A 72,089-nucleotide genomic window follows, 5' to 3' on the forward strand; every position below is an offset into this window, starting at 1 on the left:
GGAAGAGATCATGGTGATACTATGCGAGCTTGAGATGTACTTCCTGCCCGCATTCTTCGACGATATGGTGCATCTGCTGGTCCATATCATGGAGGATATCATCCAACTCGGGCCGACGTTCCTGCACAACATGATGTCATTCAAAAGGATGAATGGTGTCATCAAAGGATACGTTCGGAACATGTCATGTCCAGAGGGAAGTATAGCCAGGGGCTTTCTGACCGAACAGTGCATCTCCTACTGGACGAATTATCTAGGCATCGAGAACCCCGTTGGTCTGCCCGTCAACAGGCACCTCGGCAGGCTCGCTGGATGGGGTCACCGTGAGGGTCGCCGCGAAATGCATGTCGACTACGAGGGTTGACTCGCCGACTTTGAAAGAGCAAACCTAGTCGCGCTACAACACATAGACATGGTCCATCCTTGCGTGGTAGAGCACAAAACCTTTATTGAGAAGACGTACAATGACCGAGGCTAACAGAGGACGGACGGAGATATACTCAAAGAGCACAACTCATGTTTCACGCGTTGGTTCAAGCAGAAGCTTCTGTCGTACCCTTTACATGAGGATTCTTCCACGGAAGAACAACTCATATTCTCCTTGTGACAGGGCGCCTAGCACAACCTGATGACCTATGAGGCGTACGATATCAACGGCTACACATTCTACACCGAGGACAAGGACATGAAGAGCGATGGTTATCAGAACTCCGGGGGAACGATGGAATCCTACACCGGCAACGACAAGGACAGATACTACGGAAGGATCGAGGAGATCTGGGAGCTGAGCTACGCTGGAGAGAAGGTCACGATGTTCTGTGTCAGATGGGCCAAGAGCATCCTAAAAGAAGATCGGTATTTCACCACCATGGTTATACCCGAAGCCAAATCCAAGACCGCAGGCGCAAACGTCACCGCAAAAAGTAAGCCATGGGTACTGGCTTCCCAAGTGGACCAATGCTTCTTCATTACCGACCCGCCAAAGCCCAGTCGTGTTGTCGTGAGGAGAGGCAAAAGGAAGATCATCGGAATGGATGGAGTAGCCAATGAGCAATACTTCGACAAGTACGGAGACCCGAAGATCGAACATGACGACGACGATGAAGTAGTAGCACACACCACAAGAAGAAGCAGGACCACCCTACCTAAAGGACGTTCGTTCCACAGAAGAACTCCATTTGCAAAAAAGAAGGGCAAGAAGATTGTGAACAGATAGCTAGCTAAGATCGATTGTATTTAAATCGTAGTATTCATTTCTCGATTGTATTTCATAGGCACTTTTTGATATCATTAATATTTTTAAATTTCATGGGCACTTTTTGAATTCATGAGGACACTTGATCTCGATCCCCCTCCATCTTGATTCCCCCTCCATCTCGATCTCGATCTCCCTCCATCTCGATCCCACCCGCACCCTTCCCCGCTAGCTCCACCGCCGCTGACGACCCACCGCAACCCTCCCCAGCTCCAACACAAATAAATATCAAACAACATTTAAAATGCATAAAAAAATATTGGGGAACCTGGGAATCGAACCCAGGACCTCCTGGTGTGTGTGTTGCGTGCTGACCAGTCGGGCTAGTGGGCAGGTTCTGATGTAGATAGGGTTAGGTGGTATATAACCTGACAAGTCGGGCTAGATTAAAACAAAATTCTAATGGCGCACCGAGGGGCGGTGCGCCATTAGAATAGTCGTACTTATGGCGCACGAGGGGGTGGTGCGCCATTAGAACCCTCCCCCACTCCACCTACTGCCCTTGCACTGTGTCCTCCCTCCCTCCCTCGCCAGATTCCCCTCGATCGACCCCAACCGTACCCCGCCGCCGCAGCCGCCGCCTCTGTCCGCCGCAGCCGCCCATGTGCCCCCGCCGCCTCCCTCTCCCCTTCCTCCCCCTCGAGCACCGCCTTCCCCCGAGCCCCGCCTCCCCCACGAGCGCCGCCCCCTCCGTCCCCTCCGTCCGCCGCGCCTGCACGCCTAGGGTTCCGGCTCCAAGGTGTGTGGCAAGCTCGACATGCCGCCTCCCCCTCGACGCGCCGCCTCCTCCTCGACGCACCTCCTCCTCGACGCGCCGCCTCCTCCTCGACGTGCCGCCTCCTCCTTGATGCGCCGCCGCCCGCCGCCTCCTCGACGCTGGCGCCTTCCTACGGCAGCCTGCCGTTATCCCACAGGTGATTCCTCACCTCTCCCCCTTCCCCTCCTCCCCCTAGGCTACCTCCCGCAAGTACCACAGCCCTCTTCCCCCGTGTTCTAGGGTTAGCAAATTTGAGTGTCCTCTCGTGAGCCTCTCTTCAACTGTTTTTGCTGCTGTTTGGTTCTAAAGATGAGTAGCAAGTATAGTAGGAAGATGATGCATAGTATTGATGAATTTTTTCTTATGAAACTGAAATTATTAACTCCCTCTGTAATTTGTAAGACATCCAGTAATTTTCCTAAGTAATTGAGAAGAATTTATATACCAGAACATAATAAGAACCCTAATTACTACAGTTTCCGTTAGCACACTGGTAAGATATAACTTACAACTTTACAAGTATCTCTAGTCTAGTCTGATATTGCTTTTGCTTATATGCGGTCAATTTCTCAACTTGATAACTAGTAGATCAGTAGTTTATATATTGTCACATTGACTAGGTTTCATACAAAAAAAATCCAGGTTACATAAATTTGTAATTTTATATGGCAATATTATATAGTGGTGAAATGCTCAGCTCTGTCTGACTAATGCTATGCAATCTTATAAAATGGCTAATAGCCACACATGTGAATCTGTTCTTGATACACCTTTTCCCTCTTCTTAGAATCATCATATACATCTGCATATTTCAGGTTTCCAAGGAGGTAAAGGAATTGAAGTTCAGACAGTGCAGCAGGAGCAACACCTCTAAGGTGAGAAATATGTTCAGTTAGGTACAGTTAGCATCATGTAAGAAAATGGCCATAATGTGCCCTGATAATGATGTATTTTGTCATAAAAATATATAGTGGACTACCATGATAATGACATGGTCTTGTGTTTGCAAGCTGTCATAATCTTCAGTTTACTTGACTTTTGAGCCTGCTAGTAGTTTACTTCCATGAGTTGTTTTATTGACATGGCACATTTGCAATGGAGTTTTATATATCTTTAGCCACTGTTCATTAACAGCAAGTCAGTTTTGTTATGCTACAATGATCTTTTTATCATGTGAACTCATTGTACTGCTACAAGAATTTGGTATCATCATGGTGTAATTTTGTTAACATTCTGGTTTTGTTAGATAGTGGCTACACTAATCTAGAGTGATACAATTTTCCTTCCCATTTGGTATCATCATGTTCAGTGTATACAGTTATAGCATCATGTGGGTTTTTTAAGTCTGTTTACAGCTCATGTGGGTTGGTGAATGTGGATGATTTTTTTATCCTGTGAACTTGAATGTTGCAATGCTGTTTTCTTCAGAGGCTACTGTCAAAAACTTGAGCAAAGATAGGCCCTTGAGTTTGCCGGAATGTCGATTAACTTCCGTTCCGGCAAATTCGGGTACTCCATATGTCCTATTTTTAGCAAAGGTCATGCTAAAATTTTCCGTGAATTTTAGCATAACTTTGCTAAAAATAGGACATATGGGGTACTTGTGACTAATGCATGGGCCGGGGTATCTTAGTACTTAGTTAAGTAGGATCAACTGCCCTGCCATTCTTGCTGCATTAAACCATAGGTGGCAATAGAGCCAAGTGATTAGGCCCAACTTAGAATTCTCCTTAGCATCGATAAACCCTAGATGATAAACCCAACATAGGTGGCAACAGAGCCAAGTGATTAGTGCCAAGTGATTAGGCCCAACCTAGGATGCCTCGGCATCGATAAACCCTAAATGATGAAAACTTAACTTGGCTGCCCCGGATGCCTCGGTGTCAATGAGAACCTAAATGATGTACGCTTAGGCTTTTAGGGTGCCTCGGCATCGACAAACCCTAAATGATGAAAGCTTAGGCTTTTAGGGTGCCTCGGTGTCGACAAACCCTAAATGATGAGACGATGATCTTGTTCCTTGACAATAACCAACTTTTTGACCAAACTTTTTTCCTATTTAGAGCGAAACATGGCCCACAACGATGAGGCCGGTGGTTCGGGCGGCAAGCAATTCTGGGAGCTGTCCCAGGAGATGGAGGAACAACCTCACCGCTATGAGGACGCCGCGGAAGACACCGATCCTGATTACACAACCCCTAGTGGCATCGGGGATGACACCACTGATGGTGCCGCCGAGGATGCCACCACTGATGATGGCGGCGCACACACAGATGGCAGCCAATCAAAGAAGCAAAGGAAGGACCGGCGTCCGAATGCGCTCTGCACCGTCAAGGAGGAATTCACTCAAGTGGACTCCGACGGGAATCCAACGGAGCCCAAACATATAGTCAAGGGGTACTTGGTTCAGCTCGGGTGCATTCTCCGGAGCACCGTCTCGATCAACACCGAGAACCTTAGGCATAAGGACCAAGGGAATTTGCGCAGCCTCCTCCTCACGAAGCTGCACGAACGATACAAGTTCCCCGCCGAATTTGAAAACACACACCTCTCAGGGAATAAAGTGAACAGTGCCGCCCTCACGAAGGTGAGCACGGCCCTGTCTACTTGGAGAAGCGCGGTGAAGAAAATGATTGATAAAGGTGATAGTTATGAGAAGATCAAGGCGAAATATCCTTTGATGAGCGAAGATGAGTACAAGGAGTTCAAGATCAAGTGCTCGACCAGTGCAACCTCCGAATCAAGTCAGTGGGGGAAAGAAATGCGGGAGTTGAACTTAGGGGAACACAAACTTGGTCCCGGCGGTTACAGAGTGGCGGAGCCTATATGGGACAAGGAGGACGCGGAGAAGCAGGAACTATGTCAGGGCCCGGTACAAGGAGGACCCGATAACAAAGGAGCTTACCACGGATCCGAAGACCAGGGCGCTTGAGCTTGTTCTGGTAAGGAATACACCCCCGCGTAATTAGCTCCATATGGTTGCACTCTAACTAATCCCCAATATTTCTAAATGGTTCACGTTCCTTTCGCAGGAAACTGAAAGCAGTAGCGCGGGGTCGTCTCAGAGCTCCCCTTTCGACAGCCCTTTAAATAGGGCATTGAACATAATGAAAAGCAAGGATAAGCTCCCTAAGCCGACGTCAGCTGGTCGTGTGGCCGGCAAAGGCTTGTCCACAAAATGGGGGTCATACTATACCGCTGGTGTGCGGAAGGAGAAAAAGGCCAGCTCGGAAAGCCAGACGCGCGAGGTTGAAGCACTCAAGGCACAAGTGGCGCGGATTCCGGAGCTTGTCCAAGAGCAAGTGGAACAACAACTGGGAACGAAGCTCAACGCCATGGTGCCTACGTTGATTCATGGGCTGACAACATGGATTGCGGGCGACCAACAGGGGCCTCCCCCGGTTCCCAGCTTCACGGCCAGCAACTCGGACAACGCGCAGGCGGCGCCATTGGTGTCTCTGGCGGCGGCGCCATTGGTGTCTCCGGCGGAGGCGGTATTCATGTCTCCGGCGCCGGCACGGGCAATGGAGCTTAATGCACCCGGGTGTACGCCGGCCGGCACCTCGCCAGCAAGCTCCCCCTCCATCAGTTGCATGCCCGCCGTTGGCGGTGCCTCGACATTAGCCGAGCTCGACGGCATCACGGTAACTAAGCCTCTCGGCCGATGACTTCATCTCCTTGCCTTTGACTGGGCATCCCTGACGCCATGTACATGTTTTCGCAGGGCACCGCCGACGTTCCTTGCACTCTTCTGCACTTCGTGGGCGCCGAGTTGGTCGATGTCGCCAAGGGCAGAATCGTTCAACCGGGCAACCGCATGTTCCACAGTAATCCGATGCCACCCACAGTGTATAGGGTTGAAGTGGTTCGGGTGCTCCCAGGCTGCGACGAGCTGTTACCTCCGATTCGACCCGCTGGGGCCGACGAAGAAGATGAGATGACCCTCAGCGCCTGCGTAAACTGGCCGCTGCTTTGGCCGAAGAGCCAGATTCGTTTGGGGGCGGGGGACACCACCCCACAGACAAGACCGCCAGTCGTGCCGGCGCCAAGCCATGGCAAGAACACCGCAACGCTACTGGACCTGCCGGACATCCCTATGTCGGACATCCCTATGGCATAGGATCCGGACAGCCCTATGGCACAGGATCCGGACAACGACGACAACGATGACAGTACATTTACCAAAGTCGATAAGTACTTTGCCGAACATGGGTACGCTGACGAGTTCTGCGGGCCTCTTTCTCAAGAACCCAACCAAGACAACCGCAATCTAGCTGGTACGTCGGAGAAATCCAATTGCAATAGGCGTCGTCTGCCGTTCAGTTCTCAGGAGACGCCTCCAGCTCCCGCCTTCACCGAGCCTCAGATAGTTGAGGTGCGAAATATTATCAGCCCCAACACGCTCAAGAAAGCGGTCTGTGAGCAGAACTCGGTCCCATTACAAGAGATCAAGAAGAAGGGATGGAAACGAAAGACTAACAAGGGCGCCCGTGCGAGCCAGCCGGCACCGAGTTCGATCCGTGCTCAGGACGGGCCACCTTCACCTAAGGATATCTTGAGGAGGGTGCATGTGGCGGGTAGGGCGATGCTACCGCCAAATATGCTGAATGCTGCAACCGGTGCTATGCGGAGTCTGCACGACAGTGTTCTTTCTTCGGAGAAGCGGCGTCTGAGAGAGAATGATGTGGCATTCGCGGTTTTCGTGGCCAAGGTGCCAGAGGGCAAGGGCTTTGTGGATGGCGACATCGGGGGTACGATCGTCCTGCGGTTTGATGACATCTTTGCGATGTTTAACCTTCATCCGCTGCACTACACCTTCGTTCGGCTATTTTCGCTGAGTATGGAGATGCGGATCATTAGAGACAAGACCCCGGACATCGTGATAGTCGACCCCTTCTACATGCATGCCAAGCACTTGAACAGCGCTGGGGACCGCCAAGTTGCGAGTTCACACCTCGAAGGCGTCATTCTGGCAAACCCAGATAAGGATAACTTCCTTGTGGCTTACTTTCCCGAGTAAGTCATCCCTTAACCACCCCGTAACATATGATTTCTTAGATTTTGATCGTTCTTTTTTTTCTAACATTCCGTGTTCTATGCAGTGACACACATTGCACACTCATCCTCTTAAGCCCGAAATATTCCATGGCCACGTATTTCGACCCGAACCGTAACTCCAAGATAGACTACACAAATGTCAAGAAAGTTCTTGATGATGTTCTCACTTGCTACGCCAAATCTGGAGGCACCTTCACCAGGGCAGTTCATAAGTACGACAAGCACATGTTCTCACACAATACGAAGTTCTGCTGTGTCAAGCAGCCGCCTGGCGGTCAGAAGGATGCCTACTACGCCCTCCATCACATGTGGGTGATCGTAAGGGACCATCATCAACTTCTGCTACCAGATAATCTCAAAGATTGGGCCGCGAGCTTGTCGGCAGTCCAGGACGCGGACCTTAGACAATAATTCTTTCGCATCCAGTCGGAGTTTGCGGACATCATCCATCAAGATGTCCTTCATACCTCGGGGCAGTTCTTCGTCAGGTATCAACCATCCAACAGTGAGATAGATGAAACACTACAAATGCAGGGTGACAACGACCGCAATTTCATGACCATCACGACAGACGACGGCTTCATCCACGCTCTTGTCCGATGAGTCGAGTCGAAAGTAGTGATGTGTAGTTCTGAAACATTGATTAGCTCATGTTGTAATTAAACTTTAATGAATTCGTATGTCTCTTTGGTTTGGACAGTCGTTCAACTTAGATGTAATTGATGCTATTTATTAGTAGGACCATGAATCGTGCTATTAATGTCTTGCTTTTCTCTTTTGATCCTTTTGTTGCATACTTACATATTGCTTATGTATTGTCTGTTGTTTGGCTTGTGCATAGAGATGCCGTCGTATGTCGTGTACAAGGGTAAGGTTCCCGGAGTCTACGACGACTGGGAGGAGTGTCAGAGACAGGTTCACCGTTTCAGCGGTAACAGTTACAAAGGGTACACCACTAGGGCGGAGGCCGAATCTAGATATGCCCGCTATCTAGCGGGAGAGAGGAGGGAGCGTTGGAGGAACCGGATGAGGACCAGTTTGATCGCGATGATGCTCATCGTGATGACCACAACTCTCTTTTATGTGATGGTAGTTTAGATGATCGATATCGACTTGTAATGTGAAGACAAACTCGATACTCGCGGTCTTGAGACTTGTAATGTTTTATCTTTGTTCGGTCTTTTGAATTCGGAGACTAATATGATGAATTGTATTCGGAGACTAATCTTCTATTGTATTCGATGAATCTGATGTTGCTGTGTGCTGCTGTCATATTCTGTCCAATAATATATTTTGTAACCTGTGCAAAAATCAGAAAATCAAAAAAAAAAACCAAATATTCATACTAATGGCGCATCAAGGCAGAGTGCGCCAGTATGCCAAAGGATACTAATGGCGCATCAAGGCAGAGTGCGCCATTAGTGTGACAAAGCACATGGTTACATATGCCAAAGGATACTAATGGCGCATTGGAGTTACATACTAATGGCGCACTGCCGGGTGCGCCATTAGAATACCAGATACTAATGGCGCACCAGTGATGCGCCATTAGTAAAAATTTCTAATGGTGTGCTACTAATGGCGCACCGGTAGTGCGCCATTAGTAGGCAAAACCGGTGTGCCATTAGTAGGCCTTTTCCTAGTAGTGGATGACACATGAAAAAGATAGTAATTACCGGTTTCCTTGCTTCGTAGTTGCGACATAATCGATTGGAAAATGCCTGATCTGGACCTTTGAGTTTTCATAGTGACGGTTCCATGTCTCTTTGAGGTTGTTGATGAAGAATTCAGCATGTGTAGTAAGGTCTTCATCAGCTCCTGAATGCATTGAATCAAGCACCTCAAATCGTTGGTTCTTCAGGTCAAGGCAAATCACGTAGTGGTGACCACACTTGTCATCTGGGTTGTCTGATGCAAGCTCCTGGAACATGGGGAATAGTACCTGCAAGTAAAACATGAAGGAAAGAAAAAGCAGAGTTCACATCAAAAACATAAATGATGTAATTGGAAAAATGATATGTAAAGATATTGTCGGATTCCCTAAGAGGTACATGAATGACAAAGCAGCAAGGGTCCAAAAATGCGCCCATAGAGAATGTTTATTTGCCATGTGTAATTAAAAGAAGTTGCCATCCATGTATAAATGAAGTTGCCCAATATTTTAAGTGAAGTTGCCACATAAGTTGCATTAAAAACAGTCAAATTTATTGCCACATGGCAGTTGTTGCCACATGAAACATCTATCACAAAACAGTATGTAGCCCACATATGAAGCATAGCTACTGATAAAACATACCATGGAAGAAAAAATGTGCAAACAAGAAGGAACACTCGCATGTTTCTTCAGTGTGAGCTTGAAATCACCATGCGGGGCAAAATGCTTCCTCAGGATTTTATGGTGGAAGTCACCATCCCATATTTTGCAGGTCACGTTGTACTGCATGACCGTCTTGTCGGAACAGATACCCATATGCCTATTGATGAAGTCAATCCCACATGCAACTATATTCTTCGACATTTTACCAAGTGGCCTCACAGACTCGGCGAGATCACCCAGGTCAGCGTACGTCGCATCACATTGTATGATTTTGGTTCTGTCCAAACATGAGCTGTATGAAAATGATATAACATGAAAGAATCATGTCTACTAAATAAAATAAAAATAAAACATAAACAACGCATGGCTGGAATAGCAAAGGAGAAATTTTAGAGAAAAGCAAGTGAGGGGTTATGTGGTGTGGACATTACGCTTTCAGCTCCTTCATGTGCTTTCTGTTCGACCTCACACTTCCGAAACGCTTGACAATATCATACAGATGGGTCTGCTTCTTTGTGGCCTTAACTTTGGGCTCATAGTCATCCATGGGTGGTGCGTGAACTACCCTGTTCTGCCTCACAGATCCAGGGTTGGCACTTCTAACGGTATCCCCGGATACCAACTCAGCATGCATGTTAGAACTTGATTGCCCCTGACCCTGTGAGGACCTCCTCTTCAATGCTTCCTCGTCAATCCTATGATAAGCTGCATCAAGTGACGGTGAAATCTCCTCAGGGGTGGCTGCAAGGATCAAACAATGTGTTTGGAAACTTGGAAACAACAAGTTATTGTGAAAAAGAGTGCAGAATGTGAACTGTAGGTGCAAATTAGAAAGTGTCCATGTGGAAATAACTCCAACTGCCATGTGCATTGTACTGTAGTTGCCAAGTACATTGAACTGGAGTTGCCATGTCATAGCAACTCCAGTTTCCATGTTCTTTGGGAATGGAATTGCAACATGGCAACAACTCTAGGTGCCATGTTGCAGCAACTCCAGTTGCCATGTGCATCTCATGAGATTTGCCATCACCAGTAAGAAACCAAAAAAGCTTTTGACAAACGTCAGTCTAAAAAAATGTAGAAACAAAATGATAAACACACAAAAAATGTACCTTGCACTATCGGCTCTGCAAACTTCACAGCCTTCCTGCCATCAGCCGTTGGTTGTGCCATCATTGGGGCCGTGCCTGCTGGGAAAGCAAAGGCAACATGAGTATAGGATCTTGCGACACTGGTTCATCTTGATTAGGCTCAAGCTCGGTGGGGTGAAAGCCTATGTGTGCCACTCCTGCCTACCAGCCGGATCGCGAACAAGTTGTTTGGTAGAATCCAGGGGTGACAGATCAACAAACATTTCTGCCTCGTCTGCTACAGGACCATCAGGCTTGTTAGTAGGTCAGGGTGTGCTGTTAGCGATCTCAATCACAACTTTCTTGCTTATCTTCCTGTTTGGGCTGTAGGGGACACCAATGTTGATTGGGAGCTTAGAAGTGCAAAGGTTTAAGCCGAGGTTCTCCACGGCGGTGAAAGACGTAGTCTGCTCCGGACGTCCACCTCCTTTAGTAGCGGACGGCTTACCAGTTGCATCTGTTGTACTGCTGACTTCCGTCTTATCAGGTACATTGCTTTTGGCAGGAGGTGGGAATAGTGTGGAAGCAGGCACATAACCAGAGTCATCTCTGCTACTCCTAGCTACATCTGGTGCCTTCGATATGTCTGCAGGATGCTTGCGGGGGCTATGCCGCCTAGGTGGCAGACCAGCTCGTGCATCGGTTTCTGTAGCAGCCTCTGGACCACCAGAAGCTGGAGCTGTTGTGCCTTGAGTCTCACCTATGGATGGCATCTCATTCTGAATTGTGGCTGCATCCCCTTCTTTTGTGGATGCAGAAGTGCCACCAGCCACACGCTTGGAATCCATATCAGATGAGCGGAAATCTTCCTTGTTTAGGTTGATCTCAGGAGTGTCCACTTCAACACTTGCTGATCGGGTGTATGGGTCACAACAACATCCCTCATTGCCACCAGCATGGGCAATATCTCGGCAGTCCTAGCAGATACTGACTCATCACTCCCAGATGTACAGATGTCTGTTGTTGTAGTCTGCACATCTGCAACCGGCGGAGATGGTCGGCCGCTTGCATCAGAACTAGTGGGAAAAGTGGACGGTACAGCAGCAGTTTTGTCGACTGGCACCTCATGAACATCTGAGTTGCCACTTGTTGATAGCTTGGAATGAATGCGTTCGAGTGGGTCTCAAGGGTTGCGTTTGGCCACGCATGTAGTAGTCTTATTCACCCTGCAAGAAAGCACATGAAGAGTATAAAAAGGTGAACAAAATAAATGCCATGGTAGTCATCATAAAAATGAAAAATGTGTGATGTGCCAGAGCTGCCATTTGAGAACATGGTACGGATGTTCACACATGAAAATGTAGGTGGTGGAAGTCAGTGGAAAGCTGCTAGTTGCCATATCAGTGGAATAAGAATTGCCATGTGGTCTAGTTAGCAGTTGTCATACATAACAAGCAGGAGTTGCCATGCAGCAAAAAAAATAGATCATGAAAAACAGCAGTTGCCATGTAGGACTGATGCCAGTAGCTCATGTGGCATGCTAGACAGCTGCCATCAGAAGCAGAAGGTAGTTGCCACATCAATGTATCAAGTAAAAAAGTTGTGTATGATCTAGAATGCATCAAGCAAAAAAAGTAGCACTATGATAATGAAAAACAGGGAGAACCTACTTCTTGATTGTCTTCCTCAAGTCTTCCAACACGACAGGATCCCCGGTGTTGGTCGTCGACGTATGAGGAGATGACCTAGTGGAAGTGGTGTCACCAGCAGTGGGAGCACCCTTGTTCAATCGGGCAGAAACACGGATTGGCGTTGGTGCTTGTTTCTTCTTAACTGCTAGTCCACCAGCTGTCGCCTCACTGCACATTGAAAAAATGGCAAAAAAGGATACCAAGTGTGAGACAAAAAAATCATGCCGCACTTAGAAAACAATGAAAGAAAGGTCGGTCTGTTAAAAAGGTGGGACAAACAAAACACTAAATAGATGTCAAACCTCCTTCTAGCAGCTACGGGATCGGTCCTAGACCTCTTGCCAACAGAGCCATGCCCAACATCCTCTGGAGCTCTGCCCCTCTTTGAGGGCGACACCCCCGTGTCTCTCGCAACTGTTTGTTCAATGGCTTCCTCCCGTGGAGGAACATTTGGTGCTTCCTTATCCTTATTACCACCTACACGAACTTCAACATGTTCATCGTCGTCGGTTTCATCTTGCACATTCTCCATGTCATTGTCATCGTCCTTGTCGAGACCAGCATCTCCATCTAGATCATCTGTCAGGGAGCTCATGTGAGCTGTTGTAGTCGTACCGGCCACGGCAACCAGTTGGTCGATGTGTACGTTCGCCAACGGATGGTCTGAATTGCCTTGCAACCACGTCGCTGTCAAAGCCATTAAGTGCCTTCCAACCTACAACCAACTTCCCGAGCAAGCTAGTCATGCCGGAAGCGAACTGCCCAACTAGATGCTCAACAGGTGCCCTCGCGTGAGCACAAAAACAAAAAGTAGCAATAACCAAAGATATTAGAGTCACGTGCGTAAGAACAAAAAAATGGACAACCATGGAGATATATCAAAAATGCAAAGAGAAAAACAATTTCAAAAAACAAAATAAACATCCTTAATTACCTCTACAGGACAAGATGGAGCTGAATGCACATCCATCCACTTGCCAAAGTTTTGTGGCCCAGCAAACACACTGTAGTCTATAGCATGCTTGGCCATCAGCTAGAAAACAACATAAAAACTAAGATGTAAGAGAGAAATAAGGAGCAGTGACTACCAATTCATGTATTGCAAAAAGAGAAAAAAAGGAGTTTCCACACGGATGGGGGAGTTGCCGTATGGGGTCAGACATGGGTGCCATGTGCAGACAGCCATGGCTGCCAAGGTATTTATCTCTTATTAGCCATAAATGGTTGTCGTATGTTGATTTTTTCATATTTTATGCAACATCGAAATTGAAGAATGTCGTGCAAGAAAGAAGGCAGAACTAACTTGCAGTTTCCCATATTTCGTATCAGTTATCCTGTCTGCGGCAAGCACAGCCTTGACAACACCGTCCGTCCATGCAGAGACAGCAAACTTATGTGCAGGCGGCGGGCCGCCTATCCTAGTGAAGTCAATGGTGGGCAGATCAAGACCATCGACGTACATGAGCTGGTATACACAATAAAAAAGAAAGCTATGTCAGTTGCCATCATGCTATGGTGAAAAGAAGCTTATGTAGTTTCTTTGAGTCATCGAATTGAAGAGAGTGAAGAAAAAGAATTTTCATCTATCTATGTTAGTTTCCATCATGCTGTGTTGGCAGTTGCCATCTTGGTATGCTGGTAGCTGCCACTAGCTCAGCATCATGGTTGCCATGCAGATTGTATAAAACAGAATGAATGTATGAAATGAACACTGTTTTGTGTTGTTGAAAAATGCTATTGCCTTGTAGGCAGCAACTACAGATGCCATGGATCAAACAAAAGTCACTTTCACATGTAAAAGATTCACATAAAAAATGAAAAAGGGTTGCCATGCATGATCTTGTACGGTTGCCATGCACGATCTTGTACGGTTCACACTTATCAACAGCTGCAATGTTGATTTAGGAAAAACATTGAACCGTGATAAGAGTATTTGCAAAAGAGTAGGGGAAAAATACCATTACACTACTAGGGAAAAGCCTAGCAGCAGCGCTGGTTTTGGGCCTATTAGTAGCGCGGGGGCCGGCGCTACTAATAAGGCGCTACAGCTAACCTATAGCAGTAGCGCGGGTGCCACCCGCACTACTACTACGTCCGTTAGTAGTAGCGTGGGTAAAAACCCGCGCTACTACTAATCTCTAATCTTTGATTTTATTTTTTTTTGAATTTTTTCGAAAAACAGTTTCGATTTTTTTCCCCTAATTTTCAAATTTCTGAATTATTTTAACCTCAAATCTCTAATCACCCCTCATCGCTGCTGAATTTAATCTCTAATCACCCCTCATCATTCCAAATTATCTAACTTCCCGGACGGTCACCCATCCTCTCACTACACCAGCCTGAGCACGCTTAACTTCCGGGTTCTATTCTCCCTCGTTTCCAAGTCTGCACTTGTTGTTTTCCTGACAATAGTAAGATGTCAATCCTATTAACCTCAGGAATTTAGCTTCAGCATGAAGTCACACATTTCACTGTTTGAGTTTGAAACTATTGTTCTAAAAAATTAGTAACACTAATATTTCTTGAATAATTAGTTTGACCATAGTTTGACCACAGTTTGACCATAGTTTGACCATAGTTTGACCAGATTTGACCAAAATTCAAAAAAACTAAAATAATTATTTAGTAACACTATATCTTGAATAATTAGTTTGACCATAGTTTCACCAGATTTAACAAAAAATAAAAAAACTGAAATTTGATGAATTTTTTTGCCTCCAGATCTTAAAAGCCCCATAATATTCTTGGATGTAACTTTTCGAGTAGATGATTTTTCATATAAATTTTTTTTTCATCCGAGTTAGTATGCAAAAGTTATGCCCATTTTTACAAATTCTCGAGAGATTTTGCAAATAAAGTCAAAATTCATATTTGCAAATTTTCCCAACAACTAGACCACATATCACATGGGAAACTTATTTCTTTTATTTTTTTGACATTTTCATCATTTTCTTTTATTTTTTTAAAAATTGAAAAGGCGATCCACAAGGGGGGTAGAGTTTGAAAATAGGACCTTTAGTAGTAGCGCGGGCTTTTACCCCTCGCTACTACTATGGCACCACTTAGTAGTAGCGAGGGCTAAAAACCAACGCTACTGCTATCAAACTTCGTAGTAGCGAGGGTTAAAAACCCGCGCTACTACTATGGCATGTCCCGGGGGGCACGGTAGAGACCGCTTAGTAGTAGCGAGGGTTAAAAACCCGCGCTACTGCTATCAACTTAGTAGTAGCGAGGTTTAAAAACCTACGCTACTGGTAAGTAGCAGTAGCGAGGGTTTTTAACCCTCGCTACTAGTAACTTTCTGTGTATAAGATTTTCCCTAGTAGTGTTAGGTGCAAGCGACAACCCTTCTGGTACATCTTGTTCGAGAATGCATCATGCAGGAAGTCCGCGATGAATTTACACCAATTCATGTTCTTAACGTCTTTCAGCTTCGCCTACACAACACAATTTCAGGACAAAAAGTTGCCGCATCAGCATTCAAAATGAAAAACATCAAAAAGCTAGCAGTGACTAGCTTCAAGATAACATTAAAATCAAAAGTTTGAAGGGAAAAAGAAGTACAGAGAGAGCATTCACCAGGATGGGGAAGCACTTGTTGCTTGGGCGAAGAGATGTGGTAGGCACAAAGACAGCTGAGATCAAGTACATGAGCAGCTTCATCTTAAATATCTCGCCATGGGTTTTCATGCCCTCCAGCGAAGTTGCCAGCACAGTCGTATTCGGCATGGATGCCATCCCAGGAAAAAAACGGGCGAACAAGGCTTCCTCAATCTTATTATTCACCTCATGTGGGACTTAGATTTCTCCACGGGGCACACCCAAAGTGCAGAACACAGATTCCTCATCCAAAGGCAGTCTTCCCCGTTCCGGAATCAAGAATTCCCTGGAGGCAGGATCATTAATCTCACCGAGCCAATCGCATACAGGGTTCACTAGGTTCTTGCACCGAACATCCATCAGAGCCTGCATCTCCATCTCACTGGCAGCTCCCTTATGCTCATCAGTAAATCCATAGTCAGGCGTTCTTGAGAAGCCCTATTGCGATGACGTTTCTTCTTCTGCATAACAGAAAAAGTATCATGTGTTGCCATGTTCAATGTCATGAAAATTTAGTTCCAACGGAAGATTGAAAACTCAATGTGACATTAAAAACATATGGGGGTGGAAAGTGACCTCATCGCCATCTTTTGACCGACTAGTCGCGCGATTCTATTGTGGTACATCCATGAAGTCATCATCATCATCTTGATGGTCGTCGTGAGCCATTGTGCTACGGTAAGTGTTGGGGAACGTTGCAGAAAATTAAAACTTTTCCTACGGTTTCACCAAGATCCATCTATGAGTTCATCTAAGCAATGAGTCATGGGAGAGAGATTGCATCTACATACCACTTCGTAGATCGCGTGCGGAAGCGTTCAAGGGAACGGGGATGATGGAGTCGTACTCGCCGTGATCCAAATCACCGATGACCAAGTGCTGAACGGACAGCACCTCCATGTTCAACACACGTACGGAGTGGACGACGTCTCCTCCTTCTTGATCCAGCAAGGGGGAAGGAGAGGTTGAGGAAGAAGGCTCCAGCAGCAGCACGACGGCGTGATAATGGTGGAGAGGCAGTACTCCGACAGGGCTTCGCCAAGCACTCAACAGAGGAGGAGAGGTGTTGGGGAGGGGAGGGGCTGCGCCTTGGTTCAGGTGTTCAGCCCTCCCCTCACCCCTCTATTTATAGGGGAAGGGGGAAGGGGGCCGGCCCCCTCTAGATGAGATCTAGAGGGGGGGCGGCGGCCAGGGAGGGGGGCTTGCCCCCCAAGCAAGGGGGCGCCCCCACTAGGGTTCCCCCCCCCCAAACCTTAGGCGCATGGGCCCAAGGGGGGGGGCGCCCAGCCCTCCAGGGGCTGGTTCCCTGCCCCTTGCGGCCCATGAGGCCCTCCGAGAGGGATGGCCCCTCCCGGTGGACCCCCGGAACCCCTCCGGTGGCCCCGGTACAATACCGATATGCCCCCGAAACTTTCCGGTGTCCGTACGACAACTTCCCATATATAAATCTTCACCTCCGGACCATTCCGGAACTCCTCGTGACGTCCGGGATCTCATCCGGGACTCCGAACAACATTCGGTAATCACATATAAGTCTTCCTAATAACCCTAGCGTCACCGAACCTTAAGTGTGTAGACCCTACGGGTTCGGGAGACATGCAGACATGACCGAGATGGCTCTCCAGTCAATAACCAACAGCGGGATCTGGATACCCATGTTGGCTCCCACATTCTCCTCGATGATCTCATCGGATGAACCACGATGTCGAGGATTCAATCAACCCCGTATACAATTCCCTTTGTCAATCGGTACGTTACATGCCCAAGACTCGATAGTCGGTATCCCAATACCTCGTTCAGTCTCGTTACTGGCGAGTCACTTTACTCGTATCGTAATGCACGATCCCATGACCAAACACTTGGTCACTTTGAGCTCATTATGATGATGCATTACCCAGTGGGCCCAGAGATACCTCTGCGTCATACGGAGTGACAAATCCCAGTCTCGATCCGTGTCAACCCAACAGACACTTTCGGAGATACCTGTAGTGCACCTTTATAGTCACCCAGTTACGTTGTGACATTTGGTACACCCAAAGCACTCATATGGTATCCGGGAGTTACACGATCTCATGGTCTAAGGAAGAGATACTTGACATTGGAAAAGCTCTAGCAAAACGAACTACACGATCTTGTGCTATGCTTAGGATTGGGTCTTGTCCATCACATCATTCTCCTAATGATGTGATTCCGTTGTCAACGACATCTAATGTCCATAGTCAGGAAACCATGACTATCTGTTGACCAACGAGCTAGTCAACTAGAGGCTTACCAGGGACGTATTTGGTCTAAGTATTCACACGTGTATTACGATTTCCGGATAATACAATTATAGCATGAATAAAAGACAATTATCATGAACAAGGAAATATAATAATAATCCTTTTATTATTGCCTCTAGGGCATATTTCCAACAGTCTCCCACTTGCACTAGAGTCAATAATCTAGTTACATTGTGATGAATCGAACACCCATAGAGTTCTGGTGTTGATCATGTTTTTCTCGCGAAAGAGGTTTAGTCAACGGATCTGCAACATTCAGATCCATATGTACTTTGCAAATATCTATGTCTCCATCTTGAACATTTTCACGGATGGAGTTGAAACGACGCTTGATGTGCCTGGTCTACTTGTGAAACCTGGGCTCCTTGGCAAGGGCAATAGCTCCAGTGTTGTCACAGAAGAGTTTGATCGGCCCCGACGCATTGGGTATGACTCCTAGGTCGGTGATGAACTCCTTCACCCAAATTGCTTCATGTGCTGCCTCCGAGGCTGCCATGTACTCCGCTTCACATGTAGATCCTTCCACGACGCTCTGCTTGCAGCTGCACCAGCTTACTGCTCCACCATTCAACATATACACGTATCCAGTTTGTGACTTGGAGTCATCCAGATCTGTGTCGAAGCTAGTGTTGACGTAACCCTTTACGACGAGCTCTTCGTCACCTCCATAAACGAGAAACATGTCCTTTGCCCCTTTCAGGTACTTCAGGATATTCTTGACCGCTGTCTAGTGTTCCTTGCCGAGATTACTTTGGTACCTTCCTACCAAACTTACGGCAAGGTTTACATCAGGTCTGGTACACAGCATGGCATACATAATAGATCCTATGGCTGAGGCATAGGGGATGACACTCATCTCTTCTTTATCTTTTGCCGTGGTCGGGCATTGAGCCGAGCTCAATCTCACACCTTGCAATACATGCAAGAACCCTTTCTTGGACTGATCCATTTTGACCTTCTTCAAAATCTTATCAAGGTATGTGCTTTGTGAAAGACCTATGAGGCGTCTCGATCTATCCCTATAGATTTTGATGCCTAATATGTAAGCAGCTTCTCCAAGGTCCTTCATTGAAAAACACTTATTCAAGTAGGCCTTAATGCTGTCCAAGAATTTTATATCATTTCCCATCAAAAGTATGTCATCTACATATAATATGAGAAATGCTACAGAGCTCCCACTCACTTTCTTGTAAATGCAGGCTTCTCCATAAGTCTGCATAAACCCAAACGCTTTGATCATCTCATCAAAGCGAATGTTCCAACTCCGAGATGCTTGCACCAGCCCATAAATGGATCGCTAGAGCTTGCATACTTTGTTAGCATTCTTAGGATTGACAAAACCTTCCGGCTGCATCATATACAGCTCTTCCTTAAGATAACCGTTAAGGAATGCCGTTTTGACGTCCATCTTCCATATCTCATAATCATATTATGCGGCAATTGCTAACATGATTCGGATGGACTTAAGCTTCGCTACGGGAGAGAAAGTCTCATCGTAGTCAATCCCTTGAACTTGTCGATAACCCTTAGCGACAAGTCGAGCTTTATAGATGGTGACATTACCATCCGCGTCCGTCTTCTTCTTAAAGATCCATTTGTTTTCTATCGGTCGCCGATCATCGGGCAAGTCAGTCAAAGTCCATACTTTGTTTTCATACATGGATTCTATCTCAGATTGCATGGCTTCTAGCCATTTGTTGGAATCTGGGCCCGCCATCACTTCTTCATAGTTCTAAGGTTCACCGTTGTCTAACAACATGATTTCCAGGACAGGGTTGCCATACCACTCTGGTGTGGAATGTGTCCTTGTGGACCTACGAAGTTCAGTAGCAACTTGATCCGAAGTACCTTGATCATCATCATTAATTTCCTGTCCAGTCGGTGTAGGCGCCACAGGAACATTTTCCTGAGCTGCACTACTTTCCGGTTCAAGAGGTAGTACTTCATTGAGTTCTACTTTCCTCCCACTTACTCCTTTCGAGAGAAACTCTTTTTCCAGAAAGGATCCGTTCTTGGCAACAAAGATCTTGCCCTCGGATCTTAAGTAGAAGGTATACCCAATGGTTTCCTTGGGGTATCCTATGAAGACGCATTTTTCCGATTTGGGTTCGAGCTTTTCAGGTTCAAGTTTCTTGACATAAGCATCGCATCCCCAAACTTTTAGAAACGACAGCTTAGGTTTCTTCCCAAACCATAATCCATACGGTGTCGTCTCAACGGATTTAGACGGTGCCCTATTTAAAGTGAATGTAGGTGTCTCTAGAGCGTATCCCCAAAATGATAGCGGTAAATCGGTAAGAGACATCATAGATCGCACCATATCCAATAGAGTGCGATTACGACGTTCGGACACACCGTTACGCTGAGGTGTTCCAGGCGGCGTGAGTTGTGAAACGATTCCACATTTTCTTAAGTGTGTACCAAATTCGTGACTTAAATATTCTCCTCCACGATCCGATCGTAAGAATTTTATCTTTCGGTCACGTTGATTCTCTACTTCATTCTGAAATTCCTTGAACTTTTCAAAGGTCTCAGACTTGTGTTTCATCAAGTAGACATACCCATATCTACTCAAGTCATCAGTGAGAGTGAGAACATAACAATATCCTCCGCGAGCCTCAACGCTCATTGGACCACACACATCAGTATGTATGATTTCCAACAAGTTGGTTGCTCGCTCCATTGTTCCAGAGAACAGAGTCTTGGTCATTTTGCCCATGAGGCATGGTTCGCATGTGTCAAATGATTCATAATCGAGAGACTCTAAAAGTCCATCAGCATGGAGCTTCTTCATGCGCTTGACACCAATGTGACCAAGGCGGCAGTGCCACAAGTATGTGGGACTATCGTTATCAACTTTACATCTTTTGGTATTCACACTATGAATATGTGTAACATTACGTTCGAGATTCATTAAGAATAAACCATTGACCATCGGGCATGACCATAAAACATATCTCTCATATAAATAGAACAACCATTATTCTCGGATTTAAATGAGTAGCCATCTCGCATCAAACGAGATCCAAATACAATGTTCATGCTCAAACTTGGCACTAAATAACAATTATTGAGGTTTAAAACTAATCCCGTAGGTACATGTAGAGGTAGCATGCCGACGGCGATCACATCGACCTTGGAACCATTCCGACGCGCATCGTCACCTCGTCCTTCGCCAGTCTCCGCTTATTCCGCAGCTCCTGCTGTGAGTTACAAATATGAGCAACGGCACCGGTATCAAATACCCAGGAGTTACTACGAGTACTGGTAAGGTACACACCAATTACATGTATATCAAATATACCTTTAGTGTTGCCGGCCTTCTTGTCTGCTAAGTATTTGGGGCAGTTCCGCATCCAGTCACCCTTCCCTTTGCAATAAAAGCACTCAGTCTCAGGCTTGGGTCCATTCTTTGACTTCTTCCCGGCAACTGGCTTACCGGGCGCGGCAACATCTTTGCCGTCCTTCTTGAAGTTCTTCTTACCCTTGCCCTTCTTGAACTTAGTGGTCTTATTGACCATCAACACTTGATGTTATTTCTTGATTTCAACCTCTGCTGACTTCAGCATTGAAAATACTTCAGGAATGGTCTTCACCATCCCCTACATATTATAGTTCAGCACAAAGCTCTTGTAGCTTGGTGGGAGCGACTGAAGGATTCTGTCAATGACCGCCTCGTCCGGGAGGTTGATCTCCAGCTGGGACAGGCGGTTGTGCAACCCAGACATCTTGAGTATGTGCTCACTGACAGAACTGTTTTCCTCCATCTTACAACTATAGAACTTGTCGGAGACTTCATATCTCTTGACCCGGGCATGAGCTTGAAAAACCATTTTCAGCTCCTCGAACATCTCATATGCTCCGTGTCGCTCAAAACATTTTTGGAGCCCCGGTTCTAAGCTGTAAACCATGCCGCACTGAACGAGGGAGTAATCATCAGCACGTGATTGCCAAGTGTTCATAACGTCTTGGTTCTCTGGGATGGGTGCTTCACCTAGCGGTGCATCTAGGACATAATCTTTCTTGGCTGCTATGAGGATGATCCTTAGGTTCCGGACCCAGTCCGAATAGTTGCTGCCATCATCTTTCAGCTTGGTTTTCTCTAGGAACGCATTGAAATTCATGTTGACATGAGCGTTGGCCATTTGATCTACAAGACATATTTTGCAAAGGTTTTAGACTAAGTTCATGATAATTGAGTTCATCATTATTTAATGAACTCCCACTAAGATTGACATCCCTCTAGTCATCTAAGTGTTACACGATCCGAGTCGACTAGGCCGTGTCCGATCATCACGTAAGACGGACTAGTCATCATCGGTGAACATCTCCATGTTGATCATATCTTCCATACGACTCATGTTCGACCTTTCGGTCTCTTGTGTTCCGAGGCCTTGTCTGTACATGCTAGGCTCGTCAAGTTAACCCTAAGTGTTTCTGCATGTGTAAAACTGTCTTACACCCGTTGTATGTGAATGTAAGGATCTATCACACCCGATCATCACGTGGTGCTTCGAAACGACGAACTTTAGCAACGGCGCACAGTTAGGGGGAACACTTTCTTGAAATTATTATAAGGGATCATCTTATTTACTACCGTCTTTCTAAGTAAACAAGATGCATAAAACATAATAAACATCACATGCAATTATATAAAGTAGTGACATGATATGGCCAATATCATATAGCTCCTTCGATCTCCATCTTCGGGGCTCCATGATCATCTTCATCACCGGCATGACACCATGATCTCCATCATCATGATCTCCATCATCGTGCCTCCATGAAGTTGCTCGTCAGCTATTACTTCTACTACTATAGCTAACGGTTTAGCAATAAAGTAAAGTAACTACATGGCGTTAAATCATTGACACGCAGGTCATACAATAATTAAGACAACTCCTATGGCTCCTGCCGGTTGTCATACTCATCGACATGCAAGTCGTGATTCCTATTACAAGAACATGATCTCATACATCACAATATATCATTCATCATTCATCCCAACTTCTGGCCATATCACATCACATGACAATTGCTGCAAAAACAAGTTAGACGTCCTCTAATTGTTGTTGCATCTTTTACATGGCTGCAATTGGGTTCTAGCAAGAAAGTTTTCTTACCTACGAATAGCCACAACGTGATTTTGTCAACTTCTATTTACCCTTCATAAGGACCCTTTTCGTCGAATCCTCTCCAACTAAAGTGGGAGAGACAGACACCCGCTAGCCACCTTATGCAACTAGTGCATGTCAGTCGGTGGAACCTGTCTCACGTAAGCGTACGTGTAAGGTCGGTCCGGGCCGCTTCATCCCACAATACCACTGAAGCAAGAAAAGACTAGTAGCGGCAAGCAAGTTGACAAGATCTACGCCCACAACAAAATTGTGTTCTACTCGTGCAATAGAGAACTACGCATAGACCTAGCTCATGATGCCACTGTTGGGGAACGTTGCAGAAAATTAAAAATTTTCCTACAGTTTCACCAAGATCCATCTATGAGTTCATCTAAGCAACGAGTCATGGGAGAGAGATTGCATCTACATACCACTTTGTAGATCGCGTGTGGAAGCGTTCAAGGGAACGGGGATGATGGAGTCGTACTCGCCGTGATCCAAATCACTGATGACCAAGTGCTGAACGGACAACACCTCCGCATTCAACACACGTACGGAGCGGACGACGTCTCCTCCTTGTTGATCTAGCAAGGGGGAAGGAGATGTTGAGGAAGAAGGCTCCAGCAGCAGCACGATGGCGTGATGATGGTGGAGAGGCAGTACTCCGACAGGGCTTCGCCAAGCACTCAACGGAGGAGGAGAGGTGTTGGGGAGGGGAGGGGCTGCGCCTTGGTTCAGGTGTTCAGCCCTCCCCACGCCCCTCTATTTATAGGTGTAGGGGGAAGGAGGCCGGCCCCTCTAGATGAGATCTAGAGGGGGGCGGCGGCCAGGGAGGGGGGCTTGCCCCCCAAGCAAGGGGGGCGCCCCCACTAGGGTTCCCCCCCCACCCCCAAACCTTAGGCGCATGGGCCCAAGGGGGGGGCGCCCAGCCCTCCAGGGGCTGGTTCCCTGCCCCTTGTGGCCCATGAGGCCCTCCGAGAGGGGTGGCCCCTCCCGGTGGACCCCCGGAACCCCTCCGGTGGCCCCGGTACAATACCGATATGCCCCCGAAACTTTCCGGTGTCCGTATGACAACTTCCCATATATAAATCTTCACCTTCGGACCATTCCAAAACTCCTCGTGACATCTGGGATCTCATCCGGGACTCCGAACAACATTCGGTAATCACATACAAGTCTTCCTAATAACCCTAGCGTCACCGAACCTTAAGTGTGTAGACCCTATGGGTTTGGGAGACATGCAGACATGACCGAGATGGCTCTCCGGTCAATAACCAACAGCGGGATCTGGATACCCATGTTGGCTCCCACATGCTCCTCGATAATCTCATCGGATGAACCACGATGTCGAGGATTCAAGCAACCCCGTATACAATTCCCTTTGTTAGTCGGTACGTTACATGCCCGAGACTCGATCGTCGGTATCCCAATACCTCGTTCAGTCTCGTTACCGGCAAGTCACTTTACTCGTACCGTAATGCCTGATCCCGTGACCAAACACTTGGTCACTTTGAGCTCATTATGATGATGCATTTCTGAGTGGGCCCAGAGATACCTCTCCGTCATACGGCGTGACAAATCCCAGTCTCGATCCGTGTCAACCCAACAGACACTTTCGGAGATACTTGTAGTGCACCTTTATAGTCACCCATTTACGTTGTGATGTTTGGTACACCCAAAGCACTCATACGGTATCCAGGAGTTACACGATCTCATGGTCTAAGGAAGAGATACTTGACATTGAAAAAGCTCTAGCAAAACGAACTACACGATCTTGTGCTATGTTTAGGATTGGGTCTTGTCCATCACATCATTCTCCTAATGATGTGATCCCGTTGTCAATGACATCTAATATCCATAGTCAGGAAACCATGACTATCTGTTGACCAACGAGCTAGTCAACTAGAGGCTTACCAGGGACGTATTTGGTCTAAGTATTCACACGTGTATTACGATTTCCGGATAATACAATTATAGCATGAATAAAAGACAATTATCATGAACAAGGAAATATAATAATAATCCTTTTATTATTGCCTCTAGGGCATATTTCCAACAGTAAGAACAAAACACACGTTAGGGTGAAATGAAAACACAGCCGACGGATACGGAGAGAAATGCATAAAGTAAAATATTCACTAGATATCATCGATGAACAAAAATGAAAACTCCATGGTTGCCCCAAAGTTTAAGCATCTGAAGAGGGCAGTAATTGTCATGTGCTGAAAATGCACAAAAAGGCAGAAAAATAATCAAATGGAAAAGCAATTGCAGAAACATGGCAACATGACGTGTATGTGTTTCTGAAGGAAGCAGTTGCCAGCTAGCAGAATCTACTTGCCATGTTGGCTCCAATGAAAGTGGCAAATGAGGCAGAGCATGGGAACACCCACCCCCTAGGATTGTCCAACATGAAAATGTGGCAACTAACACATTGTCTTCATAAAAATGTACATATCACATCTTCTAGGTTCAAGTTGCCATGTTAACACAAGGCACTTCAAAAAAGGGCAGGCAACTTCCACTTCACAACATATAATGTGGCAACTAACACCCTGGCCTCATATAAAAATGAGTTTCCATGTAATACATTCAAATATGTTTAGCTATCACAAGCCAGCATGGCAAACGCAATTGCGTCTATCGTACAATCAATTTGCCATTATCCTGCATATGACATGGCAAGAGGCATGATGTATTCACAAAATTAGTTGCCACTTGGAAGCATAGTCGTGAGTAAACAAATGCAATGAAAATTGCCATGACTGCCATGATCACACACTTAAGTATGCAACTACCTAGAGGTAGAAATCATACACAACAATTACTCCCTGAATTGGATCTCACAAACTGACATTGTCCTACAACTGACATGGCAACTGACATGGTTGATTCAGAAATTAGTTGCCATCAGTGATGGTAGTTGTTGAAAATGCCATGACTGCCATTATCCTACAGTTTGAAAATGCACCTAACTAGATCTAGGGTTCAATCGCAACTATAATACCCTAAATTCAACAACAAAAAACACCCTACACTGATGGCCATAGCATTTCGAGGCAAAATCAGAACTAACATCTAGAAAATCCCCGCACAAACACAGGCAAGATACAGATGTAGCTGCGGATTGGGTGAGCCACACCGGTATGACTGCCACCACGGCAGTGACGAAACTGTGCAATGCTACCCTAAATGGCAAGCACGCGACTCCACCGCCGTTGGGGACGCCGGAGCACCGCGAATTGGCCGGAATCTCGAGGAAACTCGAGGGGTGATTGACCATAGAGGGAGGGCGGCAGAAATCACAGGTAGGAATGTGAGCACACAGGGAGCCTTACCTTCAATTTGTGGCTGCTCTAGCGACGACGCTCCAGTCCGGCAAACCCCACCAACAGTCGCGAATGCGGTCGACTCTTCCGCCGCAGCCGTCGCCTTCTCCTCTTGGTTTCTTCTCAATGTAATGCAACTGGTGTGGATGGTTGGTTGGGGAGTAATAAATGGGAGCGGAGTAATGAACCGTGAGGGGAGCGCGAGTGGCAAGTCGTGGGAGACGGCAACCGCAGTCGGGCGTTGCATGCGGGCGCGACTGATGAAGCCATGTACCTAGGGTAGGGTCATGGACCTGTCCAAAATACCCTTCCCAAGGACATCTCTAGAAGAAACTACCTTTCAGTTGACCTGGAAGGATTCCACTCGACGGACTCAAAGACAGTTGACCATGAGGACTCACTCGACCACCAGAAGATCTAAGGTCACTCTACATCCAAACGGTCCGTTATTAAGTAGTCTTTATGGCCATGATATCACTTTATGTAAGGCGTTACCAGTAATGTCTGGCCTTTATGTACATTGAACTCTCTGCTACGTGGGCTGGCTGGGGTCCTGGCGCACTCTATATAAGCCACCTCCCTCCACAGGCAGAGGGGTTCGCACCCCTGTAACTCTCACACATATAATCCAGTCGACCGCCTCCGGGCACTGAGACGTAGGGCTGCTACTTCCTCCAAGAAGGGCCTGAACTCGTAAAACTCTTGTGTGCACAACTACTCCATAGCTAGGATCTTGCCTCTCCTTAGTACCCCCAACATTACTGCCAGACCTAGAACCACGACAGTTCGCGCCCACCGTGGGGCAGGTGTCTTAGTGACTTATTGGAGAAGTTGCAATTTTTCCGATTCCCATCATCATGGTTTCAGGTGGAGTTTTGGTTGAGGGCCCCGAGATCCGTCTCGGCGCGCTGACGTTCGTCACCGACGACTCTGCCTGGCTGCAGGAGGCTCCGCTCGACGTTGATGCGCTCCCAGTCCGCGGAGCTACGCACTTTCGAGCGTACGTCTGCGGTGTCCTTCTACGGCAACCGTCGACCCAGTATCGGCCGGTTTTTGTGTCATCCTCCATCCCAGCTTCCCGCCGGCATAAGCACTCCGGTCGGTCGAGGCTTCAGAGGTGGGTAAGGCACGCGGTGGCTCGCCAGTCGACCACCGCCCAAGTCGCGGCAATCAGGCCCGACGAATCTCTCTACGGCCTGTTTGACCTGTCGACTGGCTCCGCAGAGACTGCATCCGAGTGCGACAGCAGTAATCCAGCGGCGGAGGTCCTGATGGTCACTGGACCGAACGTTCCCCCCGGCTTTCTCGGTGCCGAGGGAGGCAACGACGGAGGCGATCCGTCGCACTTCCATGAGGAATACCTCCCCGAGCCCCTCAATTCGCAGCAGAGGGAAGAGCTTCGCCGCCGGAACATGGATGCGCTTCACACTCCGTTCGTTGGAGAAACCCTTGAGGATCGCGCCTTAGAGGATGCACGCTTGGCCAACCTGGCTGAGCGCACTCAACTGGAGAACCTTCAGCGGGCACTCGACGAGCGCGCGCGGCAACGGATTCTAGGCTCCAGTCGATGCCAGCTCTTTCCACCTCCGACTCAGGTATATTGAACTCCGATTCAGAATTTAGCAGCTGCAGCCCGTATAGCAAAATTGATTAAGCCTTCCCAGTCAGAGGCTGGCAGAGGCTTGATGTAGATCAGAGATTTTCTCTGGGCAGCAGGAGATCAGAATTCAGCTGTATCACAGTCGCGGAACAGGATTCACAGCAGATCCGTGGCAGCGAATACGGTCCAGTCGGCTCATAGCCCCAGATCGCCCCTGAGGCGTGAAGGGCTTGGTGACCGGCACGATCAGTACAGGAACTATGAGCAGTATGATCACCGATTCGATCGCAACGATCGACGTCGAGTGCCCACTCCTCCCCCAAGGGGTGGATCCTATGTGCCTCGGCAACAGGATGATAGACGCCAGCACAGTGGCGGACGAAGGATCCCGGTCGACCCCAGAGAACCAGGCTTTGATGCGAGATCCATCATCGTTCAAGGTCTGGTCGACCGGAACAGAGCTCACAGAGAGGGCAACGATAGAGATGTACCCATCAGCAGCCGAGTGCATGTCTCCGGACCAGAGTGTTTCAGCAGAGCCATCCGAGCCGCAGTGATTCCTCCCAACTTCAGGTTGGCGACTGGAGTCAGCAAGTTCAATGGTGAGTCTAAGCCCGATACTTGGCTTGAGGACTACCGAGTGGCTGTTCAGATTGGTGGCGGAAATGACGAGGTGGCCATGAAGCATCTGCCTCTTATGTTGGAAGGGTCAGCCAGAGCATGGCTGAATCAGTTGACGCCCAGTAGCATTTACATGTGGGAAGACCTTTCCCGAGTGTTTGTCAGAACATTCGAAGGAACATGCAAGCGGCCAGCAGGACTGACAGAGCTGCAATCTTGTGTGCAGAAGTCGAATGAAACTTTGAGAGACTACATCCAGAGATGAATCACATTGCATCACACAGTAGAGAATGTATCTGATCACCAGGCAGTCTGCGCCTTCAAGGAAGGTGTAAAATACAGAGAGCTAAGCCTGAAGTTTGGTCGAACCGGAGACATGTCTTTGAGTCGAATGATGGAGATAGCCACCAACTATGCCAACGATGAGGAAGAGGATCGGCTCCGGAGCGGCAAGCACAAGTCAGTCGCCCAGGACACCGGAGGCGGAAATTCCAGTCGGAAGCAAAAGCGGAAAGCCGAGCCAGCCGCTCCTGGAGAAGCCTTGGCCGTGAATCAAGGAAAGTTCAAAGGGAAGCCCAAAGGGCCTTGGAACCCCAAGAAAGTAAAGGACAAAGAAGGAAATGACGTGATGGATTTATCGTGTCACATCCACACGAAGAAATATGAAGAGGGTAACTTCATTTACCCGAAGCATACAACTCGGCAGTGTCGACTCCTGATACAGCAGTTCCAAGGGAAACAGTCCAAGGATAAGGAAAAAGAGTCGGACAAAGTCGAGGACAAGGAGGACAATGATGAAGAATATCCACAGGTCAACTCCACCCTGATGATTTTTGCTGACATTGAGAGCAAAAACCGACTGAAAGTTATAAACCGAGAAGTGAATATGGCTACTCCGGCAACGCCCAATTATCTGAAGTGGTCTCAAACCGCCATCACATTTGACCAGTCTGATCACCCGACGCACATAGCCACCCCTGGGAGGCAAGCTCTGGTGGTCGACCCAGTCGTTGAGGGCACTCGACTGACTAAAGTGTTGATGGATGGCGGCAGTAGTTTAAATATACTGTACGCTGAGACGCTGAAAGGGATGGGTATTCCAATGTCCAGACTCAGCACAAGCAGCATGAGTTTCTATGGAGTCATTCCTGGCAAGAAGGCCGCATCACTCGGACAAATTTTTCTTGATGTGGTTTTTGGTGATTCCAAGAACTCCTGCAAAGAGAAGCTGACATTTGAAGTTGTAGATTTCCGGAGTGCCTACCACGCCATTTTGGGCAGGCCAACTTACACACGTTTTATGGCTCGACCATGTTACATGTACCTCAAATTGAAGATGCCTGGACCTAAAGGCGTGATCATTGTTACTGGTAATCGCAAGAAGGCAGAAGAGTGCTTCCAAAAAGGCTCAAAGATTGCCGATGCTCAGATGGTAGAAGAGTGGCAGGAACACCAGAGGAATGCAGACCCGAGTGATTTGTTGCGAGCGAAGAAGCCTGCTACGGAATCAGCGTTCCAGTCGTCCGGTGAGCCAAAACCAGTTCATATCCACCCGGCCGACCCCAACGCTGCTCCGACTCATATCTTCACAACACTCGACCCCAAATAGGAAGAAGCGCTCATCCAGTTCCTCCGTGAGAACTGGGACATCTTTGCATGAAAACCTTCTGACATGCCGGGTGTACCCAGGGGGCTGGCTGAGCATCGTTTGCGAGTCGATTCAAAGGCAAAACCTGTGAAAGAACATCTGCGACGGTCCGCCGTCCAGAAAAGGAAGGCTATTGGCGAAGAGGTGGCTCGGCTCTAGCAGCAGAGTTTATCCGAGAGATTTACCACTCCGAGTGGCTCGCCAATGTCGTCATGGTCCCCAAAAAGGACAATTCGCTTCGCATGTGCATTGATTTTAAGCATATCAATCGGGCCTGCCCGAAAGATCATTTTCCTCTTCCCCGCATCGACCAAATAGTTGACTCGACTGCGGGATGTGAGCGGCTGTCTTTCTTAGACGCTTATTCCGGGTACCATCAGATCCGTCTGTTTGCACCCGATGAGATTAAAACAACTTTCATCACCCCATTCGGGTGCTTCTGTTATGTCACCATGCCATTCGGCCTCAAGAATGCCGGAGCCACGTTCATGAGGATGATTCAGAAGTGTTTGCTCACTCAGATCAGTCGGAATGTGGAAGCATACATGGATGACATTGTGGTCAAGTCATGGAAAGGTCCTGACCTGCTGACTAACCTCGCTGAAACATTTGCCAATCTCAGGAGGTATGATATCAAGCTTAACCCATCCAAGTGCACATTCGGAGTTCCTGGTGGAAAGTTACTCGGTTTTCTCGTTTCTGAACGAGGAATCGATGCAAACCCAGAGAAAGTGGGCACTATACTCCAAATGAAACGACATGTGCGTGTGCACGATGTTCAGAAGCTTACTGGTTGCTTGGCCGCTTTAAGTCGATTCATCTCCCGTCTCGGTGAGAAGGCATTGCCTCTTTACCGACTGATGAAGAAATCAGACAAGTTCGATTGGACTCCTGAAGCTGACGCAGCGTTTGCAGAGTTAAAAACCCTGCTTTCCACCCAGCCGGTGCCTGCTGCCCCGATCAGCAAAGAGCCTTTGCTGCTTTACATTGCAGCCACAGGACAAGTCGTCAGTACAGTACTTACAGTCGAGCGGGAAGAAGAAGGGAAAGCCTTCAAAGTTCAGTGCCCAGTATATTACATTTTCGAAGTCCTGACCCCATCAAAGCAACGATACCCTCATTATCAGAAGCTTGTATATGGGATTTATATGACCACGAAGAAAGTTGCTCACTACTTCTCTGACCATACCATCACAGTCGTCAGCGACGCCCCCTTATCAGAGATTCTGCACAACAGAGATGCAACTGGTCGAGTGGAAAAATGGGCGATTGAACTCCTTCCCCTTGATATCGGATTTGAGGCAAAGAAAGCTATCAAGTCCCAAGCAATAGCAGATTTCCTCGCCGAGTGGACTGAACAGCAGTTACCGACTCAAGTTCACTCGGAGCACTGGACTATGTTCTTTGATGGCTCTAAAATGCTGAATGGTTCCGGTGCCGGGGTAGTGTTGGTTTCCCCCCGAGGAGATAAGCTCAGATATGTACTCCAGATTCACTTTGACTCCTCCAACAACGGAGCAGAATACGAAGCACTTTTGTATGGGTTGCGTATGGCCATTTCACTCGGCGTCCGTCGCCTCATGGTCTACGGTGACTCGGATTTAGTGGTTAACCAAGTGATGAAGGAGTGGGACGTCAGAAGCCCAGCTATGACTGGTTACTGCAATGCTGTAAGAAAGCTGGAGAAGAAGTTCGAGGGGTTAGAGCTTCATCACGTACCCCGACTGAAAAACCAAGCAGCTGATGACTTGGCGAAGATAGGTTTCAAAAGAGAAGCCATCCCGAGTGGCGTATTTTTGGAGCATGTTCACACACCGTCAGTTCAAGAAGATCCTTTCACTGAAGAAGCCCCGCAGCCAAAAAGCGCCACAGATCCGACTGAAGTCGAGGTCCCAGCTGTGGTCGACTTAATCATGGAAGTTCTGGTTATCACTCCCGACTGGACAGTGCCCTATATCGCGTATATTCTAAGGAAAGAGCTCCCAGAGAATGAAGAAGAGGCTCGAGAGGTCGTCCGTCGATCCAAAGCCTTTACTGTCATGAGGGGATAGTTGTACAGAGAAAGTACGACTGGAGTCAGCCAGAAATGCATAACACCGGAAGAGGGTCGAATGATTCTCAACGACATCCACTCGGGGACCTGTGGCCATCATGCGTCCTCTCGGACCATTGTGGCTAAAGCATACCGAGCGGGTTTTTACTGGCCCAGAGCAAATGAAATGGCGAAAGAGATAGTTGACAAGTGTGAAGGATGTCAGTTCTACTCCAACATGTCACACAAACCCTCCTCAGCCTTGAAGACCATCTTGATCGTCTGGCCTTTCGCTGTTTGGGGTTTAGATATGGTTGGACCGCTGAGAACTGGCAGGAGCGGCTTCACCCATGTACTGGTGGCAGTCGACAAGTTCACCAAGTGGATCGAGGCCAAGCCCATTAAAAATCTTGATGCTGGCACTGCCATCAGCTTCATCAGAGAATTAATATTCAGATATGGAGTTCCGCATAGCATCATCACTGATAATGGGTCAAACTTCGACTCCGATCAATTTAAAGCTTTCTGCGCTTCCCAAGGCACATGAGTCGACTACGCTTCAGTCGCCCACCCCCAGTCGAATGGACAAGCAGAAAGAGCAAACGACCTAATTCTCAAAGGACTGAAACCCCGGTTGATGCGCGACCTCAAGCACGCAGCAGGTGCGTGGGTCGACGAACTTCCATCAGTTCTTTGGGGATTGAGGACTACTCCAAATCGGTCGACCGGGAGGACTCCGTTCTTTCTGGTCTACGGAGCTGAAGCGGTTCTGCCGAGTGACCTGCTTCACAATGCGCCGCGAGTCGAGCTCTACTCTGAAGCCGAAGCAGAACAAGCCCGGCAGGATGCAGTCGACCTTCTAGAAGAAGAAAGAGAGATGGCCATGATCCGATCGACCATCTATCAGCAAGACTTGCGTCGATTCTACGCTAGAAATGTGAAGAGCCGAGCCTTCCAAGAGGGAGACTTGGTACTCCGAGTGGACCAACAGAAGCCACACAAACTCGCCCCTACTTGGGTAGGCCCCTTCATTGTTACCAAAGTTCTCCACAATGGAGCATACCGTCTTTACAACGTCGATCGCCAGATTGACGAGCCACGGGCTTGGAATGCGGATCTGCTCCGCCCCTTTTATACTTAAGTATTCACTCGGATGAGTTGTAATAAAAGTACTTCTGTAGTTTATTTATCAAAGACAAGAGTTTTATAATTTTCCCCAGTGATTGTTGTTACTTTTGTCCACATAAAGCAATCCCCCAGCGGGTGGCTTAGCTGTGAATCCATTTCGCCTAAGCTTGTAAAAAAATCCTACCGAGTGGTAGGCCAGCCTTCCACTCGGAGGCTTAGCTGCGAATCCATTTCGCCTAAGTTTAAACAAAATCCTACCGAGTGGAGAGCAAACCTCCACTCGGGGGCATAGCTGCAGCCCAGTGCTCGCCTAAGTTTTTGAAAATCCTACCGAGTGGTAAGCCAGCCTTCCACTCAGGGGCTTAGCTACAGCCTAGTGCTCGCCTAAGTTTTTGAAAATCCTACCGAGTGGTAAGCCAGCCTTCCACTCGGGGGCTTAGTTGTAGCCCAGCGCTCGCCTAAGTTTTTGAAAATCCTACCGAGTGGTAAGCCAGCCCTCCACACGGAGGCTTAGCTGCAGCCTGGGGCTCGCCTAAGTACTTAATACAATGTGCATTCTGCAAGGATAACGGGGTGCAGGACAACTACCACCTTCTCCTTCGGAGGTACACAACAAATACAAAAATCCTACCGAGTGGAGAGCAGACCTCCCACTCGGGGGCTTAGCTGCAGCCCAGTGCTCGCCTAAGTATTTAAAAATCCTACCGAGTGGAGAGCAGACCTCCCACTCGGGGGCTTAGCTGCAGCCCAGTGCTCGCCTAAGTATTTAAAAATCCTACCGAGTGGAGAGCAGACCTCCCACTCGGGGGCTTAGCTGCAACCCAGTGCTCGCCTAAGTATTTAAAAATCCTGCTGAGTGGAGAACAGACCTCCCACTCGGGGGCTTAGCTGCAGCCCAGTGCTCGCCTAAGTATTTAAAAATCCTACCGAGTGGAGAGCAGACCTCCCACTCGGGGGCTTAGCTGCAGCCCCAGCGCTCGCCTAAGTATTTAAAAATCCTACCGAGTGGAGAGCAGACCTTCCACTCGGGGGCTTAGCTGCAGCCCTAGCGCTCGCCTAAGTATTTAAAAATCCTACCGAGTGGAGAACAGACCTCTCACTCGGAGGCTTAGCTCTAGCCCCAGCGCTCGCCTAAGTATTTAAAAATCCTACCGAGTGGAGAACATACCTCCCACTCGGAGGCTTAGCTGCAGTCCAGCGCTCGCCTAAGTTTGAAATCCATTTCGATTCACAAGGACGATGAGGCACAGGTCGACTGATACCTTCTCCTTCTGAGCTCCACCACAAATACAATGTGCGCTACGTCCCGACCCGCAAGGATGCAGGTCGACTGAAACCTGTACTCCAACCTGCAAGAGTACATCACCAGTACTAAAATATATACCGAGTGAGGGACAGTGTTCTCTCGAAAGCAGATACAAACACATTCAACGGCAGAACCAAGTTCGGATAACGTCCTACGGATCCAGAAGTGCTCAGGCATCAAGCCTGTTAAGGTTTATCGGTTACAAAAATCACTCGGCATTCCGAGGCAAATTTAAAGCATCAAGCATAGAAGTTTTTTACCCCTCCTGCGGAGGGCTGGAAGGCGCAACAAACTCGTCCAGGTCGATTCCGTCTGCGATCCGAGTAGCAGCAGCAATGAAGGTCTCCATGAAAGAACGGAAGTCATGCTTCCTGGTATTGGCCACCTTGAGAGACACCAGCTTGTCTTCTCTCGCTTCCTTGCAATGAACACGGACTAGAGACAGGGCAACGTCGGCACCACACCTAGCGGAAGACTTCTTCCATTCTTGCACTCGACTTGGAACTTCGTTTAGTCGAGTCATCAGAGACTCGAGGTCATTCCGAAGTGTTTCTTCTGGCCAGAGTGTTGTGTCGATGCGCGATGTTGCGGCCTTCAGTCTCGCCAGATAGTCGACCACAGCAGCAATGCGAGACTCGAGACGGAGCACGTTCATAGCAGCTTCATCCTTCACGGGAGAGTTGATGGGATCCAAGCCAGTCTCCACTCGACTAGTCTCCTCTTCAAAGTTTTGGCAGAATTCTGTGGATACGATCCAAGGATAAGCTAATGTTCCCACAAAGTCAGTGATTACCAGTCGGATATAAGGGGATACCTTCGAGCATGAGGAATAACTTCTTGGCGAGCCCTCCCAGATAAGCCTCCAAGTCGTTCTTCTTTCCCGCCAGTTCGCTAGCCTTGTCACTCAGGGCTATCTTCTCACGCTTCTGTTGGGTGACCACCTTGTTGGCCGCGTCGAGAGCAGCTTTCAGAGTGGCATTCTCCTCTTCAAGTTTGCTGACCGAAGCCAACTTCTCTTCTGCAAGTTTCGTCTTGTCCGAAGCCGCTTTCTGCGCCTCGGCGAGGTCAAGGTCCTTCTTCTTCAGAGCATCCTTCAGTTTATCTGCAAAATGACAGTGAGATCAGACTCAAGAATGGACAAAAATAAGGACAGTCGTCAAGATTCTCACCAAACATACCTTTTGCCTCCTCCTTCGACTTCGTGAAGTTCTCCTGGACAAGCTTCAGATCAAGTTCAAGATGGATATGCTTGTTCTCCAACTCAGTATAATGAGAAACAAGGTCGCAAGATTTCTGTGAAAGATCAGTCGACAGAAATCAAAGATAGGTCACTTCCGAGTGACTAAGAGAAAAATCGTAGCATTTCTAAGACTACAGCCGAATCAAAATATTCAACTGTAGTCTCGGGTACTACACCCGGTGGGTGCACTCAGAGTGCCCCCACTGGTTCTACCGGCTCGGATCGATCAGTCGACCGAAAGCAGCTAACTATCAGCAGTTAGACAAAAAAATGAAGAATTCTTCAGACCATAGCCGACTACTAGCAGTCGACCACGGTCTCGGGGACTACACCCAGTGGGTGCACTTAGAGTGCCCCCACTAGTTCCATGATTCCACTCAACCAGCTCGAGTGAAGCAAGTAAAAGAGAAAAAAGTTCAAGACATAAAGACTACAGTCGACTGCCAGCAGTCCACCGTAGTCTCGGGGACTACACCCAGTGGGTGCACTCAGTGTATCCCCACTAATCCAGACATTCCAATCGACACACCCAGTGGGTGCATGACAAACATTAAGATTTTCAGTTGGTGTTCAACTAACCTGGACACTGCTCTGAAGAGCTGAACTCGCATCATAAGCTGCTTGGCTGGTGGCTCGAATCGCCTTCACCTGCTCCATCATGATCCCTGCTTGGCGTATGGCTTCCTTGGCAGCACCTGCTTGGTCCTCCGGGACGTGGTATGTGGAGAAGAGAGAAGGTGGATCAGCACTCGACGACGGAGGACGGGCACTCGTCAACGGCTCCGCAAAGGACACGGTAGCCCGAGCAACGTTGCTCCCCTCCGGAACCAATGGTTCAGGTGCTGACGCAACCTGAGCAGTCTTGCCGGCAGACGCCTTCCTGTTCCTCCTTTGCCTCAGTGGCGCCTCATCGTCATCGTCAGGGAGATCAATGATAATGCTAGGCGGAGCTACAGAGAAAGTTCAAATTCAAAAATGAAGATCCGATCGACCGAAAGTGAAACTGCGCAGATCATACCAGGATGGGAAGTGGCAGCATCCTCCATTTCATGATCCTCATGCCTGGCTGAAGTCTCAGAAGTAGCAGCACTGCGATTTCAGAAATCAGTCGGTCAGCGATCGAGTCGACCGAAAATATATCCATGTTGAAAGGGAAAACATGAGTTATGCCAATTACCCAGAAACAGTCGGAATCTCCATCCTCATCTTTGGTAGAGCCTTTGCCGGTTTTGTCGGTGCCGCTCGGGGTTGCTTCGATGCTTTCTCAGTCGGCGCCGGAGAAGTCGTCCGAGGGCGCTTGGTCGATTGCCCAGCAGGCACGACTCCCTTGCCACGCTCGACCGCAGGATCGTGGGCGAGCTTGGACCGTCTTTCAGTGCGAGGAGGCTCGACTACCTCCTCCTCTTCCTCCTCCTCCTCCTCCTCGGAGCCAGCATCTTCATCACCCTCGTCGCCGTCCGACTCCCACTCCTCCTGGCTTTCGCCTCCGCTTCCTTCTTCTTCTTCAGTCTGTTCTTGTGCCCCGTTGGGCATCGAATACATCTCGGTAGTGATCTGGAAGACAATAAACAAAATTCAGTCGACCGGATTGCAACAAAGCAGAATGAAGAAAACAAGAGGCACAGTCAGAAGAATGTGGCCAAACCTTGTCTGGCTCGTAGGACTGGTCGAGTGGCGGGATCCTCCTAGCTCCACGAGGATTGTCCCTGTTCCCTGTGATGGCGGTCATCCACCTCTCCAAAGTGGCATCATCAACCACCTCCGGGTGGACCCGAGAGGTGTCTTCGGGACCAGAGTACAGCCACATCGGATGCCCCCGATACTGAAGTGGCTGGATGTGCCGTCGAAGGAAAACCTCTAGGAGATCCATGCCCGTCACTCCGTCGCGAATGAGCTGAACCACGCGCTCCATCAACATCCTAACCTGAGCCTTCTCCTCCGGGAGCACCTTCAGAGAAGATGGCTTGTTCACTCGGTCCATGGAGAACGGGGGAAGGCCAGTTGACTGCCCTGGCATCGACTGGTCTTGGCAGTAGAACCAAGTCGACTGCCACCCTCGAACTGACTAGGGAAGGGTCATGGCTGGAAAGGCACTCTTACTCCTCATCTGAACCCGGAGACCCCCGCACATCTGGATAACTTGGGTTCACTCGTCATTCGGGCTAGCCTTTTTCACCGTCTGGGAGCGACATGTGAAAATGTGTTTGAAAAGGCCCTAGTGCGGCCGGCAACCCAAGAAGTTTTCGCACAAAGACACGAAAGCGACGAGGTAGGCAATGGATTTGGGCGTGAAGGTATGGAGTTGTGCACCAAAAAAGTTCAGAAACCCCCGAAAGAACAGATTCGGTGGTAGAGAAAAACCGCGATCTACATGAGTGGCTAACAGGACGCACTCACCCTCCTGAGGCTGCGGCTGCCACTCCTTCCCCGGAAGCCTCGCTGACCCATGGGGGATCGGTCCCTCGTTGGCCAGGTCGTCGAGATCCTTCTGCCTGATGGTCGAGCGGACGCAGTCTCCCTGGAACCAGCCTTGCGGCAGGCCAGACTGCGACGAGGATCCGCCCCGACTGGGCGCTCTTCCATTCGCCTTCGCCGTCGCCTTCTTCGCCCGCTCCAAAGCCGCTGTCTTTTCCTTCACCATCGTCGCCGGCGAGGTGCACGAGGAGCAGCGAGGCGGAGGTGGAGCCGAGCGCAGCGAGCGAGCTCGAGGAGGAGGGAGAGGGGATTGAAGGCGCACTGTTTGAAAAACCCCCACCCGGCGCCTTATATGAAGTCTCATCCGAGTGGCTGACTGGTAGGCTCGGGCAATCCTGTCAAATCCCGCAACAGTCGCATGCGCGATACATGGCAAAAAAGGTGGCGCAGAAATCGAGGTGTCCCTGCCTTATCCCATCCGAGTACTGCGGCTTCCTCCGCCCCGCGCGCTTCCCGAAATCCAGATCCCGCTAAATCTGCGAACACTAGGGCAACTTGTCAGACTGAAGATTTCCTCTGATCTAGCGCTCGGAGATCTCCAAGTATAGAAAAGTCGCTCGACCAATATCAAGAATGGATCAAGGCGACTGAAAAAGAAGTTGGTGCCGCTACCTACGGTCGTTTGATCCAGAACAAGACATACTCATAGCATAAAAAGAGGGGTCGGAAGAATTCTCAACTCCTTCCTCACTCAAACCTCGATCCATTCGGGGGCTAATGATGAAGCCATGTACCTAGGGTAGGGTCATGGACCTGTCCAAAATACCCTTCCCAAGGACATCTCTAGAAGAAACTATCTTTCAGTCGACCTGGAAGGATTCCACTCGACGGACTCGAAAACAGTCGACCATGAGGACTCACTCGACCACCAGAAGAACTAAGGTCACTCTACATCCAAACGGTCCGTTATTAAGTAGTCTTTATGGCCATGATATCACTTTATGTAAGGCGTTACCAGTAACGTCTGACCTTTATGTACATTGAACTCTCTGCTACGTGGGTTGGCTGGGGTCCTGGTGCACTCTATATAAGCCACCTCCCTCCACAGGCAGAGGGGTTCGCACCCCTGTAACTCTCACACATATAATCCAGTCGACCGCCTCCGGGCACCGAGACGTAGGGCTGTTACTTTCTCCGAGAAGGGCCTGAACTCGTAAAACTCTTGTGTGCACAACTACTCCATAGCTAGGATCTTGCCTCTCCTTAGTACCCCCCTACATTACTGTCAGACCTAGAACCACGACAGCGACGGCAGTTCCACCACACGCCCCGACTAGCAACCGTTGTGTCGGTGTACAAAAATAGGGGCTCTCCTTTGTACCCCTTTACTTGTGCAAGGGCAGTCAGAGCCGCGCCCACGGCCACACTTAGCAGGGCGGAGGAGAGAAGCCAAGGCCACAAGACAATCAAGCAACGCCAAGACCAGAAACACGAAGAGCAAAATGGCGAGGTAGACTCCCCCGGCAAGATTCTTGTCCGGCGCGGCCCCCACGGCCCCGGTAAGAGCCTTGCGGGGGCAACTTGCCCAACACCAGCGGAGCCAAAGGGTTCCAAACGCCATCAACCACGTTGGAACCAAGGCTTGGGAGGCGCCTCCATGGTGGCATGCAGATCTTCGTAAAAAATCATGAACACACAAGATCAGATGAGGACCAGAAGACGACGATCCTCGGCAAGATCTGTGCCAAGGAAATCCACAAGACCTTTGGCGAGATCCTTGCCGGGGACAACCACAGTGTCGCGGCAAGACCCTTGCCGGGGCCCCGACAAGACCCTTGCCGAGAACATCAGCGGGGTCGCGGCCGGGCCCGCGCCCGCCAAGGCTCCATCGCCCTTCCCATGCAGCTGCCAGCCCAGCTAGCCAGGCGAGCACGTGCGTGGCGACGTGCGGCCCCGAGGCCAACTCAGCAACCACCTGCGTGGTGGCATGCAAATCCTTTGTGAAGGCGTTGCCACCGCGCCAGCTCAGCAGCCTGCCAGCCTACATGGCACTACACACCGCGCTGGCTTGGACGCGTGTCGAAGCGAGGTGAAGCGGCGGCGGCTAGAAGGGCACATCGGCAGCGCATTAAATGCGTTTGTCCGACGCTGCCAGAGGATAGACTCAGCCACCGCATGCACTTTTCACCTCCCGTGTGCCACTGTGGCGTCCCCTTTTTCCTATAAAAGGAGGCCCGAGGCATATTTTTGGACTACGCACGCACCGTAGCTAGTTCAAGAACACAAGAACATTCAGATATACACCAAAGCAGGACTAGGGTATTACGCGATCCTCGCGGCCCGAACCTGGGTAAACGATCCTTGTGCTGGCTCCTAGACCCGCTCTTTCCACAGCCTCGCGCCCGCCGACCGTAGTAGATATTCCAGTGATCCTATAGGTGTCGTTTCCACCGACACGCTGACCTCGAAGAAAAACCGGCGTGCGGACGAACTACCTACAGGCCACTCACGGGACTTGTCCTACGTGGCACACCAAATTCACCTTTTCATGTCAAGATTCGTGCAAAAGACAGTAAGCAATGATCCAGGCATGTGGGCGAGTTGGGGAACGCCCACACATGTGGGCGCCAGTGTTTCCAATATCTAATCGTTTGATAGCGTCCACCATCCACGTTCCGACATGGCTATTGCCTGCACAAACCTCACCAATGTTGTGCGCTTTGTGCATCTGCTCAAGATCGATGGCTACAGCATCACCAAAGCCATGCGCAGCGATTGCTGGATCAAGTCCAGGTGAAACGTCGGCGGGTACGAGTGGGGAGTCAAGGTCCATCCTGCACTACCGAACGACACCATCGACCATATACCGTAGGTCGCGCTGAGGGTCGTCTTCCTCTTCGAAGGCTGCACTACGCCCAACGTGGAAGCGAGCCTGCGCTGCCGTTTGGTGGATCCGAGGGGCACGGCCAATCCTTCCGAAGAGAAGAGTATCACGTGTAAGTTCAATAAATCGTCCGAAGCGCTAGCTTGGCGTCTCAGGAGATTGCTCGGATCCAGTTTATATCATGTCGGCACGGGAACTAGAGGCGTCGTGCTATCTCAAGGACGACTCCTTCACCGTGCAATGCACCATCACGGTGCTCAAGGACTTAGCCGAAGTAACGATCCAGGACGACGAACCATTGCCCGTCGAGCCGTCCTCCAGGTTGCACCAGCACCTCGCCGAACTGCCGCGGAGCGGGACGGCGGACGTCGAGTTTATCGTGTCGGGGGAGTCATTGCTGCTCACAAGAACATACTAGCGACGAGGTCCCCTGTTCTCATGGCCGAGTTCTTTGAGCACATGAGGGAGGCGAGTTATCGGGTAATCGTGATTGAGGACATGGAGGCGGCGGCGTTCAAGGCCATGCTGCACTTCATCTACACCAACACGGTTCCTGAACTTGATGGGCAGGATGAGGTGTCGATGTCGATGGCTCAGCATCTTGTCTCATATCACGGGCACCATGTCTTAGATCACGGGCGGGCACTACACCAGCATCGGCTCGGGCGTATCGAGCACGACTACATCATCATGATCTGCACCAGATATTTTACATCAATCTGAATCACTGCACTAAGCTGTATGACTACGCCAGGCTATCAGCCAACATACTTCTCTGACATGACACGGCATCGACACTTCATCGCGGAGGGACACCTTCAAGTGATGCATCATCGTTGACACGCAGCTGCAACACCAATGCCGACACTTCATCGCCAAGGTCTACGTCAACATGATCTTCCTCAACATCTTCGTCAACACACCGCCGCCGCCCCATCCAAAAGATGGACATTTTTAGCGTCCTCTGATAGTATAACTGCAAGATACGACCACGACGACGGTAGTAACCGTGTCATGACGACGACATCGACCGCGTCATCCACGGCGGCGCAACTGCATCGACATGGCGTTACTATAATGATGACCCCTACATGGCAACATGGTTCTATCAATTCCGGTGTGTGCTCGATCGGTTTCCTCTGGTCCTGGCAAAACCGGTGGACTCATCACTCACCGCATCCTCTGACATCCGCTAGGTGCATCGTCAACGACTGCAGCTCCGTCATCTACAACATAGTGCATTTTTTTGCGCCTCCGGCTTTGTCCGGCTTCATCATCCACGATGACTATACCATCGACCATGACTACATAACCATGATGGGCTACCTCGACATCGGCATTAATGGCATGGTCTACATCAACTCATCGGCCACAACTCCAGTCAACAGTGTCTGTGTCGTCACTAGCATTCACACCACTCCCGCTGTGACTGCAGGAGAGAATAGAGGAGAGATAAGGAAGGCACAAGAAGGGGACGCAATCACCGCCCTAGGTGCTGATGCAGTTGATGATGGCGCAGCGGAGAAGACGACAGAAGCGCAAGACTTCAAGTTCAGTCGCAATCGTTCGCTTCACTCCCGCTACGACTAAGGGGGGATGTTAGAATACATATTGGGTTTAAAGATACAAATAAGGAGTAGAGATCGAATAGGTTTAAACCATGTAACTTGTCTTGTACTCCAAGCCTCTACCTCTCATGTACTCCCTATATATATCCCCATAAGGGTCAGATCAATACAACAACAATATTCAGTCATCTTAGAATTTTCGACATAGCACACACGTAAAGATCATGCCAATGCCCATCTCGAAGTCGTCATCGTCTTGTTCCTCCTCCTCCGATGTAGAGTCTTTGAAGATCATCTGCCTCAACATGTTCATCTACACCGTGCGCCAGTGACTCGGTTTAATTCAATTCTCAAAAGAAAAAAGGTCGAGAAGGCACAAATAGAACTCACCTAGGCACACATCGAACACTTGAAAGACGATGGATGTCACGACCGGCGGGTGATGTCAAAGTTGCTAGTTGTCGGCAGGGCTTCGAGATGGTGGTTGTTGACAGAGAGGCTTGGAGGAAGAAGATTCTACTCGTCCTTTTGGGATGTGGCGGCGGCGATGGCGACAGAGCTCGATTTTCTGGCTGACCGTCTGGATTGGGGCAGCAGGGTGGCGGCGGAGGCACTGTTTGTCACAAGCAACGCCGATGACGATGCAACAAAGGGTGCGGATAGCGGAGAGCCGGGGGTAGGGGGGAGGGGTGGGAAGGCCAAAACTTTTACTGCATGGGTAGGTGACCGAGCATATTTAAGAGTCGGGCCACCTCCGGAGTAAAAATTAGGACGCCGCTAAGTGCCACATGTTGGGGAACGTAGTAATTCCAAAATTTTCCTACGCACACGCAAGATCATGGTGATGCATAGCAACGTGAGGGGAGAGTGTAATCTACATACCCTTGTAGACCGAAAGCGGAAGCGTTAGAACAACGCGGTTGATGTAGTCGTACGTCTTCACGGCCCGACCGATCAAGCACCGAAACTACGGCACCTCCGAGTTCTAGCACACATTCAGCTCGATGACGTCCCTCGAACTCCGATCCAGCCGAGTGTCGAGGGAGAGTTCCGTCAGCACGACGGTGTGGTGACGATCTTGATGTTCTACCGTCGCAGGGCTTCGCCTAAGCACCGCTACAATATTATCGAGGAGGACTATGATGAAGGGGGGCACCGCACACGGCTAATAGATCTCAAGGATCAATTGTTATTGTGTCTTTGGGGTGCCCCCCTGCCCCCATATATATAGGAGCAAGGGGGGAGGTGGCCGGCCTATGGAGGAGGCGCACCAAGGGGGGAGTCCTACTCCCACCGAGAGTAGGACTCCTCCTTTCCTTGTTGGAGAAGGAAAGAGGAGGAGTAGGACTCCTCCTTTCCTTGTTGGAGAAGGAAAGAGGAGGAGAGGGAGAAGGAAAAGTGGGCTGCCCCCCTTGTCCAATTCGGACCAGAGGGGGGGCGCAGGCCTCCTTCCTTTTGGCCTCTCTCCTCTATTCCCGTATGGCCCAATAAGGCCCATATACTCCCCGGCGAATTCCCGTAACTCTCCCGTACTCCGAAAAATACCTGAATCACTCAGAACCTTTCCGAAGTCCGAATATAGTCGTCCAATATATCGATCTTTACGTCTCGACCATTTCGAGACTCCTCGTCATGTCCCCGGTCTCATCCGGGACTCCGAACTCCTTCGGTACATCAAAACTCATAAACTCATAATATAACTGTCATCGAGACCTTAAGCGTGCGGACCCTACGGGTTCGAGAACTATGTAGACATGACCTAGAACTATTCTTGGTCAATAACCAATAGCGGAACCTGGATGCCCTATTGGCTCCTACATATTCTACGAAGATCTTTATCGGTCAAACCGCATAACAACATACGTTATTCCCTTTGTCATCGGTATGTTACTTGCCCGAGATTTGATCGTCGGTATCCAATACCTAGTTCAATCTCATTACCGGCAAGTCTCTTTACTCGTTACGTAATGTATCATTCTGTAACTAACTCATTAGCTACATTGCTTGCAAGGCTTATAGTGATGTGCATTACCGAGAGGGCCCAGAGATACCTCTCCGACAATCGGAGTGACAAAACCTAATCTCGAAATATGCCAACCCAACATGTACCTTCGGAGACACCTGTAGTACTCCTTTATAATCACCCAGTTACGTTGTGACGTTTGGTAGCACCCAAAGTGTTCCTCCGGTAAACGGGAGTTGCATAATCTCATAGTTACAGGAACATGTATAAGTCATGAAGAAAGCAATAGCAATATACTAAACGATCAAGTGCTAAGCTAACGGAATGGGTCGAGTCAATCACATCATTCTCCTAATGATGTGATCCCGTTAATCAAATGACAACTCTTTTGTCTATGGTTAGGAAACATAACCATCTTTGATAAACGAGCTAGTCAAGTAGAGGCATCACTACTAGAAAAACTGCTACTAATGGCGCACCTAATTTTGCCATTAATGGCGCATCACCGGTGCGCCATTACTAGCACGCCATTAGTAATTTGTACTAATGGCGCACCAGTGGTGCGCCATTAGTATCTGGTATACTAATGGCGCACCACTGGTGCGCCATTAGTATAGGCCACGGTGCGCCATTAGTATGCCTCCCAGGGGCCATGTATACCCAGGTGCTTTGGATACTAATGGCGCACCACAACTGGATGCGCCATTAGTAACCGCGGCATACTAATGGCGCACTGTCCTGTGATGCGCCATTAGTGATGCGCCATTTTGAATCTAGATCTGGATCGTGATTTTTTGCCCATTTTTTGCTCGTTTTTTTTGCTTGTTTTTTGGCACGACAATATTCTCAAATTTTGTTACTGTTTTTGGATCTTGTTGCCATGGTCTTTTGCCGGAGAGGAGTTCGCCGGAGAGGAGGAGGAGGAGGTCGCTGGAGAGGAGGAAGAAGAAACCATGAGGGGATGGGAGGAGCTCACCGGAGAGGAGGGAGGAGGAGCTCACCGGAGAGGAGGGGATTTTTTGCCTCACCGGAGAGGAGGGAGGAGGGAGAGGAGGGAGGAGGAGCTCACCGGAGTGGAGGGAGAAGAAACCATGAGGGGAGGGGAGGGAAGGGGAGGAGGGAGGAGGGAGGAGGAGGTCGCCCGAGAGGAGGGAGAAGAAACCATGAGGGGAGGGGAGGGGAGGGGAGGGGAGGAGGGAGGAGGGAGGAGGAGGTCGCTGGAGAGGAGGAGGAGGTCACCGGAGAGGAGAAGTATGGTGGAGGAGAGAATGGAAAATGAAATGAAGAGAGGAGAGGACCAGCCATATATACGGCATACTAATGGCGCACCGCGGGCAGGTGCGCCATTAGTAATTTTTTTTATTTTTTTTATTTATTTTGAATTTTGAAGGCGGGAAGATACTAATGGCGCACCACGGGCAGGTGCGCCATTAGTAGTTGTTTTTTTTATTTTTTTGACTTATTTTGAATTTTGAAGGAGGGAAGATACTAATGGCGCACCATGGTCAGGTGCGCCATTAGTAATTTTTTTTTATTTTTTTGACTTATTTTGAATTTTGAAGGCGGGAAGATAGTAATGGCGCACCATGGGTAGGTGCGCCATTAGTAAGTTTGAATTTTTTTGATTTTTTTGCCTCTCCAGATCTTAAAAGCCCCGTATCTTTTTTTCTGTTAGGTTTTTGAGGATTTTGAAAATGTTTAACGGGGTTCCCCCAGTTAAATTTGGATGTAACTTTTCGAGTAGATGATTTTTCATATAAAAAACTTTTTCATCCGAGTTAGTATGCAAAAGTTATGCCCATTTTTACAAATTCTCGCGAGATTTTGCAAATGAAGTCAAAATTCATATTTGCAAATTTTCCCAACAACTAGGCCACATATCACATGGGAAACTTATTTTCTTTTATTTTTTTGACATTTTTATCATTTTCTTTTATTTTTTCTAAAACTGAAAAGGCGATCCGGGGGAGGGGGGGGGGCGGTGCATTCGGTGGAAGTGGTGGCCAAGGTTACTAATGGCGCACCGTGGCATGGTGCGCCATTACTAGTTTAACTAGTAATGGCGCACCGCACCCACGGTGCGCCATTAGTATGTTTGGACAGGTGCACTAGTTCAAAAAAAATTGGTACTAATGGCGCACCGTGGGCAGGGTGCGCCATTAGTAGTTTCAATACTAATGGCGCATCAGAAGGTGGTGCACCATTAGTATATACTAATGGCGCATCACATGTCTGGTGCGCCATTAGTGTCATTTCCATCTATAGCCCTTTTCCTAGTAGTGCATACTAGTGACACTATGTTTGTCTATGTATTCACACATGTATTATGTTTCCGGTTAATACAATTCTAGCATGAATAATAAACATTTATCATGATATAAGGAAATAAATAATAACTTTATTATTGCCTCTAGGGCATATTTCCTTCAGTCTCCCACTTGCACTAGAGTCAATAATCTAGTTCACATCATCATGTGATTTAACACCAATATTCATATCTGTATATGATTAACACCCAGAGTTCACATCGTCATGTGACCAACACCCAAAGGGTTTACTAGAGTCAACAATCTAGTTCACATTGTCATGTGATTAACACCCAAAGAGTACTAAGGTATGATCATGTTTTACTCGTGAGAGAAGTTTAGTCAACGGGTCTGTTACATACAGAGCCGTATGTATTTTGCAAAAATTATATGTCTACAATGCTCTGCACGGAGCTACTCTAGCTAATTGCTCCCACTTTCAATATGTATCCAGATTGCGACTTAGAGTCATCTGGATCAGTGTAAAAGTTTGCACCGATGTAACTTTTACGACGAGCTCTTTTATCACCTCCATAATCGAGAAACATCTCCTTAGTCCTCACTAAGGATATTCTTGACCGCTTTCCAGTGATCTACTATTAGATCACTATTGTACTCCCTTGCCAAACCAGGGCGGAGTATACAATAGGTCTGGTCCATAGCATGGCATACTTTTATAGAACCTATGACTGAATGCATAGGGAATGACTTTCATTCTCTTTCTATTTTCTGCCGTGGTCGGGATTTGAGTCTTTACTCAATTTCATACCTTTGCAACACAGGCAAGAACTCTTTCTTTGACTGTTCCATTTTGAACTACTTCAAAATTTTGTCAAGGTATGTACTTATTGAAAATCTTATCAAGCGTCTTGATCTATCTCAATATATCTTAATGCTCAATACGTAAGTAGCTTTACTGAGGTCTTGCTTTCAAAAACTCTTATTCAAGTATCCTTTCATGCTATCCAGAATTTCTATATCATTTCCAATCAACAATATGGCATCCACATATAATATTAGAAATGCTACAGAGCTCCCACTCACTTTCTTGTAAATACAGGCTTCTCAAAAAGTCTGTATAAAACCATATGCTTTGATCAACTCATCAAAGCGTATATTCCAACTCCGAGAGGCATACACCAGTCCATAAATGGATCTCGGGAGCTTGCACATTTTGTTAGCACCGTTAGGATTGACAAAACCTTCTGGTTGCATCATCTACAACTCTTCTTTAAGAAAACCATTAAGGAATGTAGTTTTGACATCCATTTTCCAGATTTCATAAAATGTGGCAATTGCTAACATGATTCGGACAGACTTAAGCATCGCTACAGTTGAGAAAATCTCATTGTATTCAACACCTTGAACTTGTCAAAAAACCTTTCACAACAAGTCGAGCTTAGTAGATAGTAACACTGCTATCAGTGTCCGTCTTCCTCTTGAAGATCCATTTATTTAACATGGCTTGCTGATCATCGAGCAGGTCAATCAAAGTCCATACTTTGTTCTCATACATGGATCATATCTCAGATTTTATGGCCTCAAGCCATTTCGCGGAATCTGGGCTCATCATCGCTTCCTCATAGTTCGTAGGTTCATCATGGTCTAGTAACATGACTTCTAGAACAGGATTACCGTACAACTTTGGTGTGGATCTTATTCTGGAAGACCTACGAGGTTCGGTAGTAACTTGATCTGAAGGTTCATGATCATCATCATTAGCTTCCTCACTAATTGGTGTAGGAATCACAAGAACTAATTTCTGTGATGAACTACTTTCCAATAAGGGAGAAGGTACAATTACCTTTTCAAGTTATACTTTCCTCCCACTCACTTCTTTCGAGAGAAACTCCTTCTCTAGAAAGGATCCATCTTAGCAATGAATAACTTGCCTTCAGATCTGTGATAGAAGGTGTACCCAATAGTTACCTTTGGGTATTCTATGAAGACGCACTTCCCTGATTTGGGTTCGAGCTTATCAGGTTGAAACTTTTTTCACATAAGCATCGCAGCGCCAAACTTTTAAGAAACGAGAACTTTGGTTTCTCGCCAAACCACAGTTCATAAGGCGTCGTCTCAACGGATTTTGATGGTGCCCTTTTTAAAGTGAATGCAACTATCTCTAATGCATAACCCCAAAACGATAGTGGTAAATTGGTAAGATACATCATAGATCGCACTATATCCAATAAAGTACTGTTATGACGTTCGGACACACCATTAAGTTGTGGTGTTCCAGGTGGCATGAGTTTGTGAAACTATTCCACATTGTTTTAATTGAAGACCAAACTCGTAACTCAAATATTTGTCTCCGCGATCAAATTGCAGAAACTTTATTTTCTTGTTACGATCATTCTCCACTTCACTCTGAAATTCTTTGAACTTTTCAAATGTTTCAGACTTGTGCTTCATTAAGTAGATATACTCATATCTGCTCAATTCATCTTGTGAAGGTCAGAAAATAACGATACCCGCCACGAGCATCAACACTCATTGAACCGTATACATCGGTATGTATTATTTCCATCAAGTCAGTAGCTCGTTCCATTGTTCCGGAGAACGGAGTTTTAGTCATCTTTCCCAAAATGCACGGTTCGCAAGCGTCAAATGATTCATAACCAAGAGATTCCAAAAATCCATCTTTATGGAGTTTCTTCATGCGCTTTACACCGATATGACCCAAACGGCACTGCCACAAATAAGTTGCACTATCATTATCAACTTTGTATCTTTTGGCATCAATATTATGAATATGTGTATTACTACGATCGAGATCCAACAAACTATTTTCATTGGGTGTATGACCATCGAAGGTTTTATTCATGTAAATAGAACAACAATTATTCTTTGACTTTAAATGAATAACCGTATCGCAATAAACATGATCAAATCATATTCATGCTCAACGCAAACACCAAATAACATTTGTTTAGGTTTAACACTAATCCCGAAAGTATAGGGAGTGTGCGATGATGATCATATCAATCTTGGAACCACTTCCAACACACATCGTCACTTCACCCTCAACTAGTCTTTGTTTATTCTGTAACTCCTGTTTCGAGTTACTAATATTTAGCAACCGAACAAGTATCAAATACTCAGGGGCTACTATAAACACTAGTAAGGTACACATCAATAACCTGTATATCAAATATACCCTTGTTCACTTTGCCATCCTTCTCATCCACCAAATATTCAGGGCATTTCCACTTCCAGTGACCATTTCCTTTGCAGTATAATCATTCAGTTTCAGGCTTTGGTCCAGCTTTGGGCTTCTTCGCGGGAGTGACAACTTGCTTGCCATTCTGCTTGAAGTTCCTTTTCTTTCCCTTTGCCCTTTTCTTGAAACTAGTGGTCTTGTCAATCATCAACACTTGATGCTCTTTCTTGATTTCTACCTTCGTTGATTTCAACATCATGAAGTGCTTGGGAATCGTTTTCGTCATCCCTTGCATTATAGTTCATCACGAAGTTCCACTAACTTGGTGTTGGTGACTAGAGAACTCTGCCAATCACTATCTTATATGGAAGATTAACTCCCACTTGATTCAAGCGATTGAAGTACCCAAACAATCTGAGCACATGCTCACTAGTTGAGCAATTCTCCTCCCTCTTTTAGCTATAGAACTTGTTGGAGACTTCATATCTCTCAACTCGGGTATTTGCTTGAAATATTAACTTCAATTCCTGGAACATCTCATATGGTCCATGACGTTCAAAACATCTTTGAAGTCCCAATTCTAAGACGTTTAAGCATGGTGCACTAAACTATCAAGTAGTCATCATATGAGCTAGCCAAACGTTCATAACGTCTGCATCTGCTCCTGCAATAGGTCTGTCACCTAGTGGTGCATTAAGGACATAATTCTTCTGTGTAGCAATGAGGATAAACCTCGGATCACGAATCCAATCCGCATCATTGCTACTAACATCTTTCAACACAATTTTCTCTAGGAACATATCAAAATAAACATATGAAAGCAACAACGCAAGCTATTGATCTACAACATTTTACAAAATACTACCAGGACTAAATTCATGATAAATTTAAGTTCAATTAATCATATTACTTAAGAACTCCCACTTAGATAGACATCCCTCTAATCCTCTAAGTGATTACGTGATCCACATCAACTACACCATGTCTGATCGTCACGTGAGATGGAGTAGTTTCAACGGTGAACATCAATATGTTGATCATATCTACTATATGATTCACGCTCGACCTTTCTGTCTCCGTGTTCCGAGGCCATATCTGTTATATGCTAGGCTCGTCAAGTTTAACCTGAGTATTCCGCGTGCGCAACTGTTTTGCATCCGTTGTATTTGAACGTAGAGCCTATCACACCCGATCATCACGTGGTGCCTCAGCACGAAGAACTTTCACAACGGTGCATACTCAGGGAGAACACTTCTTGATAATTTGTGAGAGATCATCTTATAATGCTACCGTCAAACAAAACAGAATAAGATGTATAACAGATAAACATCATATGCAATCAAAATATGTGACATGATATGGCCATGATCATCTTGCGCCTTTGATCTCCATCTCCAAAGTACTGTCATGATCTCTATCGTCACCAGCACGACACCATGATCTTCATCATCTTGATCTATATCAATGTGTCGTCACATGGTCGTCTCACCAACTATTGCTCTTGCAACTATTGCTATCGCATAGCGATAAAGTAAAGCAATTATTTGGCACTTGCATCTTATGCAACAAAGAGACAACCATAGAGCTTCTGCCAGTTGCCGATAACTTCAACAAAACCTGATCATCTCATACAACAACTTATATCTCATCACGTCTTGACCATATCACATCACAACATGCCCTTCAAAAACAAGTTAGACGTCCTCTACTTTGTTGTTGCAAGTTTTACGTGGCTGCTACGGGCTGAGCAAGAACCGTTCTTACCTACGCATCAAAACCACAACGATAGTTTGTCAAGTTGGTGCTGTTTTAACCTTCGCAAGGACCGGGCGTAGCCACACTCGGTTCAACTAAAGTTGGAGAAACAGACACCCGCTAGTCACCTGTGTGCAAAGCACGGCGGTAAAACCAGTCTCACGTAAGCATACGCGTAATGTCGGTCCGGGCCGCTTCATCCAACAATACCGCCGAACCAAAGTATGACATGCTGGTAAGCAGTATGACTTATATCGCCCACAACTCACTTGTGTTCTACTCGTGCATATAACATCAACGCATAAAACCTAGGCTCGAATGCCACTGTTGGGGAACGTAGTAATTTCAACAGTTTCCTACGCACACGCAAGATCATGGTGATGCATAGCAATGAGAGGGGAGAGTGTAATCTACATAGCCTTGTAGACCGAAAGCGGAAGCGTTAGAACAACGCGGTTGATGTAGTCGTACGTCTTCACGGCCCGACCGATCAAGCACCGAAACTACGGCACCTCCGAGTTCTAGCACACGTTCAGCTCGATGACGTCCCTCGAACTCCGATCCAGCCGAGTGTCGAGGGAGAGTTCCGTTAGCACGACAGCGTGGTGACGATCTTGATGTTCTACCGTCGCAGGGCTTCGCCTAAGCACCGCTACAATATTATCGAGGAGGACTATGATGAAGGGGGGCACCGCACACGGCTAATAGATCTCAAGGATCAATTGTTATTGTGTCTTTGGGGTGCCCCCCTGCCCCCATATATATAGGAGCAAGGGGGGAGGTGGCCGGCCTATGGAGGAGGCGCACCAAGGGGGGAGTCCTACTCCCACCGAGAGTAGGACTCCTCCTTTCCTTGTTGGAGAAGGAAAGAGGAGGAGTAGGACTCCTCCTTTCCTTGTTGGAGAAGGAAAGAGGAGGAGAGGGAGAAGGAAAAGTGGGCTGCCCCCCTTGTCCAATTCGGACCAGAGGGGGGGCGCAGGCCTCCTTCCTTTTGGCCTCTCTCCTCTATTCCCGTATGGCCCAATAAGACCCATATACTCCCCGGCGAATTCCCGTAACTCTCCCGTACTCCGAAAAATACCCGAATCACTCGGAACCTTTCCGAAGTCCGAATATAGTCGTCCAATATATCGATCTTTACGTCTCGACCATTTCGAGACTCCTCGTCATGTCCCTGGTCTCATCCGGGACTCCGAACTCCTTCGATACATCAAAACTCATAAACTCATAATATAACTGTCATCGAAACCTTAAGCGTGCGGACCCTACGGGTTCGAGAACTATGTAGACATGACCTAGAACTATTCTTGGTCAATAACCAATAGCGGAACCTGGATGCCCTATTGGCTCCTACATATTCTACGAAGATCTTTATCGGTCAAACCGCATAACAACATACGTTATTCCCTTTGTCATCGGTATGTTACTTGCCCGAGATTTGATCGTCGGTATCCAATACCTAGTTCAATCTCATTACCGGCAAGTCTCTTTACTCGTTAAGTAATGTATCATTCTGAAACTAACTCATTAGCTACATTGCTTGCAAGGCTTATAGTGATGTGCATTACCGAGAGGGCCCAGAGATACCTCTCCGACAATCGGAGTGACAAAACCTAATCTCGAAATATGCCAACCCAACATGTACCTTCGGAGACACCTGTAGTACTCCTTTATAATCACCCAGTTACGTTGTGACGTTTGGTAGCACCCAAAGTGTTCCTCCGGTAAACGGGAGTTGCATAATCTAATAGTTACAGGAACATGTATAAGTCATGAAGAAAGCAATAGCAATATACTAAACGATCAAGTGCTAAGCTAACGGAATGGGTCGAGTCAATCACATCATTCTCCTAATGATGTGATCCCGTTAATCAAATGACAACTCTTTTGTCTATGGTTAGGAAACATAACCATCTTTGATAAACGAGCTAGTCAAGTAGAGGCATACTAGTGACACTATGTTTGTCTATGTATTCACACATGTATTATGTTTCCGGTTAATACAATTCTAACATGAATAATAAACATTTATCATGATATAAGGAAATAAATAATAACTTTATTATTGCCTCTAGGGCATATTTCCTTCACCACATGTGTGGGAGTTAGGGAGACTGCCCACACATTTTGTGTGGTGTATAAGAGGAACAGCCCACACACCTACGTGTGGGCAAAACAAAGTAATGCCCACACATCTCTTTTTTTTTCCTCCCGGTCCCTCGCACACGCGTGCGTGTGGACGAAGTAGATAACGCCCACACGCCCCGTATGTCAGGCCTCGTACCTCTTGGTCCCGCACGCCACGTGTGACAGTCACCGCCCGCCCGCAGTGCCATGGTCCAGACCCTCGTCCATGTTCGTTTAACTACAGTTGCCATGTCGGACAACTGTAGTTGCCATGGTTGCTCAACTGCAGTTGACATGTCTGGTATGGTTTACTGTAGTTGCCATGATTTTAAAATTTTAGGAGTTGCCACATACTAACACAAGGTAGTTGAGAGGGTTGCCATGTGCTCATAAGAATGCTAGGGCAGTTGTCATGTAAAAAGGAAGAGTTACCATCTGCTTACGTGCACGTTAGGGCAGTTGCCATGTACGTGCACGTTAGGGCAGTTGCCATGTACCATGCAAAAACAGATGGCAACTCAGTAAATGCACCGTTACGTGCACACTAGGCAGTTGCCGTGTACCCTGCACAACACATGGCAATTCGGATAAAAAAAAGAGTTGCCACCTTCTTATAAAGCACACTAGGGACAGTTGCCATGTGCACTGCAAAACACATGGCAACTAGCAGCTTGGGTGTGGGAGAGGAGACGGGCGTGTGGGCGAGATGACAAATGCCCACACACTAACCCTTTTGCGTGCGTGCAAAGTGACGTGTGGGCGAACTGCATCTCGCCCACACACCAGCCCCTCCCGTGTGGTGAAATGGTCGCGTGGGCGACCGGGTGAACGCCCACACACCAGGCCAATCCTACGTGGCGCTGGAAACATGCTAAGATTCATGCACATACGAACGGACGCGGATCCACGCGTGTGGGCGAGATGCAAACGCCTACACGTGTGGGCGTTAACATTTCCGAAAAATTATCCTTGTCTAACCGTGATAGGGGTTTAGTTAGGCACCGGTTAGAGAAGAAAAACCAAATTTATCCTTCTCTCACGCCAGATAGGAGATACCCTAATTAAGGACGAAACTAACGTTTGCTTAGCTTTAGCGTCCATGCTAGCTACCTAAAACTTTACTGGATAGATTTGGACTCTAGCTCTTCCGACTATATATCGATTTAAACGTTTGACAGCGTTCATCCTCCAGCTTTGACCATGGCTATTGCCTGCACAAACGTGACCAATGTTGTGCGCTCGGTGCATCCGCTCAGGATCGATGGCTACGGCATCACAAAAGCCATAGGCAGCGACCGATGGATCAAGTCCAGGTGGAACGTCGGCGGTTACGAGTGGGGAGTCCACGTCCATCCTTCACGGTCGAACACCGCCGTCGATTGCAAACCGTGGGTCGCACTGAGGCTTATCTTCCTCAGCGATGGTTGCACTATGCCCAACGTCGAAGCGAGCATGCGCTGCCGTTTGGTGGATCCGAGGGGGACGGCTGATCCGTCCGAAGAGAAGAGTATCACGTGTATGTTCAATAGTCGTCCGAAGGGCCAGCTTGGCGCCTCAGGAGATTGCTCGAATCCAGTTTATCTCATGTCGGCACGGGAACTAGAGGCCTCGTGCTATCTCAAGGACGACTCCTTCACCGTGCAATGCACCGTCACGGTGCTCAAGGACTTGGCCGAAGTAACGATCCGGGACAACGAACCATTGCCCGTCGTGCCGCCCTCGAGGTTGCACCAGCACCTCGCTGAGCTGCTGCGGAGCAGGACGCCGGCGGACGTTGAGCTTATCGTGTCGGGCGATTCGTTGGTTGCTCACAAGAACATACTGGCGGCAAGGTCCCCTGTGCTGATGGCCGAGTTCTTTGGGAACATGAGGGAGGCCAGCTCTCGGATCATTTTTAAAAAAAAAAGGAGGATGACCCCCGGCCTCTGCATCAAAGTGATGCATGCAGCCATATTATTTAGTAAAGTATGGAACAAAGTGTGAGGTTTAAATCTGGCTCACAAACAGAGCACAACAAAAATGAAAATAAAAGATGCCACAGCCGGTGAAATAGCTACAGGCTACTACAAAAATTCGCAAGAGCGAACGAGCTCGCCTGGTCTCGGAATCGCTAGTCGCTCGTTTCCTTGGGGATATGGGTTGTGTCAGGTATTGTTGGCTGTGTTCCTTTAAAATCATTTTTCTTGGGCCGTATAGGGGTTGGTCGGACCCGTGCGTAGCGGACGGCCGTTCCCTGGAGTCCCACGCAGTGACGGTACACACCATAACGGCAGCTGTACACACGGCGTCATTCCAGGAGTGCTGTTGCCTGTTGCTGACCGTGTCAACAGTTCCCCCGCACGATCACCTGAAAACACGAGAAAAGTATTATTTCGCATAAAAAACATATACAGCCTGACTGATTGTTTTAACTTTTACTCACACAAATTCACAAGCTGTGGCGAGTACCCCTGCCGTGCCAGCCAGCGATCAAGGTCATGTCTTGTTGTTGATGCAATGTTGCAAATTACTTTACTTGCACAACCATATTTGAAGCATGATACGTACTAGGAATAAACGTTTTGTTGGGCCTTGATCAATAAAGCACGATATTCTTTAAAAAAAGACTCGGATGGACCTGACGCTACTCCAATATGAGATTTGACTTCAGTGACACCTCCCGGTGGAACTACTACGGGCATGAACTTGTCGTAGGCAGCAGGTACGCTATGCCTGTGCTGACTGGCATTGCGTCTGAGGCAACAGATTCATTGTCTACGTATTTTGTAATAACAATCTTCTTTTTTAAATCGACCACGCCGCATCGGTTAGCACAGTACTCATTCTGGAGATGTTCGCACAGCATCTTGTGACGGCATGCTTGCAATATGTGCAGCGGCTAATGCAGCACCAATAGGGAGTGATCAGACAAAATGTAGATATTGGAACAGGCCTTGTCAACAATCATCATCTTTCACAATACTTCACCACACCGATTACCAGGGGTCGCTTATTTTCCGTGTGACACACGGTTACGTAAAATGTACACAGTTTTAGGAAAGTTCTACTAGCTCACAAGCCAACATCAAATTGTACAAATTGGACGCAAAACTAGAAACAAAGCTAAATACCTAACTGTCCCCTCCAGCCGGATTGCTGTTTCAATAGGAGACACTGCATGAAGCACCATACTTGGGTTTCCACACGTATTTCGCCGGTCACCACATACGCCACAGTTGGTGCATTTCAGCTACCTCATCAGTTTCTTCGGTATGTCAGGTGTGTCTCCGTGACTCCCATAAAATCCATGATTTGCGCCAGAATAGCATCATTAATTGAGACGCCGCATGCTGATGCAAGGACAGTCAATAAGCCAAAGTCAGTAAAAGTACTGAATTCAGTATGTTCTTAGGGCGTAACATATTGAGTTAAGTAATTCACAGGTGAATGTCACTCTCAATCTATAAATAGTCTAGGCTAAAAATAAGTGTTTCATGAAAGAACACAACTAATACTCCAGATAAGTACAATATTAACAATAGAACACCTCGTCCTACCGGGCTGTCTCGCAATTTTAACAGACCTCAAAAGTATCTTCTGTATGCCAATTCTTTTCATTTTAAGAGTGATCGTCGACACCAATACATGAATTTTTGGTGGCGCCGGAAAGCTATATCCAAGAGAACGTTTTATGATGGCAATCGAGTGTATAAATTATGTTGTACACCTTGCCGAAGCTAATATTATTTTCACGGAGCTGCTTAACAAGTTCACGTGTATATATATATCGATATGTCAGACAAGTATACTTTCTCACCATACTTATCTGTAAGAGAGTGATTGTGGGATGTCCTGTGCTCGCTTGTGTACTAGCCGTTGTCTTTTAACCGGAGCAACCGTATCATCACTGGGCACCTACATCGACAAGACCGTGTGTTGCTTCTTTTTGGACCCCTGCAAAATGTTTGTAACAAATAATAATGTGTCAGATTTTTTTCTAGGCACAAGCATAAGTCTGGTACATCAGCTCAGTTTTGTTATGCCAACAGTGAATCAAAAATAATACTAACCGAGCAGCCGCAGACTATCTCCTGCATACAGTTTGTTCTTTCAATGTTCAGTCCGCTTTTTTTGTACTTAATTCCAAACCCAAGTTCCCAGGAATACATATTGTGATAGTCATATGCTTCTCCAAGCGAATCAAAGTTGTTTCCGACTGTAGGAACTACGACAGTGTCAGTCTTCTTCTATGCACAACATGTCAATGTTTTCTCCAGGACACTTATTCTGCCAGCAAAGTGGTCGTTCAAGAGGTGCACGACTAACTCGGACCTGTGTAATTCAGAAAGGAATCACTACCACGTAATCAAAAGAAAATTTGCTTTGTTAACTATGGTTACATGACATGCAGGCGCCGCACAGAAACATTGATTACCATGATTCATTACTGTTTTTTCTGGCAGTGTACTAAAAAATCAAGGACAATTGAATGACCACCACAGAAGTGCGTCCTACATACCTCTTCGTCCAGCCCGGTGCCTGAGGATGATCCTTCCCGATTGACTGCTTTGAGTTGGGCGCCGACAAGCTCAGCCCCTCGCAAGTGCTGTTCAAATCTAACTATAGTGTGATGACCGCGGCGCCCACATCACCAATGCTGGACTGGGCGGTTGTGCAAACCAGAGTTTGGGTGGCTTCTGCGTCCAGTATGGACTCGCCGCCGCCAAGATCCGACAGGGAAAACCTATGCAAAGAAGGGAGCAGAGTACTAAGTTGCGCGGCGAGTCACAGCGGCAATCAGCATGCACCAAATGCGGGAGCTATGAAACGTAACTATCGACGGGATCTGACCAGAACTAGAATCAATCGCCTCTGGCCTCAACCATCGCCATGGATCCGAAGGGATAGGGTTTTTTTCGAAGGATTTTTCCCCCTATAGGCGATTTGCCTCATGCGGCGGCTGATGGGATAGGTTTTTCCCCTATAGAAGTTGGGGTGGAGTGGGTGGACCCGCACTGCCATACATGCTTATCCGCTACGAACCCGCCGTTTTGCGTGACGGACCGGAGCGTCGCCCATCGTTAATGCACCGGGAGCCCCGTCCTGTACGAACGGAACATATGCACGGTCTGCCGTCACGGCATCGCATATCAAACAACGGAGTCACTGTTCGACGCTAAGTATGCCCACCTGCTCCATACGTTCACATTCAATACACCGAGCGACGCGTCCTTGTTCCGTTGGTTGGCGTAGCGAGAGCAGGCGAGCTCGTCCACTACATCACCACTCTCCAGGCTATGATGCCTACACTATGCGGCAATGACTCGGTTTAATTTGGTTCTGAAAAAAAAACAAGTTAAAAAGCACAAACAAAACTCACCTATGGGCGAATCGTCGAATACTTGGAGGGTGGTGGAGGTGTCACAGGCAGCCGGTGACATCGAGTCGACGACAAAGCCGATAGTGGTTGGTGGGGCTTCAACATGGCCGGCTGTCGGCAGGGAGGTCTGGAGGAAGAAGATTCGGCTCATCCTTCCGGCGACGGTGATAGAGCTCGATTCTGGCGACGACTGTCTCAGATTGGGGGAGGAGGGTGGTGGAGGCAACATGGTGTCAGTGGAGGCGCTTGGTGATCGTGAGAAGCAATGCCGACAACGACACGGTACGGGGTGGGGATGGCATGAGCCAGGTGGGGTGGGGGTGGGGGGGAGGGGTAGGCCAACACTTTTACTCCATGGGCGGCCGACCGAGTATATTTGAGAGTCGGGCCGCCTCCATAGTAAAAATTATCCTTCTCTAACGATGATAGGGGTTCGGTTCCGTGCTTTTATGTTGGGCTGAAAAAATGGATTTCGGCCATCTCGGCCTAGGGCAGAAAGTACCTTTCCGCCAAACAATAGATTTTGGTCATATTTCTGTCAAATTTTGGTCAAATTTCTGCCGGGTTTTTTAATGACCGAAATTCAGCCATCGCGGCTTGGGGCGAAAAAAAATCACAAAATGAAAATCAAAACTCTGGTTCCTTTTTCTTTTTGAGAGGAATTACCACATGTTCATTATTAAAGAAATATAAATTACAATGAGTACATATATGGTCACGCCATGAGACAGCAAACAGAGGGCCTAGTGTAACCATTGCCCATTGCCGATCACCATGGTCACCATGGCACCACCCGAGAAAGTGAGCCACCTTCACACCAAGATCTGAAAGAACTCCATTGCAGATCATGCTGCTTTGTGAACCGATTCAATGGCCCACCAGAGGCGGTAGAACCAAGTTTTTGTGGCACGTCGGTCGGGGATCATCCTCAAGTCTGCCAGATCCTGACGTCGTCGTCTTCATCCAAAGTGATCGGAGAAGAACGCTCAAGTAGGCACTGGTTAGCGGAGGAAAATAAATAAGAGATCGGTTAGATATACTGAATGATAATCTCTTCTAGGACTCCAAGTTACCAGGACAAATAAACAAGACAATTCCTAAAATCTACCGGACTACATAAATTAAGGAGTATCGCCAGATTTGGACTATATAGATATCTAATCGTTTGATAGCGTCCACCATCCACGTTCCGCCATGGCTATTGCTTGTACAAACCTGACCAATGTTGTGCGCTCGGTGCATCTGCTCAGGGTCGATGGCTACAGCATCACCAAAGCCATGCGCAGCGATAGCTGGATCAAGTCAAGGTGGAACGTCGGCGGGTACGAGTGGGGAGTCCACGTCCATCCTGCACTGCCGAACGACACCATCGACCATAGACCGTGGGTCGCGCTGAGGCTCGTCTTCCTCAGCGATGGTTGCACTATGCCCAACGTCGAAGCGAGCATGCGCTGCCGTTTGGTGGATCCGAGGGGGACGGCTGATCCGTCCGAAGAGAAGAGTATCACGTGTAAGTTCAATAATCGTCCGAAGCGCCAGCTTGGGGTCTCAGGAGATTGCTCGGATCCAGCTTATCTCATGTCGGCACGGGAACTAGAGGCGTCGTGCTATCTCAAGGACGACTCCTTCACCGTGCAATGCACTGTCACGGTGCTCAAGGACTTGGCCGAAGTAACGATCCGGGACGACGGACCATTGCCCGTCGTGCCGTCCTCGGGCTTGTACCACCACCTCGGCGAGCTGCTGCGGAGCGGCACCGCGGCGGACGTCGAGTTTATCGTGTCGGGGGAGTCCTTGGTTGCTCACAAGAACATATTGGCGGCGAGGTCCCCTGTGCTCATGTCCGAGTTCTTTGGGCACATGAGGGAGGCGAGCTCTCGGGTCGTCGTGATCGAGGACATGGAGGCGGCGGCGTTCAAGGCCATGCTGCACTTCATCTACACCGACACGGTGCCTGCTGAACTTGATGGGCATGGCGAGGACGAGGCAGCGACGTCGATGGCTCAGCATCTACTTGTGGCTGCTGACAGGTATGGACTGGACAGTCTCAAGCTGATTTGCGTGAACAAGCTATTCAGTTGCATCACCGCCGACACAGCCGTGGCAATTTTGGTTTTGGCCGATCAACACAACTGTTCCCAACTCAAGGCCAAGTGTGCAGAATTCTTGTTCAACACACTCCCGCGATGCTAGATTGTCCAGTCGCGATGAAGGTGTACAATGAAGCACCATTAAGTCTAGCTACACATGGGGCTAAATCTAGAGGTAACTTATATAATTTTGCTAAACCATATCTAGATGTGTTCTAATTATTGCACATCTAACTCATATGTCTACACGGGAGCTTATACTATCCATCTTTTCGCTGTCGAAGTATGTCCATCTTCTATTCTTTTTTCGGACGATTTTCAACGTATTTTATGAGCAATTGGTTGCCTGCGTTTTCCCATTCAGTTTGATGTATCTTGGAATTGTTTTTTTTTTCTGAGAATCAGTATCTTGGAATTGTGGAACCTTGTGATATTTAAACATGCCATTTATGTAGTCTGTATGAGTTTGATTGATTGTTATTGTGGCGCATAGCTTCTGGCCATCATTTTGGTTATTTGTGCTCCCAGTTTGTTGAGGTCTAAAGCATTGGATGGGAAAAAAGAGCATATGGGAATTAGAAAGCTAAGCTCACGGCGCTACCAGACTCAGTTAATTACCTGATCGCATCGGATATGTTTGTCCTGGGTTGTTTGCTAATCTTGGCATCCAATGCCTTGACTACTGGCAGAGATTCAGTATCCCGCTTCTCTTCTCGTGCAACTAATCTAAAAAACGTATTATATTTTGGGACGGAGGGACTACTTGCATATTTACCATCTCGCCACACGCCAGTTTTACCACACGAAGGGGCTGGTGTGTGGGCGTTTAGCAGTTCGTCAACACGTCAGTTTTCACTCACGCACAAGGGTTGGTGTGTGGGCATTTGCCATCTCGCCCACACGCTTGTCTCCTCTCCCACACTCAAGCTGCTAGTTGCCATGTGTTTTGCAGGGTACATGGCAACTGCCCTAGTGTGCTTGTAAGCAGATGACAACTCTTTTTTTTACCCGAACATGTTAGTTGCCATGTGTTTTGCAGGGTACACGGCAACTGACTAGTGTGCACGTAAGCAGATGACAACTCTTTTTTACTCGAGTTGCCATGTGTTTTTGCATGGTACATGGCAACTGCCCTAGCGTGCAAGTAAGCAGATGACAACTCTTCCTCTTACATGACAACTGCCCTAGCGTGCTTGGGAGCACATGGCAACTCTCTCAACTGCCTAGTGTTAGTAGGTGGCAACTCCTAAAGTTTTAAAATCATGGCAACTGCAGTAAACCCGACCATACATGGCAACTGCAGTTGAGCAACCATGGCAACTGTAGTTGTCCGACACGGCAACTGTAGTTCACCGACATGGCAACTGCAGTTAAATGAACATGGAAAAGGGTCCAGACCATGGCAATTGCGGGGACGCTGGTGACTGCCACGTGGGGCGTGCGGGAACATAAGATAGGAGGCCTGACGTATGAGAGTGTAGGCGTTATCTATTTTGCCCACACGCAGGCATGTGAGAGGGACCGTGAGAAAAAAAGGCGTGTGGGCATTACTTATTTTGACCACACGTAGGCGTGTGGACTGATCCTGTTAAACACCACACAAACTGTGTGGGCAGACCTCTTAATGCCCACACGTATGGGCGTTATCGGCGTCCTCTTCTTTTTTGCGGATGGATCCTTGGATCGTTACAACCATGTGATACACACATGAAAGATACCAAAACAGACCCAGTTTATATCAGACACATGCCCTAGAATTCCTAAGTACAACTAACCTCCATGTATATCTCTTTTTTTCCAGCACTCCAAGCCTACTTTTTTTTGGAAAAGAAGGTTGAAAACCCCGATCTCTGCATCAATGTGATGCACAATACAGGGCCCGGAGAGCAAATAGGTCTGCTTACTCTATGGAGTGGGATCACCAGTTTGGTAGCAAACTAAAACACTCTAATGGGATGGGGCGAATCGCAGTTAACCCTATTTTGAGTAAGATATGGAAACTAGACTGTCCGGCAAAAGTAAAAATTTTCTTATGGCGTATGCTACATGGTACAATCCCATGCAGGGTTACGCTAGCTAATAGACATATGAAGGTTTCACCCATATGCCCAACTTGTTCTTAGGGCTTAGAAGATACAAAACATATGCTTTTCCAATGTAGTAAAGCAAAGGAGGTCTGGAGAGTTGGTCACAATGAGAAAACTCAAAATGCATCTCAGATTTCAATGGGGATTCTTGCCCTTACCACAAATTTTGTTAATGCAGCATCCCCCAAAGCGTCTGTGAAAAAGGAGAGTTGGTCCTATCCTCCAAGAGGGTTTGTTAAACTTCACGTGGACGCTTCTTTTGATCACGATCTTCTTAGGGGTACGATGGGAACGGTCCTTAGAGATGACAAAGGCAGGTTTATTGCTGGAGGGAATGAGAAAATTGATTTTTGTGTGGATGTGTTAATGGCGGAGGCTTTAGCACTCAAATTTGGCCTAATATTAGCGCAAAGGGCCGGATGCAATCGCCTTATCATAAACTCGGACAATATAGAGGTGATTGATTTGATGAATGATGGAGGGCAGTCGGCGAGTGTGGCGGCAGCAATATTCGAGGATTGTTTTCATTATGCATGTGATTTCATTATTGCTAGGTCTGAGCATTGTAATAGGGAAGCAAAAATAAAGTAGCTCACGAGCTTGCTAGATTAGCTAATTTTTTTTACCTCTAATTGGTTTGAGGAGCCTTTAAATGAAATTGTAATGATCCTCACAAACGATGTACTACTTGTCACAAATGAATAAAGTGGGTTTTTTTTCAAAAAAAAAAAAAGGACCCAAGAGGACGAATATGGAATTCTTTCCTGGTCACTGAGATTTGTGGATAATTTAGATATTCGGATTCTGCTCATCCATTCAATGACTTTGGCACTGGGCGTTCCAAAAATGGGCACTATGGATCGGATGAAATTAGAGATAAAATTGTTTATTTTTTCCTTACATCCCCCAACCAAAATGCATATCCTTTACATATATTCGGATTCTGCTCATCCATTCAATGAATTTATCTCTAATTTATCTCTAATTTCATCACGCACTGGGCGTTCCAAATATCATTTTTGTTGATGTAAGGCAACGAGGCCAAAGTCATCAACCAATTGAGTACAAAACATTGCAACTACGATAAAATAGAACCATTACAAAGATCTTTATTCAACTTCCATGACAAAGTTTGACTTTTCCGGCAACAACTCCTTCTAAACGTCCTCACAACAATCCAAGCCTATCTCTTATCAGTTGGAAACGCAAGAAAAGGTCAAGAGCATGTAGAATGTAAAGAATTCTGCCTATTTGCAGCATAGATGGATCGTTATTTGTAGAACAGGTTTCTGAATTTGGTTAGACGAAGGCATCACTCACGGGCTTTCCATTGAGAAGCTCAACAGTTAAAAACGACCTGGCCAAGCATTCATTTTGAAGTGTCCGATGATCTGATGGGTGTATGTGTGTAATTTTCTTCCAGACAGATGTAACACATATGCAAACTTTCTTATTATAGGAAAAAATATTTCCATTTATTAAAAATAATTATTTGAGAATTTATGTTGTGGAAAAACATATTTGACAAATGTTTGTTCGGTGTTTTCAAAATTTCATGCATTGAAAGAATGCATGTGTTTAAGAAATGATGATAATTTTTCAAAGTTCACAAGTTTTAATATATGTAAATAATAATTTTTAAAAATTATAAATATTTATTATGTATTAAAAAGTGAAGAAAACACGTTTAGAAGCTCCAAGATAAGATTGGATATCAGGTACTGCGGCATTAGTTGCATGCGTGATGAGCCTGGCAAGTACAGGCAAGAAACACACAACGCATCATGCATATCCTTCCTTTTTTTGAAACAAATCATGCATATCCTTCTATGCATCACCACGGGAAAAGGGCCCACGGCCTGGTCACCACTCACCACACGGACCGTGCCCAGTAAGCGTCCTCAAAGCCCATAGGGGGCGCCGCCTCTTGCCATTTCTACTTGAGCGGTTGCCGCCGCCGACGAGGCTCGCCTTGTCTCTGCTCCTCCCACACAGGCTGCCACCGATGGAGACGGTGGCGGGCGGACCTGGTTCTCGCCCGAAGAAAAGGAAACTGGCGCCACTCGAGGCGTCGGCGAAAGGGAGAGCCGCCGGCAACCAAGGCCCGCAGCCCGGATCGGGAGAAGACGATGGGGGCGCCGCCGAGGACCGCATCAGCCAGATCCCCGACGCCATTCTGGGAGAGATCGTCTCACTCCTCCCCACCAAGGAGGGCGCCCGCACCCAGATCCTCGCGTCCCGGTGGCGTCACCTCTGGCGATCGGCCCCTCTCAACCTCGACTGCAACCGCGTGGATCGCGTCATTTCGCGCATCCTCGCCGCCCACACGGGTCCCGGGCGCCGCCTCTGCTTACCCGCGCTACACGCAGGGTCGGCTCTGTTCTACGGTCGCCCGGCCGCCAAGCTGGAAGCCTTGTTCCGGTCCCCTGCCCTGGACAACCTCCAGGAGCTCGAGTTCTGCTACTTCGTCTCCAACAGACAAATACCGGGAGCGCCCTTGTGCCCGCCGGCGTCCGCCTTCCGATTCGCTGCCACGCTTCGCCTTGCTAGTATTGAATTATGCCACCTCGTCGATGATCTCGTGCAATCGCTTCATTTCCCCCAGCTTAAGCACCTTGAGCTCACCGAGGTCGTCATCTCCGAGGGCGCACTGCACAGCCTAATTGCCGGGTGCCCCGCATTGGAGTGCTTCCTGCTTTGGAACATCTCCGGATTCCGTTGTGCCCGGATCAACTCCCTTACCATCAGAAGCATTGGCGTGCTCGCTCCTGATGACTCTATGGGTACGCCCTTGTTTGAGGAACTTGTAATTGAGAATGCCCCGCTTCTTGAAAGGCTGCTCCGGATCAAACTATTGGATGGCTTGCGAGTATCGGTAGTCAATGCGCCTAAGCTGGAGACCTTATGCATGATTGATGAAACTGATGTTTCCACTTTCGACAAGACTATCAAGGTACTTCTGAATTGCATTCTTTTGTTTAGAGAAATGTCATGTCGTCGCTGGCCTAATGTTGTGTTTCATGCTTCATAAAGGATGTGCGTTTTGATAGCCTCGTGACGATGTTGGGCACTGTCAAGATTTTGGCTTTTAGTATGCGTATTTTCACTCTGGATATGGTTGTTGACTCGATGAGATTCTTTCCCAGCTTGGAGAAGTTGCACTACCAGAAATAACGTAGTTGCCGACGGCCTCATCTATGTCAACGGCCCCCGTAGGGATAGATGGATATATCCCGACGGCCTAGGGCAGGCCGTAAGCGTAGAAAAGCCGTCGGCATATGTCGATCTACGCCGATGGGGGCCGTCGGCATACTACCGCCGTCGGGACCTCTGGCGGTACGCCTACGGGGGCCGTCGGCATAGATGGGGCCCGCCTACATGGTCAGCGGCGACCATTTGACGGCGTCGAAACTATGCTGACGGGGCTAACGGTGGCCGTCGGCATTGAAATCAAACAGAAAACGGGGGGAAATGAGACAAAAACTATTCCTACGGCTTAGCCGTAGGCATAGGGCTACCACGAGCTACCAGAGGGCGCCACGTGGAGCCTATGCCTACGGCTAGGCGTCGGCATACATCTGAAACTATGCCTACGGCTAAGCCGTGGGCATAGCCTGGCATAGATATGTTGACATCACCGATCCGCGCCGCCTCCACATCATCGATCCGAGGGGGAGCGGTCTGTGGTGTGACAGAGATATGCCGACGGCATAGCCGTCGGCATAGGCCTGGCCGATGCCCTCTGTCACATCGTCAATCCGCGTGCATCGCCATGTCATCGATCCATGGCCGTAGGCATACCTGCCGACGGCTATGCCGTCGGCGTAGGGCTGGCCCATGCCCTCTGCCACGTCATCAATCCACGTGCATCGCCACGTCATCGATCCATGGCACTGGAGCTCGGTGTGCGCAGCTATGCCTACGGCCTTACTGTAGGCATACCTATATTTTTATTTTATTTTTATTTTTTAGTATTATTTATTATTTTCTTTTTTTACAATACAAATGTGCCTTGTCTAAACAAAAATCATACCCCAATGGTATATCGATTGCCCCCCTCATGGATGTCGCTGCCGCCATGTCACGGAGGGGGGAACTGGTCGACATCGGAGGGAATCTGGTTAGAGGGTGGCCTTCGGGGCGTAGCTATGCCACCGAAACATCGCACGGCTCCTGATGCATGTGTGAAAGTGTTGTGGAATGCGTAGACACCCGTCTTGGGGCTCCGTGGTGTGGCCCCCCTTTCACGGACGGCAGTGCCGTCGTCACTTGGAGTGGGAATCGTGCGGGTGCGGTAGAACCGGAGGGAATCTAGTGGTGGGTTGGGTCCAGACCGTGTTCGAGGATGTTGCTATGGGCAGACTTGTCGCAACCAGGTGGAAGAGACCACTGGTCAAAGCCCGTCCGGCAAAAGTCAAAGGGCTAGATCTCCTGGTCAACTGGGATTCCGGGTGACCTTCGGCGCGTAGCTATGCCACCGAAACATCGCACGGCTCCTGATGCATGTGTGAACGTGTTGTGGCATGCGAAGACGCCCGTCTTGGGGCTCCGTGGTGTGGCCCCCCTTCCACGGACGGCAGTGTCGTCGTCACTTGGAGGGGGAATCGTGCGAGTGCGGTAGAACTAGAGGGAATCTAGTGGTGGGTTGTGTCCAGACCGTGTTCGGGGATGTTGCTATGGGCTGACCTGTCGCAACCAGGTGGAAGAGACCACTGTTCAAAGCCCGTACGCCAAAAGTCAAAGGGCTAGATCTCCTGGTCAACTGGGAGTCGGGGTGACCTTCGGGGTGTAGCTATGCCACCGAAACATCGCACGGCTCCTGATGCATGTGTGAACGTGTTGTGGCATGCGTAGACGCCCGTCTTGGGGCTCTGTGGTGTGCCCCCTCCTCCACGTACAGCAGCGCCGCCGTCACTTGGACGGGGGAATCGTGCAGGTGCGGTAGAACCGAAGGGAATCTAGTGGTGGGTTGTGTCTAGACCGTGTTTGGTGATGTTGCTATGGGCAGACCTGTCGCAACCAGGTGGAAGAGACCACTGGTCAAAGCCCGTCCGGCAAAAGTCAAAGGGCTAGATCTCCTGGTCAACTGGGAGTCGGGGTGGCCTTCGGGGTGTAGCTATGCCACCGAAACATCGCACGGCTCCTGATGAATGTGTGAACGTGTTGTGGCATGCGTAGACGCCCGTCTTGGGGCTCCGTGGTGTGGCCCCCTTCCACGGACGGCAGTGCCATCATCACTTGGAGGGGGAATCGTGCGGGTGCGGTAGAACTGGAGGGAATCTAGTGGTGGGTTGTGTCCAGACCGTGTTCTGGGATGTTGCTATGGGTTGACCTGTCGCAACCAGGTGGAAGAGACCACTGGTAAAAGCCCGTCCGACAAAAGTCAAAGGGCTAGATCTCCTGGTCAACTGGGAGTCGGGGTGACCTTCGGGGTGTAGCTATGCCACCGAAACATCGCACGGCTCCTGATGCATGTGTGAACATGTTGTGGCATGCGTAGACGCCCATCTTGGGGCTTCGTGGTGTGGCCCCCCTCCACGTACGGCAGCGCCACCGTCACTTGGATGGGGGAATAGTGCGGGTGCGGTAGAACCGGAGGGAATCTTCTGGTGGGTTGGGTCCAGACCGTGTTCGCGGATGTTGTTATGAGCAGACCTGTCGCAACCAGGTGGAAGAGACCACTGGTCAAAGCCCGTCCGACAAAAGTCAAAGGGCTATATCTCCTGGTCAACTGGGATTCGGGGTGGCCTTCGGGGTGTAGCTATGCCACCGAAACATCACACGGCTCCTGATGCATGTTGAGACTAGAGGGTAGAGACCTATTTATAGACTCCACTTCCAGGTGTTTTAATATTCCATCTGTTTCCGGAACAATCTGTGTGACTCATGAACAATAATACTTTTCCTCCACCAAGGAGTTTAAAGTGTATAAGATTTAGTAGCAATGAACACACAATATATATAATTTCCTTTGGTATTGTTAGCATGTGTCAATAAAATTGCTACTGTATTCCAGCAATATAATACATAGAACCTTAAATCCACAAATCAACTATTTGAAAGTAGTGACATGTACATACTCAATGCAAATATTAACAATGTGCATACCGTTAAATGAGAGAAAATTTCCTTAATTTTCCGGAGTGGTTCCCATCTTCCTCCATAAATAACAAATTTTCAACAATGGACAATTCTGTGAATTCCTTTTCATGCAAAGCTGGCATTATTACCACAATTTTCCTCCACCTCCTCCTTGCCAATTCCATTGATAAATATTATAGCAGAGTTAGAAAAAACCAATATATAGCCAGCAATATGTATTTCGCGAGAGATATCACAACAACAGAAAAAATATTACATTCCAGATTGCACTAATTTTCCATGCAATTTGTTCACTCTCGTATTTAACAGCCAATTAATAATAAAATTATCATAAGTACATAAGCTATTAGTTATCCATAATATTTTTCTTTTTCCTTAACAGTGGCATTTGAATTTTGTCTATTCCGGTTTGTTTAGTCATTAAACTGATCAATGTTCTGACAAGAAATGAAACTTATTCCTATCTTCCAAACCGTGATTAGCCATGTAGTCTGTGAGTTCTACACAATTTAGAAAAAAAAGGTGCTCGCAAAAAAAAGTCATCGAAAAAAGGCCACTCGTGCCTTATCCACCTCGCCCCGACCACTCGTGCCTCCACGCCGCTCGATCCACCCCCGACGCCGCCCTTGATCTTCGCCGCCGCCGTCCCCGCCGCCCCCTTCTGCGCCGCCCCCGCCCCCGCCCGGGCCGCATCGCAGCGCCCCCGCCCTGCACCGCGCGCCCCCGTCCCCGCCCTGCACCGCGCGCCCCGTCCCCACCCTTCACCGCGCGCGCGCCCCCGTCTCTGCTCCGCACCGCCGCCGTCCGTCCCCGCCTCGCACCGCCGTCGTCCGTCCCCGCCCGCCCCGCATCGCCGCCGGCCGTCCCCGGCTAGCCTCATCCCCGCACCGGCCCGGTCGTCCCCGCCCCCTTCCCGGCCCCGTCGTCCACACCCCCTTTCCGCCCCGCAGTTGCTGGTGAGGTGGCCGTGGCCGCGGCTCCGGCGGTCCGGCGCCCCCTTGCCGGCCCTCTGCTACTGGTGAGCACCGGCTCCGGCGGTCCGGCGTCCTCTGCTGCTGATTTTTTCCTTTTTTTAGCTTTTTACCTGTTGTTAGTGCTTGGATAATGAGTCAATTTAATATATACCTACTGTTAGTGCTTGGATATATACATATTGTTAGTTTTTTTTAGTTTTTTACCTACTGTTAGTTCTTGGATATATAATAAGTCAATTTGGTGCTTCGATATATATACTGTTAGTGCTTGGATATTTTACCTTGTTCTTCCTGAATGTCGAATGCAAGGAATAACACTACAGCAGCTTTAGTTTTTCATCACGAAAAAGTAAATGAAAGTTTCATAGCGAAATATGGTGTGCTGTGTGCACATGAGAAGGGACTAGAGAGCATTGGCAAGACCCAAATTTTACTCGTTCTTTCTCTAGGCGGGGATGAGCGACACGATGAAAAGCTTATGCATTTGCATTGCAGATCGATTTGGACCTCATATTAGTCACAGTAGTTTACTTGCTTGGAGTTTTCATTATGGCTGTCTCCCAATGTACAAATGTACCGAGTTTGATTACCATGTTAAGATTACTTATATAATATATAATGATATGTATACTTCCACGGCGATGAAATGATATATGTACTTTTGGCACGGTGGATTAGCATTCTTTGTTGTGTCGCATCTTCGTGATGAGTGGTTTTTTGTTCATGATGGTCTTGCTACAATATAATGATGAAATATTTTTTGACACTTCATGGTCTTGCTAAAAAATATATGAAGGCATCTAGTAAATAAATCTATGAAGGCATTGGTCCGTGATCTAAGCTTTTGACACTTGATGATCTAAGTTTTTTTGTCGGTAAAATTTACAGGCTTTCTGGTGTTGCATATCTTTGGAGTCATAGTCGTCGAAGGCATTGGTCCGTGATTTCGTTGCTGTTTGACTACTTCGTCTACAGTCGAGGGTGAGCTACGAATCCATCTTAATAATCATGTCACTAGATTTTCTTTTCTCGTCAAGTCGCGCAACGTAGGCGTCTCCCGTCCGAAATGGTTGCATCGATAAATATGCATGCAATTGCATATTTATCACCGCAGCCTTTTAGCATTTTATGAGGACAACTCTCGCATGATGGCGGTTAGTTTGGCCCTTTTCATTTCACTACTATTTTGCACTTGCATTTCTTCTAACATTCTTGTTTGCTTGGTCAATTAACTGCAGCACGTTGTTG

General features: G+C 48.0%; 2 protein-coding genes, 1 long non-coding RNA gene and 1 pseudogene across 3 annotated transcripts in view; all 4 read left to right on the forward strand.

Annotated features, from left to right (window-relative positions):
- Positions 1-41,146: 41,146 nt before the first annotated feature.
- On the forward strand, positions 41,147-42,073 carry LOC123158337 (BTB/POZ and MATH domain-containing protein 1-like; annotated as a pseudogene).
- A 13,356-nt stretch (positions 42,074-55,429) lies between these two features.
- On the forward strand, positions 55,430-56,113 carry LOC123162854 (BTB/POZ and MATH domain-containing protein 2-like; the record flags this gene model as incomplete). The annotated part of the gene is made up of 1 exon (XM_044580613.1): positions 55,430-56,113. A coding segment is annotated over exon 1 (684 nt), but the record flags the coding sequence as incomplete, so codon positions are not given.
- A 4,669-nt stretch (positions 56,114-60,782) lies between these two features.
- Positions 60,783-61,783, forward strand: LOC123157051 (BTB/POZ and MATH domain-containing protein 1-like). Its single transcript, XM_044575285.1, has one exon. It carries the CDS (start codon positions 60,783-60,785, stop codon positions 61,779-61,781), a length of 999 nt encoding a protein of 332 aa, XP_044431220.1. The 3' UTR covers positions 61,782-61,783.
- Positions 61,784-70,748: 8,965 nt separating this feature from the next.
- The window catches only part of LOC123162521 (uncharacterized), a 1,448-nt gene continuing 107 nt past the window's right edge, over positions 70,749-72,089 (forward strand). The window contains exons 1-3 of the long non-coding RNA XR_006481332.1: positions 70,749-70,885; positions 71,730-71,777; positions 72,080-72,089. The exon at positions 72,080-72,089 is cut by the window's right edge and continues 107 nt beyond it. This is a non-coding gene — a long non-coding RNA (uncharacterized lncRNA). The remainder of the gene's footprint in view (positions 70,886-71,729; positions 71,778-72,079) is intronic.

Source organism: Triticum aestivum, chromosome 7B, assembly GCF_018294505.1.
Source record: "Triticum aestivum cultivar Chinese Spring chromosome 7B, IWGSC CS RefSeq v2.1, whole genome shotgun sequence".
In the NCBI taxonomy this organism is placed as follows: domain Eukaryota; kingdom Viridiplantae; phylum Streptophyta; class Magnoliopsida; order Poales; family Poaceae; genus Triticum; species Triticum aestivum.

Excerpts from the sequence above, each read along its gene's own strand:
- LOC123157051 (XM_044575285.1), top strand. The coding sequence starts at position 60,783 with ATGGCTATTGCTTGTACAAACCTGACCAATGTTGTGCGCTCGGTGCAT.